Below are 71005 nucleotides of genomic sequence, written 5' to 3'. Positions count from 1 at the left end.
GTGAGGTGCACCGCTCTGGGGGAGGAGCCAGGGACAGGGCTGCTCATGGTACCTGCAGTTGCCTATGGCACTGGACTGAGCAATAAAGCTTTTTTTTCCCCCTTAAGATTTATTTATGTATTTGAAAGGCAGAGAGAGAGAGAGAGAGAGAGAGAGAGAGAGAGAGAGAGAGAGAGATCTTCCATCTGCTGGTTTACTCCCCAAATGCCTGCAAAGGCCAGAGTGGCCAGACCTGGGCCAATCTGAAGTCGGGAGCCAGGAGCTTCTTCTGGGTCTCCTACATGGCACTTGGGCCATCTTCCACTGCTTTCTCAGGCACATTAGCAGGGATCTGGGTTGGAAGTGGAGCAGCTGGGACTTGAACCAGCATCCATATGGGATGTACTGGTTCCTGAACAACAGATCTTATGGCAGGACCTGGTGATTCCTCGCTCCCCAGCCAGTATCCTTCCGATTTTATATATTTTTGGCTTAAGTTTTCCAGGGTCCGTGTCTGTTGTTTTCAATCAAAAGCGCCTCCTAGCACTTATCCAATAACCTGCCGTCACCACAACGCTGCCTGGTCCTCTCACCGGCAGCTTGGAAACCTGAAGGGAAGCCCCAAGTGTCACACTGGTTTTAACAAATGCCACAGCAAGGTTGGGACAGCAGGTAGCCATTCCCAGTTGGGCTTGGGTTTGGTTATTGTTTATGGAAATAATGCTCTTTTCTCTCTAACTCCTGTGAGCGGCCAAAGAGAATGGAACATACAACCTGACCCCAGGCTCTGTACAGCTCAGCTGGCTTCTTGGCTCATTTTTCACTTTAGCTGAAGCCGGGTCAGACCAGCCAGGTGGAATGTTCATAAAAACCAGAGGCTTCTTGGGAACGTTTCCTTTAAGGTCCGGGTAATTTACAATCTGTCCAGAGAAGCTTTTAGAGATGTGGAATGTGATTGCAATCCGCAACACGCTCTCATTCCCCTGGCCTCCTACCAGCAATTGATTCTGGCACGCTTCCCTCGGGTGCAAAGTGACTCTGTCAGCAATCTCTGTTTCTTTTTTCTCACATTGGGGTCCCCCCCCACGGAAGTATTAATGCCTCTTTAATGTTCTTTTAGGAGAGGTTAAATACAGTTATCACCAACCTTTGGGGTTTCATGTCTGCCTGCTATTTTCTGCTACTGGGCAATTAGCACTCATGTAGAGTGCAAGATATTTTTTTTCCCCTCTGAAATTACCTGCTCTTGGTTGCTCTAGGTGCCAGCTGCCCCTCAAGGAAAACCAGGGCTAAACAAAGCGCTCAGCCCTGCCTGGCGCTGGCAGCACGCACCTTCCTTTCTCCGTACCCTTGTGTCTCTCTTTTGTACATCAGGGCCAGATAATGCTAACGCTGTCACCAGACTGACACCTCGCAGCTGGACTTCCAACAGGTGTACAGAACACAGCCCCTTCCATAGAGTGACCAAAGCAGACAAAGAGGGCGGCAGCTCACCTTTGTACATGGCCACTGGAGTCACCCTAACTTTCAGGGCATTGAGTGTGAGACTTAATAGTGCCCATTGCCTACTACAATGCTTGGTAATCTCCTTAAATGCATGCTCCCTTTGGGTAAATGTAAAAACCTCTTCTGCCCATTCTGTAGAATGTTACATTTTTCACAGATTTCCAGACATCAAATAGAAGTTAAGCTTCATTTTCTTTAAAGTTATTATTCATTTCGAAAGTTTGCCAACATGGAAGCATATTGAATATTCATGTGATAAATGAGTAGGCTCCCTGGAAATTTTTGTCAGCTGTAAATGAAGCTACTCTGGTTAACAGTCATGGATGATGGTGAATTTGTAAGGGTGGTGGGTCCAGCAGCCATTCTCAACCTGCTTCTCCTTACCATAATACTCACTAGCTTTTCCATATTTTTTTTTTTAATTTTTGACAGGCAGAGTGGACAGTGAGAGAGAGGGACAGAAAGGTCTTCCTTTTGCCGTTGGTTCACCCTCCAATGGCCGCTGCGGTAGGCGCGCTGCGGCCGGTGCACCGCGCTGATCCGATGGCAGGAGCCAGGTGCTTATCCTGGTCTCCCATGGGGTGCAGGGCCCAAGGACTTGGGCCATCCTCCACTGCACTCCCTGGCCACAGCAGAGAGCTGGCCTGGAAGAGGGACAACCGGGACAGGATCGGTGCCCCGAGCTTTTCCATATTTCTTTGCAGTGAGAAATGGCCTTGTGACATGGTTCTGATTGCAATGATGTGCAAATAAGAGGCTATTCCAGAATGTTCTTGGAAAAATGGAATGGAAATCTGTGCAAGTTTTCTTCCTAATACACATTTCCATGAACTTTTTCAATACCTCTTGAATGCATGGATTTCACATTTTTTTGGGACCAAAATGAAGTCAGTGTTAAATTCAGTTCTTCTCCAAACCTTTGGAAATGTGCTCATGGAAGTCTGCTTGTTAGGGACTCTGGGCAAACCTTTGCTTATGTAGGAAAGGGGGCAGACACAGCTGGCTCCAGCTCCTGGGACTTGGGAATGTCTACCACCTCTAGCAACCCCAGTGATACCCAGCTCATGGATTGCTACAAGGGTTATAAAGCTAATATATTTGAGATGAGTTAGCTTTTTAAAAACATTAACCCAACTGTGTTTGTTCATTTCTTGTGGCTGTAATAAATCCTGAGGTGGTCTACTTTATAAAGAAAGGAGATTTATTTAGCCAACTGACTTGAAGGCTCCAAGTCCAAGATCAGGAGGCTCCGTGTGGTTGGCCTTGGTGAGTTCCTCATGGTAGAGGGTGTTACAGTGGCCGGAGGCAATACAGAAGAGCTCACCCGATGACACAAGAAGCCAGAGAGGTCCAGGGGCCAGGCTTGTTCCTTTCGTAACTCACAGGATCTAACTAGCACTCATGAGAACTTCAGCCATCTTTTCCAAAAATAATGCCCCGGATGACCTAATTACCTCCCTCCAGGCCCCACCTCCTAAATGTTCCAACTCCTCTCGACACCACCACACTGGGAACACATGAGCCTTTGAGGGCGACACCTGAACCATGTCCAAATGGCAGCACTATTTTTTTTTTTGCATCTGGTATTTCCTTTTACCCTTTGTTCTAAAACTCCCCTCAACCCCATTCCCCTATTCATGGTCACCTATTTCATAATTATTAACCCAAGGGTGAGATGTACTGTTGAAAACAGATATGCAAGGTACCCTTCTCATCATCGAGTACATGAGGGTAAGAAAAGAAGGGACACAGGAGCTAGATTAGAGAATCAGTAATGATTCTTAGGGATTCTCTAATAATAATAATTCTCTAATAATGATTCTCTAATCAAATTTGTAAAATCAGTACTTGACTTTCATTTCCAGAAAAAAAATGGAGTAGATGTAATTTTTTCTTAAGTATAATATACAAGCTGGGGAGCTTAGGACCCAAATAATAGACAACAGTGAGCTCTCTGGGTTTCTTTATGTGCTGTCTCGGACTTGAAGCTGAAGAAATCAGCATTCTGAAACACAAACAAAAATCGTCCAGGTGAAATTCTGTTCTCAATGACCAAAGGACCAAGAAAGAGAGAGCCTAGCAAGACCAAGAACTTCTAGATGATGGTTCTACTCTAGCCCAGCAGCACCGGGGGGAAGGGGGGTGCCCTGCTGCCACACCCTGCTCATGCCAGCCATGACCAAAGAATGAACCTAGACTCCGCTCTTACTCAACCATCACAGTGTCCCAACACTCCTGCTGGGACGGAAGCAGAGGGGCCAAGGACAGAACTGTTAATCCCCGCTAGAGGACAAACAGGCCCATCCTTCCCCAGAGTCAGCTTCCGTCCCCGTGAGCAATGAGGCGTTCTTCCACCATGTGGCTGTGTAGCGGCAGAGAAAGCCTAGTGATGGCCTAGCAGAGAGAAGGCTGCCCTCCCTCCATGGCGTCACAGAGGCCATGTGGAAAAGAGTAAGGAGGCGCTCCCACGGCTCCCAGCCAAGAAGGTGGCAGCGGAGGCCCAGTGGGAAACTGGGGCTTCTCCCCCCACCCAGCAGTAACAAGGAACTCACCCACCTGTCCTCAGATGTCACAGGAAGCTGAGGGGGGACCCTGGGCTTAACACCTGCACCTGCAATAATGAGATGCCCTTACACTCATCCTTGACTGCTGGAGCAATGTCAAAGCCAGCTAAAGCAGAAGGTCCAGATAGGATACACAGTCCAGCGTAACACTCCACACACCCAGGTTTCAATTAAACATCATGCTCTGGGGCTGGTGTTGGGGCACAGTGGATAAGCTCCCATGTGCGAAGCCAGCTTCCATATTGGAGTGCTGGTTTGATTCCTGGCTGCTCCGCTTGGATCCAGCTCCCTACTCATGTGCCTGAGAAGGCAGTGGGAGGGGGCTTAATTGTCTGGGCCCCTGCCATCCATGTGGGAGACAAGGATGGAATTCTGGACTCCTGAGTTTGGCCTGGCCCAAACTCTGCTATTGCAGCCGTCTGGGGAGTGAACAAGTGGATAGAAGATCTCTCTCTCTCTCCTTCTCTCTATGTATTTGTTTCCCTCTCTCTATGATGCTCTATGATTTTCAAATAAGTAAAAAAATAGAATCTTTTAAAAAAAATCAGATATTGGGGCTGGCCCTGTGATGTAATGGGTAAAGCAGCTGCTTGCAGTGCCCGCATCCCATACAGGTGCTGATTTGAGTCCCAGCTGCTCCACTTCTGATCCAGCTCTCTGCTATGGCCTGCGAAAGCAGTGCAAGATGGCCCAGTCCTTGGGCCTCTGCACCTGCATGGGAGACCCGGAAGAAACTCCTGGCTCCTAACTTCAGATTGGCCCAGCTCTGGCCGTCGCGACCATTTGGGGAGTGAATCAGCGGATTGAAGACTCTCTCTCTCTCTCTCTCTCTCTCTCTGTTAACTATGCCTTTCAAATAAATAAATTAATATTTTTTAAAAAATCACATATCAATAGGCACCAACACCAAGATGCCAGCGATTTTAGGATCATATGATAAAGATTTTAAATCAGCCATCATGAAAATGCTTTAAAAGCAATTACAAACATACTTGGAACAAAAGTAAAATGTCTCAGAAAAGTAAAAAGAAAATATCACCAGAGAAATATAAAGGAGGACCAAACATAAATTTTAGTACTGAAAAGTATAATGACTGAAATTTATAAAACCTTCAGTGGATGGAGTCAACAGCAAAACGAAGAGGGCAGAAGAAGGCCAGGGAAGTGTTAGCTAGAACATCAGTAACCACGCATTCGGAATGACAAAGGGCGAGCAGACTGAACACAACTTTAATAGGGCCACAGGGACCTGAGATCATAACAAAAAAGTCTTCCCAGTCCTGGGAGGAGAGGAGAAAGAGGATAAGGTGGGAAAATTCCTGAAAGAAATAACACTGAACATTTTTCAAGCTGGGCACTGTGCATAAGCCTGCGGACCCAAGAAGCTGAGAGGATGGCAGACAGGATGAACCCAAGGACACTGACAGCAAGGCCAGATCATGCCCAAGCCTTTGCAAACTAAAGACAAAAAATCTTGAAAGCGGCAAGAGAGCCTGGCACTTCCATTAAAGGGGAGCATATTGAATGACAGCAGATTTCTCAGTAGCAACCATGGAGACCAGAGGAAAGGAGCACATTTGTAAGTGTGAAAGAACAAACCACCAACCCAGAATCCTCGAGGAACTAAAAACAGTCTTTGGGATTGAAGGGAAAAATGATAGAAAACTGAGATACTGTATCATCATGATCAGAACTGCTCCGAAATAATGGCGAAGGGAGGTTCTCTAGATGTAAAGGGGATAATAAAAAGGGGAAACTTGAAGTCATAGGAAAGAAGTCAACATGGTGAGCCATAGAACGGGTAAGCACAGAGCCCTCCCTCTCCCCTTTCAGTTTGCATTTGTTGTGATGTGAACGACTTTGAAGCCCTTTTCAGGTGGGGAGGGGACTTGTGCGTGTCTTTTTCTGTGAACTGTCTCTTCTTAGACATTTTTATATTTTGTCTACAGGATTATTGACTTTTACTCAGTTTTTAGATGCTCTTTATATATTATATATATTAATCTTCCCTTGTGATACTCATTGAAAATACTTTTCATTAACCTTTTTATGTCTTTTCTTTCATTTACAAATTTCATTTATTTTATTTATTTGGAAGGGCAGGGAGGGAGGGAGAGGGACAGGGAAACGAAGAGGGAGAGGGGGAGAGAGAAGGAAGGAGGGAAGGGGAAAGAGAGAGAGAGAGAGAGAGAGAGAGAGAGAGGGAGGGAGGGAGGAACTCCCATCCACTGGTTCACTTCCCAAATGCTCCTAACAGTGAGAACTGGGCCAGGTCGAGCCAGAAGGCAGGAACTCCTCCTGGGTCTGCTGTACTTGAGCTGTCACCTGCTGTCTCACAGGGTGCACGTGAGCCGGAAGCTGGGATAGGGGGCACAGCCAGGACTTGAACCCGGGCCTCAGACATGGAGTACACTTGTCCCCTGTAGTATCTTAAATGCCGCACCAAATTCCTGTCTTGCTCTTTTTTTTCCCTAGAGCATCCTGAGTAATTTTATGCATTTATTCTTCTAAATTTATAATCAACTTCTTAGCTCCAGAAAGAAAAATTGCATTTTTGTTAGTGTTACATTAAATTTGCAAATTGGGAAGACTTAACATAACATGATGTTGTTTCTATTCAAATACAAAGTATGTGATTCTATTTGTTTATTTCTTCCTGTGCCCTGCAGAAGTGGTTAACAGTTTTCTTCACATAGGTTTTGGGGTTTCTTGTTAATTTTATGAGCAAGTACTTTTTGGGGGGCTATTGTAAGAAGTGATTGTTTTTTAGTATTTTGTTTAGTCAATATCTGTACACCGCTTAAGGCTTTGATTTTATAAACTAATGTACTAAAGTTTCTTTTTGAACTTCAAATCAATTTTGCATCAGATTAATACAGCCACACCAGCTTTCTTTGAAGTAGTGTTTGTTAGATTTAAAGTTATAGTCTGGAATTTGCTATCTAAGGGTAGGCTAGCAGACTGAAAACAAGCATAATTTCCCCATTATAGTCTTCAGGCATAACTACTTCACTAGGAAAACTTAAAGTATTCTTAAGGTATTCAACTGACTGGATGAAGCCTGTATCTCATTATTTAGGGTAATTTTGAAGTCAACTGATTGTAAATGTGAATTTTGTCTATGAAATATCTTTACTGCTGTCTTAATGTTTGGCCAATAACTGGGCATTGTGGTCCAGCCAAGTTGACACATAAAATGAACCATTACAACCAATTGAAGGACATTGGGGTCATTTCTTATTTTTGATTGTTGAAAATAAAAATTTTGTGAATAATCAAAAAAGTTTCCTAGATGTTTGGAATGGAAGCAAATCTTATATGACCATCTGATGTCATTCCAAATGTAGAGAGAATATTTAAGATGAAAGGGAGATAAGGCTTTTGCACTACATTTGAACTGGTAAATCAATAACCTCAGTGGATTGCAGTTGTTGTGTATAAATAAAATAATACCTAGATCAACCACTAACAAGCTATACAAAGAGATACACTCAAAAACACTATGGAGAAATCAACATGTGACTCTGAAAGAATATTCAAGTAACTCACAGAAATTCAGGGAAAAGGAAACAGGGACATGAAAAACAGAACAAACAGAAAACAGAAAATTAAATGATAGACTTAAGTCTTAACAGCAATAATTACATTAAACATTAATGGCCTAAATACAGTAATTAAAAGATAAAGATTGGCAGAATGAATAAAAAATTGTGTTCCCAGGCCGGCGTTGTTGTACAGCAGGTTAACCTGCCACTTGCAATACTGGCATCCCATATGAGCACCAGTTTAAGTCTTGGCTGCTCCGCTTTTTATCCAGCTCCCTGCTAATATGCCTGGGAAGGCAGTGGAAGATAGTCCAAGTACTTGTGTCCCTGCACCCATGTGGGAGACATGAATGGACTTCTTGGCTCCTGGTTCTTAGCTACAGCTTGGCCAACCCCAGGCTGTTGCAGCCATTTGGGAAGCAAACCAGAAGATGAAAGATCTCTCTTTAACTTCCTCTCTTCCTCTCTCTCTTTCCCTTCTCTCTCTCTCTCTCCCTCTCCCCTCCTCTCTCTCTGTCATTCTGCCTTTCAGATAAATAAATAAATCTTCAAAAAATGTGTTATACAAATATGTGCTATTTATGATAAAACTACTTTTTGATTATATAGGTAGATGGAAAGTAGGGTGTCATATATCATGGAAACCCTTGTAAAAAAAAAAGCAGAAGTGGATATATATTTCATATAAACTAAGATTCAGAGCAAAGAAAATTTCCAGAAAGAGAGTGACATTATATAATGATAATGCAATCAATCCATCAAAAATATATAATAATCATAAAAATAGGTCAATCAAATAATAGAGCTACAACATAAAAGAGTCTTCAAAAAATCATGGAAAAAAATCTCACAGTATTTTTAAAGTTGTTTGTGAAGCAAAATCTGACAGAACTGTATGGAGAGTGAGACAAATCTATAATCATAGTTGGAGACTTCAACACCTCTTTGAACAATTGATGAAACAACTACATGGCACTTAGACCATCCTCTGCTACCTTAGCACATGACCAGCGAACTTGATTGAAAATGGACAGCCAGGACTCGAACCAGTGCTGATATGGATGCCAGCTTTGCAGGTGATGGCTCAACTCACTGCACCACAATGCCAACTCCAACATCTTGCTTCTCTTGCCCACAGTCATGATGGCTGTTCCAACAAATCCAACATCCACAGTCCAATATCAAGACCCTCTGACCTCAGGGAAAGCTATAGATAAAGGTACAATAGCATGTTCTCCCAGAAAAATTTCAAGCTGAGCAGTACTTGGGTCCCTGCCACCTATGTGAGAGACCTGGATGGAGTTCCAGGCTCCTGGCCTAGCCCAGCTCCAGCTGTTGCAGTCATACAGGGAGTGAACCAGCAGTTGGAAGACCTCTCTCTCTCTCTGCAATTCTGCCTTTCAAATAAATAAATAGATAAATCTTAAAAAAAGAATGCAAGACGCTGTAGCACATCAACTATAGAATAAGAAGTATCCTGCAAGGTGGCTGAATCTTTATTGGCATCTTTAAAGCTTTTGACAAGCATATGAATTAAATCTTCTGTGTTAGTGATGAGTTCAGAAAGATAAAGCTGAAGAATGCAAAGCAACCAGAGCATGAAGAAAAGAGGATTTGGGTTCTGGTGTTGCTGTGTGGAGAGAACTTGGTATCTGAGGGGCCAGTTCCCAAAGACACTGGCATTGCTTGGATACCACTTCCTGGAGTTGCAGGAGGCCCTGGGGTTGAGTAGGGCTGCAGGCAGAGGAGGACCAGCTGAGGTCATAATTCCCTAGGCTCTTGCTAGAATATCAGGCCCCATCTGAGAAATTGAGAGCCATCACTGCAGATAACGCCACAAGGAAGAGGCATCATAGCAGCTGTTGCTGTTGCTGCTCCTGCCAGCATTGCTGAAGACCTGGGGACTCTACACATGCCAATAAACAGAGCAATCCCACCTCCCAGCATTATGGCTCCTCTACCAGGTATGAGACCACCCCTGTGCCCACCAGTTGGGCTTCTTCTTTCTCAAGGGACACCAATAGGCATGTCCCTTCCAGGAATGAGACCCCCTCCACCAGGAATTAGAGGCCCACCTCCCTCAGGAAGGTGCCTGCCAAGACCCTAGGATATAGTCCATCAAAATCAGTAACGTTTTATTTCCCTGCAATGCATCTTGTGAAATTGTGCAGCATATTCATGAGCTTTCTGTCCCCACTTCCTGCATTATTAATAGCTAATAATAAATGCAATGAGCAATTTAGAAAATAAAAACCATCTGGAAAACCTTCAGCTAACGTAATTTTTAACAGCGAAAGATTAAATTTTCCCTCTGATATTGGAAATGAGGTATGTCCACCTTCATCACTCTTACTGAACATAGTGGTAGAAGTTCTAACCTATGCAATAAGATAAGAAAAGGAAATAAAAGTATTCATGTTGGAAAGGAAGATTAAAATTGTCATTGTCCTATTTTCAGACGATGAACTGTAGAAAATCTCAAGGGATCTTCATAAAACTACAATTGAGCTGGTGCTGCGGCTCACTAGGCTAATCCTCTGCCTGCGGCGCAGGTACCCCGGGTTCTAGTCCTGGTTGGGGCGCCGGATTCTGTCCCAGTTGCTCCTCTTTCAGACCAGCTCTCTGCTGTGGGCCAGAAGGGCAGTGGAGGATGACCTAAGTGCTTGGGCCCTGCACCCACATGGAAGACCAGGAGGAAGTGCCTGGCTCCTGGCTTCAGATCAGCGCCGTGCGCCGGCTGCAGCAGCCATTTGGGGGGTAAACCAACGGAAGGAAGACCTTTCTCTCTGTCTCTCTCTCTCTCACTGTCTAACTCTGCCTGTCAAAAAAAAACAAAAAACAAAAAACAAAAAACTACAGTTGATTTCAGCAAAGTTGTAGGACACAAGATAAACATAAAATTCAATTTATTGCTATGTACTAGAAATGGACATAAGGACCCTGAAATTAGAATTGCCTAAAAATTAAGTAGTTGTAAATATAGCAAAACATGTATAGGATTTATATGCTGATATAACATATCTACACAAAGCTGATTATCTTAATCATAGAAGATCTAAATAAATGGCAAGTTATAGAGATATACCAGGCTTATGAATAGGAAGACTCAATATAATAAACATATAAATTCTCCTCAAATTGATATAGAGGTTTAATGCAATTCCTATCAAAATTCCAGCAAAGTATTTTATATATATAGGAAACATTATTCTAAAATTTTTGTAGAAAGGCAAAGAAACTAGAATGACTAGAACAAATTTGCAAAAAAAAAAAATAAGTGAGAGGAATAAGTCTACCTAATTTGGAGATGTATTATATAGCTATAGTAGTCAAGACTATACATACAGATAAGTGGAACAAAGAGAGAAACCAGAAATTAATGCACACAAATATGTTCAGCCAATTTAAAAATGTTTATGTATGTGTATTTATTTGAGGGATGGAGAGAGAGAGAGAGAGCCCTTTCGTCTCTAGGTTCATTCCCCCCAAATCCTGTGATGACTGGGGCCAGGCTAAGGCCAACTCTGGGAGCCAGAAACTCAATCCAGACCTCCCACATAGGTAGCAGGAACCCAGTCACTGCAGGGATGATCACCAGCTGCCTCCCAGGGTCTGCATTACCAGGAAGCTGGAGTAAGAAGCTGGGCTGGACATCAAACCCAGATGTTGAGCCAAGGGACTCCACGATGTTGAGCCAAGGGATGGGTATCTTAACTGGCATCTTAACTACTTGGCCAATGCCCACTCTTGCCCAGCTGATTTCTGACAAGGGTGTAAAAATAATTCAATGGAAGAAAGAACTTTTTTTTTTTCTTTTTCTTTTTTTTTTTTTTGTGAATTTTTTTTTTTAACTTTTATTTAATGAATATAAATTTCCAGTGTACAGCTTATGGATTACAATGGCTTCCCCCCCCCCCCCCAATAACTTCCCTCCCACCCGCAACCCTCCCCCCTCCCGCTCCCTCTCCCCTTCCATTTGCATCAAGATTCATTTTCAATTCTCTTTATATACAGAAGATCAATTTAGTATAAAGATTTCAACAGTTTGCACCCACATAGAAACACAAAGTGAAACATACTGTTTGAGTACTAGTTATAGCATTAAATCACAATGTACAGCACATTAAGGACAGAGATCCCACATGAGGAGCAAGTGCACAGTGACTCCTGTTGTTGACCCAACAAATTGACACTCTAGTTTATGGCGCCAGTAACCATCCTAGGCTGTCGTCATGAGTTGCCAAGGCTATGGAAGCCTTCCAAGTTCACCGACTCTGATCATATTTAGACAAGGTCATAAAAGACAGAGTGAGGATAGTAACCAATGATCCTAAGAGTGGCATTTACCAGGTTTGAACAATTATACAGCATTAAGTGGGGAAGAGGACCATCAGTACACACATGTTGGGAGTAGAGCCATTGGTGGTAGAGTAGAGGTTATGATTACAAAGGAATGAGGCCCAAGTGCACTAGACAGGGCCTAGAACAAAGGACAGAGTCATTATTAGAGGAGCTAAGAAAGGTGCTGTCTAAGCTACAATGAAGTTTTCTGATTGAGAGGCAAATAGAACCTGATAGAAGGGGCTTGATAATAATCTGGTGGGCTTTAGGCCTTGTAAATTCAGAGGCCCAGACCTATCTATCTCTTCACATGGGGTATATCCTAAGGGAGGTGTGAACCTCCTAGGGGAAGGCACTCTGTTGACTTTCATTACTTGGCTGGCCTGGGAGGAGAGCTGGCCAGGTAAAGGCAGGGGGCATCTCTAACAAGAAATTTACAGTTCTGCCTGCAATGTTGCTGACCCTACTTGACCATCCCCTCAGCTGCAGTGGTCACTTTGGAAGTTGGGCTGAGTGAAGGGCTTTTCAGCTTAGAGCCAATAAGATCTGTGGCTCTGACCTGGGCATCCTTCGACTCCAGGGCAGGTCCATTTCCAGTGATCCAACTCTTGGCAGAGCTGCCAGGGCTCTTCACAAGCTGACTTCTGCTGAAGCCCAGGCTTACCACATTGAAAGCCACTGCAGTGGACTGGCCTGTTGGGTCTCCTTGAGGGCAGATCACAGTACAGATCAGCCATTAATAGGCCTGCCACCCATTGCTTCTGATGGCGAGCTTTCTTTTCCTCCTGGTTTGTGTTAAAGCAGAGCAGAGGATGCAAGTCAAGGGAGTGCCCGTTTCCCATCTCTAATCTTCAGTGGCCTGAACTACAAGTCTATAGTCACAGGCATGTTCTGTAGTAGTTTTTCTAAGGTAGACAATGCCCATGAGGAAAATTATATTCTCACTTTAAAACTTTCTTTCCCTTTGGTCTGAAAGGGAGGTTTTTTCTACTTACTGTATACTTCGCTGATGGCGAAGTGAATCTAGCTATGAGATTATTATTTGAGTTCTTATTTTGGCTATGCTATTGCAGAAAAATGTTAGCCATCTCTTTTATAAGGTCTAAAGATTAAATTGTGCATCCTACAGATTCCTTCATAATAGAATTAGTTTCCTACCTTGAAGAGAATAGAGAAATGAAAAAACAAGTTGGGCTTAGAATAGAGAAATGAGGGAGCAAGTCCTAGATCGCTTGCTGACAATAGCAATATCACATGAATACTTAGCAAACCGTTTCAACCATTAGATAACAACTTAAGAAAACATTTACCAGAAGGTCCAATGCCTTCTATAAATTTTAAGAATCATGTATTTGAAAACACCTCTTAAATATCTAACATGGTGTAGTTTGTTTAGCCAGTAAACTTAAGCACAACCATCTAAAATGTTTTTAGTTTCTTTCTACCAACAAGTCTAAAACATATGATACACAGATTCAGGTCCCACAAATTAAAATGTATCTTTGATTGATTTTAGCAGCTTAAATTTATGGACAATATTATCTATGAGCCATTTAAAATAAAACTCTTAATAAAATTTCCCCATGTGGACATACAATATGTACACACATATAATATAGCATAATAGACCAATATATCAATTTTAATAATAGCTTTTAAAATCTTTAACTCTTTTTGTAGATTGCCAATTGATTTGAATTGCTTTTTCTTTTTAGTAACCTCAGTTAACCATACTTTCTCTCAGTTGGTACTGTTAATACATTATTGGCTTCATCTGTTTACAGAGCCATCCCAAAGTACTGAATACAATAAAAGTGGCTGGAAAAAGTCCATAGGAACCTATAGGAGGACAGCTAAACACAGAACCAACAACGCTTTAGTTTTATGAGCAGCAGATATTCAAATTTTTGAAAAAAGCACATATTTAAATAACCCATAGCTCTTAATAAAAATTCAGCTGTTTTTGAACAATTAGAATTTAACAGACATCAAGAGAACATAATAGATTACTTTAACACATTGCTTTAACAGAGCATCAGAGTTTAATTCTATGTCAAAGAGAAATTGAGCTTCCTGTGATCTTTTGCTGTGAGGTTTCCTTCCTTTATCTTCTTTCATATTGGTGACCATGTTTCTGTGTTTCTGTGTGTAACACATCTTTAACCATCTTTTGCAGGGCAGGATGAGTGGCAACAAATTCTTTCAGTTTCTGTTTGCTGTGAAAAGTCTTAATTTCACCTTCATTCACAAATGAGAGCTTTGCAGGATATAGTATTCTGGGCTGGCAGTTTTTCTCTCTTAGTACCTGGGCTATGTCTCGCCATTCCCTTCTAGCTTGTAGGGTTTCTGATGAGAAGTCTGCTGTGAGTCTAATTGGAGATCCTCTAAGAGTGATCCGACGTTTCTCTCTTGCACCTTTTAGGATCTTTTCTTTATGTTTCACTGTGGTGAGTTTGATTACAACATGTCGTGGTGAGGATCTCTTTTGGTCATGTTTATTAGGGGTTCTATAAGCTTCCTGTACTAAGATGCCTCTGTCCTTCTCCAAACCTGGGAAATTTTCTGCTAGTATCTCACTGAAAATGCCTTCTAATCCTTTCTCCCTCTCCATGCCTTCAGGAACTCCTAGAACCCGAATGTTGGGTTTTTTAATAGTATCCTGTAGATTCCCGACAATATTTTTTAGATTTCTAATTTCTTCTTCTTTTCTTTGGTTTGCCTGTTTCCTTTCCTGTTCTCTGTCTTCTAAGTCTGATATTCTCTCTTCTGCTTCGCCCATTCTGTTTTTAAGGCTCTCTAATGTGTTTGTCATTTGATCTATTGAACTCTTCATTTCATTATGATTTCTCGTCACTATCACAGTTTCTTGTTCCACTAGTTGTTTCATTTCATTTTGATTCCTCCTTAATATTTCACTTTCACGAGAGAGATTTTCTATCTTGTCCATGAAGGATTTCTGTAGTTCAAGAATTTGTTTTTGAGAACTTCTTAATGTTCTTATCAATTTTTTGAGATCCGCTTCTTGCATTTCTTCGATCTCATCATCTTCATAATCTTGAATTGGGGTGTCTTTTTCATTTGGGGGCGTCATAGTTTCTTCCTTGTTCTTGTTAGCTTGGTTTTTGCGTTTGTTGTTTGGCATGTTGGAGATATTTGGTTTCTTCACTGTGGTGTTTTTTCTTGTTACACTATGGCTCTATATTAAGTGGACTGTCTGCTTTCAGTGGAGCCTTAGAGGCTTGAGATGAGTGTGGACTGAGAGCTGTGTTTGGTTCCTCAGGGTTGAGGGTGTGTCAAGGATGACACTCCCAGGTTAGGTGTGGTAAATCTCTCTTTCTTTTTTTGATTTAAAAGGGAAGTAATTCCGCACAGCTGAACGTAATTGGAGGTAGTTAGCAGGCAAATGATATACCCACAGGAGCCAGAGATCGGAAGCTCTTTCCCAAGGACCACACAGGGAATCTCTGCTGCCCTCAGTGTGGGCTCCAATTCTCCTGCAGTCTCCCACTGGGTTGCCAAGTTAGATGCTAATCTCCTGTTATTTCACCCCTCCCCACAGAGTCAGGTTTTTCTGCTAGGCTCAGGGCTGGTGCAGACCTGAGGTCGCCCTGCTTATGACGTATGTCCAAAATGGCGCCTGCTCTGTCTTGCTCGCCTGTGAGAGGTGAGCGGAGAGAGAGAAACTTGTGTCCGTATCAGTCACTTTTTTTATTTTTTTTTCTCTCTCTTCTAGTTAGCCTGGTGAACTTTTCCCCACGGAGTTTCAAGCCTCGTTCCCTCTAGCCTCCTCTTTCCGCTTGCCTGCTGGTATCTCGGGCTATGGAGGTTCGGCTCACCTCGCGTTCCAGCGCTGGTGCGTTGAGTCTGCCGCTGGTGTCCCGAACTTGGGCTCCCACGCTCTCCACGCAGGTCCACTGTGAATCAGTAGTTCCGGAAGAGTTTCCTCTGCTGTTTCATCCCCTACTCTTCCTTGACCCTGCAGTATCTCCACTTATATTAAACTTTCTCTCCCCCCGGACTAAGTGTGCTTCCTGCCTATTCCGCCATCTTGCCGCCTCTCGAAAGAACTTTTTTTTAAACAAATGCTGCTGGCATAGAAACAATAAAAGCAAAGCAAAGCAAAAAGAATCTCACTCTAAGCCCCACACTTTGTAAAAAATTAACTCAAAATATATGTGAATTTAAATGCAAACATTTTAGAAGAAAAGGAGAAAAATCTTCAGATCTAGAGCTAGGAAAACTTCTTAGACTTCACACCAAATGCACAGTTCATAAAAGGAAAAGTCAATAAATTGGACTTCATCAAATTAAAAAAAAAACCTTTGCTTTGTGGAAGACCATGTTAAGAGAATAAAAAGGCAAGCTACAGATTGGGAGGAATATTTGTATAGCACATATCTGAGAAAGGGCTAGTAAATAGAATTTATAAAGAAGCTCCAAAACCCAACAAACAAGTAATCCTATTATAAGATGAGCAAAAAAACACAGAGAGACTATAGAGAAGGCATATTAGCACATGAAGAGATGTTCAACATCATTAGACACCAGGGAAATCAGTGTGCAGTGGTAATAGATCATTGCACACTGATCAGAATGGCTGAACTACTGACAAGGATGTGGAGACGCTGGGCCACTCATACACTGCAGAAGCAATGCAAAATGACAAGGCCATTGTGGAAAACAATCTGGCAGGTTCTTAAAAACTAAGAATGCAACTCATACAAAAGTAAGCAATTGTGCATCTGGGCTTCTGGTCCATTGTGTGTTCTTACAAAAACCTATACATAAATGGTATAGCATGCTTATTTGTAAAATCACGAACCTTGAAGCATTCCATCCACAGGTGAGTGGTTAAACACGCGGGCACCTACAGACCATGGAATAGTACCGAGCAATGAAAAGGGATTAACTATGGATGTGTGCGACAGCCTGGGTGAATCACCAGAGTATTATGCTGAATGGGGAAAAAAAGCCAATCCCAGAGGGTTATATCCCATGTAACTTCACACCGTATGTATGTGTGACTTGGCAAGATTCTAGAAGTGACAAATGGGCTAATAGTTGCCAGGAGTTAAGGATGGGTGAGAGGTAGGAAGACTCGGTTATAAAGGTGTGTGTGTGTATATATATATATATATATATATATACATAAGGTGTGTGTATATATGTATGTATATATATATGGGGTCACTGTGGCCATGGCAAGCCTCAGTGCCTTCACTGTAGCAGGGCCAATGTCTTAGCTATGTTGTTATAACAGAGTCTGACAAGGTTACTGGGCAAAAGGGTAAATAGATCCCTGGGTTTTTTCTTAGAGCTGCATGTGAATTTAGAGTGACCACAAAAGGAAAGGTTTAATTAAATATACGCATGTCAGTACTTTGTTCAAATAATGTACTTTGTTATATGTAAAGCAGCTTACATTAAATATGAACTACTGCCCTAGATGTTTAAATATGTATCTTTATTTAACTTTCTATTTTGAATTACTGCTAGACCTACAGGAAAATTGCAAACTAACAGAATTTCCATATATCCTTTACCTCTACCCTCCCAATTGCTAACATCTTGTATAATCATAGTCCAATGACCAGAACTGGCATATTAACATTGTCTAATACCGTTCACTAAGTAAAGACTCCATTGAAATGTCACCAACTCCTCCACTCTTATCTTTCTTCATTCCAGCATCTCACGTTGTATTTAGTTGTCATTTCCCCCTGGTCTCTGACAGTCTCTGGTTGTCCCTCAGTCTTTATCTGTTCTTCATGACTTCAATACCTCCCAAGATGGGTTCTTTTATGGGAGGTCCTTCGTTAGGGACCTTCCTGGGGATATCCTTGTCACTGGGCTGAACGTTTGTGTGATGAAGCCATCTGAAAGTTTCCAGCTTCTGAAATTTGGGAAGCATTCCTAGGCTAAGCACAGGTTGGGGAGGGCAGCTGCTTCTGGGTCCAGGAGAACAAAGTTCTTCGTCTCCTGAACTTCTAGATGTATCCATGAGGGGAAGACCACAGAAGCACCAGATAGACTCCTGGAGCCCAAGTGCTGAAGGGACTTGTGCCCTTTTTCTGCATGAAGGCTCAGCAGGGTTGGGATGAACAGTAGAGGGATGGGGACAGGTGTGAGGGGTGTTCGGGGTAGACAGGCCTCATAGCTGACATGGTAGAATGATTTCCTGTGTGCCTGGGGTTGCTGGGAACAAGGGCACTGGCTATTCAGTGAGCTCCCTGGACACACAGGGGAGGAGACCTCTCACTGAGAGGAGACAAGAGACACCAAGGACATTGTGTAAGTCTGCCTTATTCTGTCCCAGAACGTGGATGCAATCAGGGCCGTGGGAGACTCCCCAGACTAGCTACTCATCCAGCAGAACAGGGCCTCCCCCGGGGATCTGCTTCAAATTCTAGGAAATAAACGTTTTCTGAGCTGTTGAGCTGTTGCTTGGGAGTCATGTTCCCTGATAAGTAGAGAAGAAACGACAGTGGATATTATGAATAACGATGTCGGGTGCACCTGGGTTGTATGTGTGTGTGTGTGTGTGTGTTCTGAGCAGAGACAGCAGCATGTCCCAAGCCCTGCAGACAGCAATGCATGTGAGTATTTGGGGAACTGAAGACCAGTCCCAGGAAAGCACACCAGTTGGCTCCCTGTGTCAGGCTGGCTTTCCACTGCTACGAGGCTGTTTCTCTTGCTACACAGCCCCGTGTGTATAATGCACTGAGTCACGATGCCAGGAAAAACACCTCCCTAGGAAATGCCATTCCTACCCTCTAAGTAATGGCACTGCATGTCCTTGGCCCGCCAGTACACACCACCAACCATGCAGGGGCGCCCTCGGCTTGTTTATGAGTGTGGATGGGAGGCCTTGCCTCCTCTTCCCCCTCCCTCCCAGCCCCTGACGAGCAGGTTGAAATGACAGCTCTGCCATTCCATCACCACCAAAGCTCCCTCACTCTCCGCGGTCCCTGGTGGACTGTGACCCAGCTTCTATTTCCAGACCTAGCAATATAGAATTTCAGACCCCAAAGGTCCTTGCAGGGGCCAACTGCTTAAATTTACAGATGGAGAAACTGAGGTGCAAAGACTTAAAGGATGCCTTGGCCAAGAGCCCCTGGCAAACTGGTGACTGGGTCTCAGCCCAGTGTCCTGTGGCTACCTCAGCCTGCTTCGCGGTTTTTCATAGGTAGCCTCAACACTAGGAAAGCCGTATTTGTCCCTCCAGCCCACTTAAACCCTACCTTGCTCTCCATGCCCTTCCCCCACCCCCATACTCCTTGAAGTGATCTTTCCATAGCAATTCTCTTCAATATCCTTTGGAAATTAAACAAGTGTTGTCCAACACTTTATCTTCTCTAGTCTGGTAACATTTTTTTTTTTTTGCATTTAACTTTTTAAGAAAGACTTGGCATTTTAAGTCCTTGTATATTATCCAATAAACCTGTCATTTGGGGGATAGACATCATAATTTATGTGTGTGTCCCCCAACAGCCCCAAGCACAGTGTTATGCATCCAGTAGGTAGAGAAGAAATATTAGTTGATTTGACATTGCCAGCACAAGGTCACTGCAGGATAAAAATGTCACACAAAGACGATGTAACACGAGGTTTAACAACTTGAATTCAGGAATCAGCAGGTCTGGTTTTGACAAGCTGTGAGAACTTGTGATTGTGCTTAAGTTCTTAGTCTTGGTTTTCTCATCTGTGGCATAGGGTAATGATACTAACCTCTCATAGGACTGACAAGTAGATTAAATGGAACAGACACATATAGTGCAATAGTGATTATATCACATATAATGTGTGCAGACACACATGCACACACACACACAACCAGAGCTACCAGACTTCAGTTTTAGTTGATGGCAGCTACTACTACTGCTGCTGCTGCTGCCATGGGTTGGACACCATGGGAGGTCAAGCAGCTCCATTGAGTTCTATGGCCTCAAACTCAACCATCAACCAATAGTCATCTCCACACCTTACAAAAGAGTTAGAGGGCCCAGGAAGACTCACTCTGGAGCGTTCCCGTGCAAATTCTCCCCTACTCTTATCCCACCCCTTCCCACACCCACAAAACAGCAAGCAGCACAAACCACAGATGCCATAGAGCAGGCTGATGTGTATTTGATATAAAAACCCTACGTGATGTGTGTATGTGTGTGTGTGCACTCACTCTCGAGGGTGCCCCCTCCAAACACAAAACAAAACAAAAATTACCCAACAGCCCTAGCCAGCATCTTGCTACATGTAGTTATTAACCATGTTCTCTCTCTGTGTAAATACTGACAACCACTAGGCGGCGCCTTCCTTCTTCTCTTGAGCAGTGTACGCTGGCTAACACCAGGGAGTGTAGCACTGAAAGTCTCTAACTGAATCTTTCTTTCTCAGCCCACTGCAGAGTGCACAAATCATTGCCTTGGCTGATTCAGATGTATTACGATGTGCTGGGAGACCTGAGCATTCTCCCACTCCGTAGAGATTAATTACCTTGAAATATTCATTGGATTAAATGTATTTAAACATGCACTGTTTAAAGCACGGTGCTGCAAAATGCCATCCTCAAGATATATATTAAGGGCATTAAATAATTAACGTTAGTGTGGAAGAGGGAGGGGGAGTGGGAGAGAGGGAAAGAAGGAATGGGAAAGAGACAGGGAGATAGGGCAGGAGAGAGAGAAAGGGAGAGAGAGAGAGAGAGAGGAGGGAGAGAGAGAGAAAGAAAGGGATGGAGAAAGGGAAGGAGGGAGAAAGGGAAGGAGGGAGGGAGGGAGGGGGAGAGAGAGAGAGAGAGAGAGAGAGAGAGAGACTTATTTAGTGTTGGACCAAGACTGATAGCAGCCAAGTCTAAACTTTCCACAAATCAGGTAAATCCTGGTCTTGGGCAAAATATTTAACCTCTCTAAGCCTCTTCATCTCTAAAATGGAACCGATAGTACTTCCGATGTGTGGATTTTAAATGAGTAATCTAAGGGAATTTCAAAAAGCTCATGGAAAATAGAATTAAAAGATAAGTTTATTTTTGAACCAAGACATTTTGAAATCCACGTGCAGTTTTTTCCTAGGCTGCATTTCCCACCAGCCTTTTGTAGAGCGCTCATGCAAGGAGAGCCCCAGGCATCGCGCCTTCTGGACAGCAGGCATGCGGAATAAGCAGGGCTCACGTTGGGTGGCTTCTTTGCATCCAGAGTTGGGATCTGGTCCCGGTGGGTCACCTCCTTCCTCCTGTGTGTCAAGGCCCCGTCCCTGGGACAGAGCACAGGTGTGAGTGCAGAGACTCCAGGGTTAGACGGCCCGCGGGCATGGCCCACTCCACTGGAAATCAGCTGTGTGACCTTGGGCGAGCTGCTTACCCTCCCGTTGTCTTGTCCCAGTGCCTTCACCTGAGGGTGGTAATGAGCCTCCCTTCATAGGGCTGCTGTGCGGGTCTACAGAGTTATCTCTATGCTATGGCGTAGCAGGTAAAGCCACCGCCTGCAGTGCCGGCATCCCATATGGGTGCCAGTTCGAGTCCCGGCTGCTCCACTTCTGATCCAGCTCTCTGCTATGACCTGGAGAGCAGTGGAAGATGGCCCAAGTCTTTGAGCCCTGGCACTCGTGTGGGAGACCCGGAAGAAGCTCCTGGTTCCTGGCTTCAGATTGACCTGGCTCCGGCCATTGCGGCCATCTGGGAAATGAACCAGCAGATGGAAAACCTCTCTCTCTCTCTCTACCTCTCCTCTCTCTGTGTAACTCTGACTTTCAGATAAATCTAAAAACAAAAAAGTTATCGCTAACACAGAGCCACGAGAACCGTACCTGCCACAGGACCAGGGCTGGACAGCTGTTGGCTGTTGTATTAGGGTTCCCTGGAGACACAGAACCAATAGGATCTATAACTACGTCTGTAGATACACATGTAGGAGAGGGGATTTATCAGGGGAATTGGCTCAGACAATTGTGGAGGCTGAGAGGCCCCGTGTCAGCTGGACTCGAAGCTGGGGACCTTGGCTAGTAGCAGGGCTCCGTCCCAGTCTGGAAGGCTGGGAGCCGTGGACACTGACAGCGAAATTGAGGCTGAGGACCCAAAAGCCCTAGGGGCCGCTGGTCTGAGTTCTGGAGTTCAAAGGTCAGACAGTCTGGAGTGTTGATGTCCACGGGCAGGAGAAGAACAAGGTGAGAAAAGAGATTGCCTTCCTCTTCTATCTTGATCCCCAGCTGATGGGATCCACATTGAGGATGGATCTTCTGCACCCCGGCCACAAACGCACTTGCTAGTGCCTTCTATGAACAGCCGCATGGCACACCCAGAAGTGCTGCTTGACCAGCCCTTCACCTGACACCTGAGGCTGGCCCTCACACCTGTTGTTATTGCAGCTTCACACAGACAGTGGGCGCTGTGTTTCCTCCCCATGTCTCATCCTGTTTGTCTCGGTGCCACACTCAGGTCTTGGGACTCTCAGAGCTCTGCAGGCCTGAATTCTCCAGACAGGGCCTAAGCTCAGCCTCCCCTGTTCTACTCATTCAAGCTTTTCTTTCCTCAGACCTCTAATGGGTGGCTGCTGTAAGAGATGAAGCAAAGCAACCAAACTTACATCACAGGAAGATGCTAATGGTGGAAGAAGGGGACAGCGTCTTCTCTGTCTTATCCGCCACCTAGCCTCCGTCCCCAGCAGGTGCCCCAGACAGAACGTGCTCACTAACTCTCTGGTGCATGACTCTTTGGGGGCACAAAACCTGAGCTGAAGGCAATGCATGCTGAATGGTGGGATTTCAGACTTCTTGAAGGTGGGAGGTGGGAGAGGAAAATGTCGAAGGCAGAGGACTCCCACCTGTGTCCCTTAGACCGCAGTGGCCAGGGGACCTCCAACTTCACCTGCACAAACCACTGCATTTTTTTAAAAAAATATTTACTTATTTGAAAGGAAGAGTGAGAGTGAGAGTGAGAGAGAGAGAGAGAGAGAGAGAGAGAGATCTTTCTTCTGCTGGTTTGTTGGGAGCCACTGTGCTGGGTTCCCTGTGTAGGCCTTTGTTTAGACTAACCTTCAACTGTGTTCCTGTAAGGAGGAGTCACTAGAAAAGTCCATTTGTACAGCTCACTGATATGGTTAGCGCCTGGCCATCTGGCTTCAGTGCTCTCTTTCTTGTACCTTGATAAACATGTCTGCTAGCTGTGAGACCTCGCTGTAACTCCCTTTCTCAAATTGATACTGATTCCTGTGAAATTATTCCTTTGAACTATGTTGTGAGATGACACCTGCTTGCCCTCGACTGTTACAATCCTTGCCTTGAGTTATATAAGCTGCTTCCTTCTCCAATAAAGTGAGCCTTGATCAGACTTTTGTCTTGGCTCCATTCTCTGCGCCCTTGTCCCTCTTTTCATTCCCACTCCCTCCTTCAGGTTCCGTTCGACAGGTGTGGCTGGCCCGCATCACTGGTTCACCCCCAAATGACCATAACAAAAAGGGCTGGGCCACGTCGAAGCCAGGATCCCAAAACTCTATCTGGGTCTGCCACGTGGGTGCAGGGGCCCAAGTACTTGGGCCGTCTTCCGTTGCTTTCCCCAAGCACATTAGCAAGGCGCTGGATCAGAAGTGGAGCAGCCAGGACTTGAACTGGTGCTCATTTGAGATGCTGGTGTCACAGGCAGCAACTTAACCCATTCTAACCCAGTGGGCTACAATGCTGGCCCCTTTTTATTTTGAATTAAATTTTGACTTATAGAGTGTTGCAAGAAAAGTACAGAAGGGACTCATACATCCATAGCTGCACTTTCATGAGTAACGTAACATCTTACATATCCATAGTACAGTGATCAAAGCCATGAGGGACTGTCAATTACTAACGCAGTTAATTGTTATCAATTAAACTACAGGCCCAATTCTAATTCCACCAGGTCTCCCACCAGCGTGGACCTCATCTGACATTTAGTTGCTATACCTTCTTTATTGTCTTTAATCCGTGGCGAGTCCTCTGTCTTCCTTTGTCCTTTGCGGTCATGCCATTTTAAAGAATACTGTTCAGTCACATTGCAGAATAACTGACATTTCGGGTTAGTTTGATGTTTTCTTGCTATTGGATTGAAGTTACACATTTTTTAAACATTTATTTATTTGAAAGGGAGAGTTACAGAGAGAGGGGGAGAGATGGGGAGAAAGAGAAAGAGAACTTCCATCCACTGGTTCATTTCCCACATGGTCGCAATGGTCAGGGCTGGGCCAGGCCAAAGCCAGGAGCTTGGAACTCCATCCAGGTGTCCTAGGTGGGTGGCAGGGGCCCAAGCACTTGAGCCATCTTCTATAGTCTACCCAGGCTCATTAGCAGGGAGCTGGATTGGAAGTGGAGCAACTGGGACTTGAACCGGTGCCCATAGGGATGCTATCTTCAGAGCCATCAGCTTAACCGGCTGTGCCGCAACACTGACCCTGAGGTTAGGCATTGCTGAGAGGGCTATCCCAGGGTGGTGATGGCAGGGTTTGTTACTGGTGATTTGAACCTTGCTCACTTTGTTAAGGTGGCATCTGTTGGCTTCCTCCACTATAAAGTCATATTTTTCCCTTTATAATTAAGAAATACCTTGAAGAAGACACTTGAGACGATGCAACTATTGTGTTTCTCCTCAAACTTTCTCACACCAATCTGAGCATCCATTGGTAGGTTTTATTTTACCTGTAATGATTATTACTGTGGTCTTTACCTGCCATTATCTGAATGTGTTTCCCAAATTTCATGTGCTGGAAACTTTAACCCCAATGCAACATTGTCGGGAGCTGTGACTGGTGAGACATGATTAGCATCATTATACTGGAGTGAGTGAGCTGTCTCACGAGTGGGTTGTTGGAGCCAGCCTTGTGGTGCAGCGGGTTAAGCTTCTGCCTGTAACATTGGCAGCCCGTAGTGGAGTGCCAGTTTGAGTCCTGACTGCTCTGCTTCCAATCCAGCTCCCTGCTTACAAGCCTGGGAAAGCAGTGGAGGGTGGCCTGAGTGCTTGGGCCCCCTGTACCCACATGGAAGAGCAGGACGGAGTTCCAGGCTCCTGACTCCGGCCTGGCCCAGCCCCAGCCATGGAGGCCATTTGGAGAGTGAACCAGTAGATGGAAGATCTCTTGCTCCCTCCCTCTCTATAACTCTGCCTTTCAAATCAATCGACCTTTTCTGAAATTGCTGTAACAGTGAGGTAGGCTGCTCTTCTTTCTCACTCCCTCTCTTGCCTGTCTGCCTTCCACACTGGGATGAAGCAGCACACGATGCCAGCATCTGCTCCTGGACCTCCTACCCCTGCACAACGTCCTGCCCAGCAAGGTGTGGCCTGGTGGGAGGGGGCGCCATTCTTTCTGAGGGAGAATCATTGCTTAGAATGTGGTCCCTGAGTGTTCTAAGCCAAAGACGCGAACCCGTGCTCTCCCTGAGCACATCAGCTTTATGCGTACCTTCCAGTGATTGTTGTTATTGAAAAGGCAAAGATATGGGGCTGGCACCATGGCACAGTAACCTACTGCCTGCAGCACCAGCATCCCATATGGGAGCCGGTTCTAGTCCCGGCTGCTTCTCTTCCAATCCATCTCTCTGCTATGGCCTGGGAAAGTGGTAGAAGATGACCCAAGTGCTTGGGCCCCTGAACCCATGAGGGAGACCCGGAAGAAGCTCCTGGCTCCTGGCTTCAGATCGATGCAGCTCTGGCCATTGTGGCCATCTGGGGAGTGAACCAGTGGAAGGAAGACTTTTCTCTCTGTCTTTCCCTCTCACTGTCCGTAACTCTACCTGTCAAATAAATAAATAAATAATAAAAAGGCATAGATACAGAGAGAGAGGAAGAAGAGAGATAGAGGTCTTGCATCCACTGGCTTACTCACCAAATGGCTCCAATGGCTGTGGCTGGGCCAGGCCAAAGCCAGCAGCCAGGAGCTTTTTCTGGGTCTCCCACATGGATGCAGGGGCCCAAGCACTTAAGTCATCTTATCCTGCTTTCCCAGGTGCATTAGCAAAGAGCTGGATTGAAAGTGGAGCAGCCAGTTCTTGAACCGGTATCCATATGGGATGCTGGCATTGCAGGCGGAAGCTTAATCTGCTACTCTATAGCGCTGGCCCCTTTCCAGTGATTTTTTTAAAAAAGATTTATTTATTTGAAAGTCAGAGCTACACAGAGAAAGGAGAGAGAGAGAGAGAGAGAGAGAGAGAGAGAGATCGATCTTCTATCCGCTGGTTCACTCCCCAATTGGCTACAATGGCTGGAGCTGTGCCTATCCAAAGCCAGGAGCCAGGAGCTTCCTCTGGGTCTCCCACATGGGTGCAGGGGCCCAAAGACTTGGGCCATCCTCCACTGCTTTCCCAGGCCATAGCAGAGAGCTGGATTGGAAGTGGAGCAGCTGGGACATGAACCGGTGCCCATATGGGATGCCGGAGCTTCAGGCCAGGGCGTTAACCCGCTGCGCCACAGCGTCGGCCCCTCCAGTGATTCTTAACACTTGGCAATATCCCTTCTTCCTGAATTACCGATTCTCAAAGCAAAATGCCTTGTAGTATTTGTCAGGATCAAAAGCCAAAACAAAAACATCGAACTTCTCAGCTGCTTCTCTGGGGGATTCGCATGTTTTGGGATATTCTGCTCAGAAGGGAACCCAGCACACACGTGGCTCCTTATCTATATTACTTGCGGTGATGAAAACATTTCCTATGGGGATAAACAGCCTGTTCTCCAGTCACAGACAGGGTCTGCCCACCTAGGTTTCCCCCTCTCCTCCTTGCTGGCCCCAGGAAGTAGTGCCTGGTCCCTGCAGTGAAAAATGAAGTGTCCATAGAGGGGCAAGGCAGGCACAGGACACCTGGCAGCATGGCCAGCAGCACGGGACCCACGTCATCCCCTGAACTCCAGTGGCCAGCACGGGACCCACGTCATCCCCTGAACTCCAGTGGCCAGCACTGCCCGCTGCTGGGGAGCAAACGGTGGGGCCCCTGTTACCTTGTGACCGCAGCCTCCAAGACAAATCCTTCAAGCAAGAGGCTGGGCAGCCCCCAGTGAAGGAGCCAAAGACGCGTCATCCCCTCCTCTGGCTGAGGGTGGCTGATTGCAATAGGAGGGGCCCTGCTTCCCCAACCTGTGATCACGGGACCTGCCCAATCACCAGTGTGATGTCTGTGCTGCACACTTTTTTATTTTTAATTTGCAAGAAAGAGAGAGAGAGAGAGAGAGAGAGAGAGAGAGAGAACGTGAGCTCCCTCTGTTGGTTCACTCCCCAAATACCCACAATGGGGCCAACAGCAAAGCCAGGAACTCAAGCTACTTCTATGCAGGTGGCAGGACCTCACATCAATTACTAGAACCACTGCTGTTGCCTCCCAGGGTGAAGCTGAAGTCAGAGACCGGAGCTGGGATTGGAACCCAGGTGCTCTGAACACGGAACGTGGACATCTGAATGGCTAGGCTGAATACCCGCCTGTGACCGGCACGTATTTCGTAAAACGATCACACAGGCATGAGTCCAGATCTTGGCTCTTCTTGGCTCTTCCCCTTAGGCGGTTTAGCTTTCAGGTGCCTGGTCTCCACTGTCTGTGTCATGGGGTTGATAACCCCCCTCCAGGGCTTATCGGGAACAGTGACAGAAGGCAGAGCGTCCAGTGTGGTGCGCTATTCACACGCCGTACTCAGCGGTTATTTCTACTGTTTGTGGGCCAACCCACCCAGGAGAGGATCAGCTGCAGGGGCCTGTGCGGGAGGCAGCAGAGCTCTGACTGATCAGTCATCCTGACCAGCAGTATCTGGAGATTGCTGAGAAGCGCCAATCCCCAGGCTTCTCCTTGGCCCTACTAAGTCACAGGCTCACCCTGAGGCTCAGCCGTCTGTTGAAAAAAGATTTTGTTTAAAATTTTTAGCTAACACAAAAAAGTACCCATTTTGGGGGTACCTTCTGATATTTCTATACATGGATACATTGTGTAATGTTCAGGCAGAACAAAGGTTATCTATCTTAAACGTTTTACAGGGGCTAGTGCTGTGGCTCAGTAGGCTAAGCCTCCTCCTGCAGAGCTGGAATCCCATATGGGCGCTGGTTCAAGTCCTCGCTGCTCCTCTTCTGATCCAGCTCTCTGCTGTGGCCTGGGAAAGCAGTAGAAGATGGCCCAACTCCTTGGGCCCCTGCACCCACATAGGAGACCCGGAAGATGCTCCTGGCTCCTGGCTTCAGATCGGCTCAGCTCCAGCTGTTGCAGCCATTTAGGGAGTGAACCAGTGGATGGAAGACCTGTCTCTCTGTATCTGGCTCTCACTGTCTGTAACTCTACCTCTCAAATAAATAAATAAAATCTTTAAAAGAAAAACACTTTACAAACCATCTCTTTTAGTAAGCTCTTCAGGTGATTCTTGGGAACATTCAAGTTGGAGAACAATTGTGCTTTTTTCAGGTGGGTTTTTTTTTTTCAAATTTGACCTAAGAGATTTTAAAATTGTTTCAGATAACATATTAATTGGTTTCACTTTGTGTGCCAAATCTGAAGTCATGCAGCTTTCCCTAACTAAATATTTCATGATCTGCATTGTTTCAAAGCTGGCGGGCTGAATGAATTTTGAACAATATTTATGCTACGTCCACTTGGTAGTGTCTTTTTAGTTGAAATCAGTTAGGATGCTCTTGCAGCAGGTAACAGAAATTCCTGAGTGCAAGTGGCATAGGAAATAGGAAAATATGTTCATTCACATGCCAGGAGTTCCACAGGGAGTACATCTGGGGACAGTGCATCAGGGCCACCTGGCTGCTCTGTGGTTCTTTCTGTTCCAGCGGTTCCCTGTGCCGGCATCTCCTCGGGCTGGGCCATGGTGGCTGCATGGTCCAAGATGCCACACCCAGCCTTGACAAAACGTCCATCTCTGTGACTTCCTCGGCAGCAACCAGGAAGTCTTTCCTACGAGATTCTGTAAGGCTTCCCCTCAGGTCTCATTGGCTGGTCCTAAATTACATGTCCACCTCTAAACCAGTGACCAGCAAGATAAGGACTTCATTGAGATCTATCCATCTTCGGTATTTGTTTTAGATCCAATCTTTTGGTTCTTGGCTTTGTCCTCTGGTCCCGTTCTGTTTCTAAGAATTTTATGTGCTGAAGTCGTAACCGCGGATGCCTTAGAACATGACCTTATTTGCACATAGGGTCCTTGCAATGATAATTAGTTAAGATGTGTCCTCATGAGAAAGGGAAACGTGGACAGACCCCCAGGGACAGTGTGACGTGAACATGAAGGCGGAGACTGGGTGATGCAGGGGGCCAACGAATGCTCCGGACTTGGGGAGAGGCCTGGATCAGAGCTCCTCTCACGGCCCAGAAGAGGAACGAGTCCTGCCAGCACCTTGGTCTCAGACTTCCTGCTTCCAGAACTGCCAGGCAATAGATTTCTGTCACTCAAGCCACCCACGTTGTTCTGACTATTCTAGCAAATCAGCAAAGCAGAGATGAACTAGATGGTGGCGAATGCATCATGACAGCCATGACTGCTGCACCCCATTGGGGAAGGAATCTTACGCTGGTGTCTCTACTGCAGTATTGATCTACGTGTAAGAGAAGCAACACCGTGACGTAGAAGGTGTGCAGCTTTGGGTCTCAGCCGCCCCCCTGCCTCGCTGTGTGACCTTGGAAACATCACTTCAGTTCCTCCAACTACTGACTTTTGAAGCCCACCTCTGAACTGTGAGGTGGGCTACCAACTATGAGTGCAGAAGTTTTCAGAGACCCCGTTCCCCAATCCCAGCCCACCAATGTGAACACACTTCAGATTTCCACCAGCTTCTGTGCTATCCCTACCTCAATCTCCATGCTAGGGGAGTTTGATTTTGTTTCTGCAGAATGAAATGGGTGGAACAGGACGAGAGAGTAGAGAGATGGAGGGAGGAAAAACTTACCCCTATGGCAGGAGGTGAGTCTGCAGAATAAAGACTAGGGAAAGAGCTGAGACTGCTTGGGGTAGAATTTTGAGGGCTTTCTGGCTAGCGAGAGGCTTCATGGACAGTGGGGAATAAGAGAGTTGGGAAAGAGAGAATAGATTTCCAAGGAGATTTATACAAGATTAGACCTCCTTTCTATTTTCAGAATGCTCCAGTGAAGACAAATTCCTGAGCCCTAGTTGGAGGACAAAGTTGAATCACAAACTCAACCTTCCTCCTGCCATACTCCAAGAAAGAATCCAAAACATGAAAAACAATGAAAACCAGCCCCTCACAGAATGAATAAATAAACAACCCACTAGCAACCAGTCTAGGAAAAGGGTACAATTTCATGCCAGAAAGTCCCAAAAGTGTTGGTCAAAGAATGAGGCAGAGGGGCCAGCGCTGTGATGTAGTGGGTAAAGCCGCCACCTGTAGTACTGGCATCCCATATGGGCGCCGATTCAAGTCCCAGCTGCTCCACTTCTGATCCAGTTCTCTGCCATGGCCTGGGAAAGCAGTGGAAGATGGCCCAGGTCCTTGGGCCCTTGGGTCTGCTTGGGAAGACCCCAAAGAAGCTCCTGGCTCCTGGCTTTGGATTGTTCCATCTCTAGCCGTTGTGGCACTTGGGCCAGCTTCTACTGCTTTCCCAGGCCATAGCAGAGAGCTGGATCAGAAATGGAGCAGCTGGGACATGAACTGGCGCCCATATGGGTTGCTGGAGCCACAGTCAGAGTCTTAGCCTACTACACCACAGCACTGGCCAGGTCATTGATCTGAAATTTGAATTTAACTGGTAGTCTGGTTTTATTATTATTTATTTTAGTTAAATTAAGCAACACTAGATGAAGGTAATGACCAGGTATTCTGTAAGCAAAAAAATTTTTTTAAAGATTTATTTACTTATTTGAAAGGCAGAGTTACAGAGAGGCAGGGGGAGGTGGGTAGGAGCTCTTCCATCTGCTGGTTCACTCCCCAAATGGCCACAATGGCCAGAGCTGAGCTGATCCAAAGCCAGGAGCCAGAAGCCAGGAGCATCTCTGGATCACCCACATGGGTGCAGGAGCCCAAGGACTTGGTCCATCTTCTACTGCTTTCCCAGGCCACAGCAGAGAGCCGGATCAGAAGTAGAGCAGCCAGGACTCAAACCAGCGCCCATATGGGATGCTGGTACTGCAGGCGGCGGCTTTACCAGCTCTGCCACAGGGTCAGCACCAAGAAAATTTTTAAAAGAGCCTACAGTAAAACTCTTAACTACCCTTAGCTCTCTCTAGAGTTCTCACTGAAAATAGAGCTCGTTATCCATGGGGTTCTTTTCTGAATGGGGGCACCGTGCCAAAGTGTGGGGGAGCTCCCTGCACGCTTGAATAAAACCCCAGGGGAGGACGTCGCTGGGGACCCCTGCCTTGCTTCAACCCCTGGCTCTGCCCTCGATTCCAGCTTCTGGCTAAGGCACACCCTGGGAGGCGGAAGGTGACAGCTCAAGTACGTGGGGCCCTGCTACCCAGCCATGTGGGAGATCCAAAGAGAGTTCCTGGCTCCTGGCTCCTGGCTCCTGGCTCCTACAGTTGCAGCCATTTAGGGGAGTGAACCAGCAGATGGGAGATTTTTCTTTCTCTGCCTTTCAAAGTGAAAAAAATCCCCACAGAGAGATCCCAGCCTTCAGGCTTCATGTCACTTAGAAATGAGTTCTTCTCCTGCCTCTTGCACTCTGAGGCTAGAAAAAGCTGCACAGCCTTGGATTATCCCAGCCCCTGGAAGGCGAAGAAGACAAACAAAGCTCAGGTGCAGAGGGAGGCACTCCATTAAAGAAGGCTGTTCCCCAGCCTCCTACGCTACAGTGAGTGACATAGTAGGGAGACATCACAGGTGTGAAAGAGAACCCACGAATGAAAGAAGATTCCCTGTAGCTGTTTGGAGGCAGCTGTTTCTGTCCAGATTTTTATAGCAATAAAGAAAGAAAGAAAGAAAAGTCCTTAGATCAGTTTGCTTGGTGTTCTGCTTTGGGGAATTAATAGTTAAAGAGATAGTCGTGGACATGTGAGAAACAAACAAAACTGTGTGTGTAGCTAATAAAAACGATTTGTACAGTGAGGGACTGGTTCAGTACAGGATGTAAACTCCCCCAGTGTCTGCTTCTGAGTGGGAATAATAGGGCGGGGGAGCAGCGTGGGAGGGAGAGCCTCCCGAGCTGACGCCCACCCCTCTGGTCCAGCGCTCACCTCCGCAGACGAAAGCAAGCGCCTAGCAGCTTCCCAAGATAGCAGCGGCAGCAGCTGACTCTGGCCCAGGGAAGTTCTCATTTTTGCCCTTTTCTGCACTTCTCAGGATTGAGTTGTTTTGCTTTTTTTCTTTTCATCAAATATTTATTGTTTATATTAAAGAATGCAAAGCTTAGCACACTTTGGAAAAAAAATAATTTATACACCATCTGCCTTTCTTAGCCAGTGCATTTTCAAGGTCTCTGAAGCACTCTGGGGTGAGGAAGACAGGAAAGGATGGGACGGGGTCCTGTCTGCTTCCCAGTGAGTGGGCAGACATCGTACCTAGGACAGCGTGCAGCCCCAGGCCCCTGGGATGTCACAGTGACACTGGCCAGGTAGCTGGTGGGACCCTAGAGCTGGGGCAGCTGAGCCGCTTAGAAAAGCAGGACCCAGCAGCTTAATAATAGGACGCCTCGGGTCATCAGTCCTCCCCTGCCTCAGTGCCCTCGTCTGTAAGGTGAAGTTAATGGAACCTGCATCCTAGGCATCAGGTGATACAACATGTGTGGAAGACAATGAATGCCACGTCCTACTCAACGTCTTTCCCTTGTGCTCTTAACATCAGTCTTTTGGGGCTGGTGTTGTAGTGCAGTGGGTTAAGTCACTGCCTGTATCACCAGCATCCCATATGGGCGCCAGTTCAAGTCCCTGCTGCTCCACTTCTGATCCAGCTCCCTGCTCATGCACCTGGGGAAGCAGCAGAAGGTGGCCCAAGTACTTTGACCCCTGCCACCCACACAGGAGACCTGGATGCAATTCCAGCCTCCTGGCTTTGACCAGGCTCAAATCTGGCTGTTGTAGCCATCTGGGGAGTGAACCAGCAGATGAAAGATGTCTCCCTCTCTCTCTGTGTCTGTAACTCAGCCTTCCAAATAAATAAAATAAATCCTTTAAAAAAAAAAAAAAAGATTGGGCTTTCATGCTGTGGATGATTGGACTCTGGATGGAGGGCGAATTCATTTGGAAATGTCCTGGCCGAATGAATGCCCTCCCTGCCCCCACACCGAGCAACACCCTCGCATCTGGCCTTCAACACACTTCAGGATTTCACCCGCGGTGGGAGTCTTATAGTTGGGTGATTTGCTTCCAGGACTAGATTTCCCTTGCACGACCTCATTTGCTCCGTGAGAAACCAGAGGCTTCCATTGTAATTCCTATGATGAGAGCTTGTTTAAGTGGCGGGCGGAGCACGGGCACAGAGGGAAAGCTTTGCAGCCAGAAGACTTGCCGTGGGCACCGACAGGTCCGCATGGCAGCTGCCATCCGAGAGGGAAAGGCAGTCTCCTCTGCCCCCTCAGGGTGATGGGCTCTCAGTCCCAGCTTTTTGTCTCTGCGTTTCAGCTCAATTAAACAGCAGAGTCAGCCTGCGCCCCTGGCTGAAACATCAAGTTGGGCATGTTGGGTTGCTTCTGGTTTATTCCAAGCGGTAATTTGGATTTTCAAAAATAATGAAGACAAGTTAACCAGTCCCCGATCCCCTGTCAGTAGGGACAGGCTGTCCTTGGGTATGGGAGAAATATTCTGCCCAACATCAGCTCAAGGCAGAAACCCTGCAAATGGGATTACTCACCAGACTGGAGTTTTGGAAACAATCTGTGAAACAGAAACTATTGTGTGGCAACTAATTTATACCAAAGCAGTGAGCCCAAAGAGATGGGGAGGGGTTCAGGCTCTGAGCCAGTGGAGGGTGGGTAGATCTCAGGATGAGATCAGAGCAAACAGACATTTGTACAGAGCCCAGGCTACCATTGTGCTTTTCCTGAAGGTTAGTGTTGACAAAAGATGGATATGCAAGGGAGCCTGGATGTGTGCTTGGGCCAGGGGCTTCAGAATTTGTTTTTCATTTTATTGGAAAGGCAGAGAGAGAGAGAGAGAGTGTGTGTGTGTGTGTGTGTGAGAGAGAGAGAGAGAGTGTGTGTGTGAGAGAGAGAGAGAGGGAGTGACCGAATGAGCGCTCTATCTACTGGTTCACTCCCTAAGTGTCCCTAGCAGCCAAGGTTGGACCAGGCTGAAGCCAGGAGCCAGGATCTCCATCCAGATCTCTCACATGGGGGCAGGCACCCAAGTACTCTGAGCCATCATCTGTTGTCTCCTGGAATCTGCATTAGCCTGACCTTGGACTTGGGAATCAAACTAGGCATTCTGATATGGAACACAGATGTCCCAAGCTGCATGTTAACCACTGAACCAAATGCACACCCTGCCCACCCTGCCGTGTCAGAGTGCCCTGATCAGGCAGTGCTCTAATCAACCCTCTGGCGAGGTTGGCATGTGTGACACATGCTTTCTGACGCCTTGACCCTCACAGCCACCCTCTGTGTGAGAGGAGGGAAATGAGCAGGCTCCCAGGGGCGGCATCTTGTGCTGAACACAATCAGAAAGTGATGACGCCGATGAATCAGCCATCACCAAATGGCCCAGCATTGAGGCCAAGGTCTTCACGGATTTGGTCTTTGGTAACCATGGAGCTGGCAACTTGGCCTATCTTATGAGTGCTTGTATGTGTGTGTGTATGTGTGTGTGTGCACGCACACTTTCATGTACACACATTAAGCAGAATAAGAACAGAAATAAAAGAAATCCTGAACAATTGCCCAATTAGCTGTCCTCGCAATTAGGAGAATGTGACATTCAGTTAAAAACGCAACGATCGTTTAAAGCTAAATTGCCCATTTTGAAAGCGTCCTCCTGGCTCAGTCTCCATGCCAACTGGTTCTGTGAGAGGCGCCTGTTGCTTTTGAGAGGCTGGGCACAATGGTCTCCCTTGCACGGAGCCTGAGCCGGCTTCCTTAATCAACAAAGTTGGCAGCAGGGAGGGACAGGGCTGTGACGGGGAGCTGGGGCCCAGGGCAGGGGCTCTGCCAGATGCTCTCCCAGTGATTTCTCGGCCACTGCATTTGAGGGTATAGTGCAGGGGAGAGACAGGGCCAGGCCAGGAGGACAGCCTGGGCAGTGACACTGGTGTGCGGTTGGCTAAAAATCTCTTTGGAGCAGGGAGGAAGCACAAGAGGAGGGGACAAGTGAGCAGGAGCGAAACGGCTGCTTCCCGAGGGGCACCGACAGAACCAACTGCAGCCGGCTGGAGTCTTACAAGCGTTTCCTTTCTCCTTCCCTCTCTTTGTTTGCAAGAGCCTGTTCTCACGGGCTGACCTGCTCGCCTCACCACCCAGGGCCATCTCTGTGACACACAAGAGCCTCAGTTCTCTTTGGCCTTGTTCCCCGCTGGCCTTGTGCCCACTCACTGCCCACCCATAAAGAGAAGTACACAAGCCCCAATGCCATGGGCCCAGGGTTCCCATGCCTATCATGTTCACACCCAGGGCTCAGGAAGAGGGGCCAAGAGGCCTCGGGATACAAGGAGCGCTGGGGCCTGCTCCCGACAGGCTTCTGCACCAGGTGGCAGCTCAGATCCCCGAGCCCCGAGGGCTGTGCCCGCCATGTGACACGGTGCTACTGGGGAACACTGGTGCTCTCTCACACCTCAAAGTGCGGGGCTCATAACACTCATCTGGCAGGACGTGAACGACGCTCGCTCGGGACCAAGGATCTGGGCTTCCCACAGGCTCTGCTGCTGCAGCTGGGGGAGCTTGGACAAGCTACCCAACTGCCTTGCGCGCCAGGGAGCCTTGTCTAAAGCTTTGGAACCCTGACTCCTCCCTAGCCCCAGAGAGCGCCAACAAGATTCGTGGGGAGTGGGATGAGCTAAACAGTGGTGGCATCCAAAGCTGTTCTGGGAAGGGAGCTTCCTCACAGGCCCCTGCCGCTGCTCTGAAGTCACTTAGGGTGGGGCAAAGCAGGTGAATCCTAAACTTGGGTTAGAGGGGGGAATAAAAAGTCACTCTTTCCAGGAAGTCCTCAGCCATGGGATCAATTTCTCTGCTCAATGAAGATAATGTTATAGAAGAATAGTTGGTGACCCAGGAAGAGTTCTTGCTATACCAGTTTCTCGCCCTCTGCTCTGTTGGCAGTTGGGGCTGGTGACGGCCTGGTTGTGGGGCTGCCCTGTCCTGGGCTATAGGGTGGTTAGCAGCATCCTTGGCCTCTATCCACTGGGTGCTGGTAGCACCCCCACCCCACGTTATGGCCACCAAAAATGCCTCCACCCACTGCTGAATGTGGGGCGGGCAATAGCATCCCCGGTTGAGAAACACTGCAGGAAATGACATGATCCCACTTCAAAAAAAAAAAAAAAAAAAAAAAAAAAAAAAAAAAACCCGCGACAGTGGACTGTTGCTGTTTCAGCCACTGTCTGGGGTAGCAGTAGACGCTAGACATTGGGTTCAGAGCGTTTACAGACAGGATCTCACTCACCGTGGCTACAGGACTGCCAGAGTCCTGGCTCTTCATTACAAACAGCACATACTGAAGCGGGGTCCTGCAATTTCTCTACTCGATTGCTGGGCTCTCCCTCTGTCTCCTGCTGGACAGGGAGGAGGTGGTGGAGCCGGGGCCCAGCACTTCACTGGGCACTTTCTGCACATTCTGCTCACCCTCTGAGAGCCTCAGCCCTCCTGTCTACACCCTGCGGCTGGTGATCCCTGCCTTGCAAAGCAGGTGGGCTTGGGAAACAAAATGTGCCATAAGATCAGGAGAGGGCGCCTGCTTTTCCCACCGCCGTCTCGTCAGCACCTGGCCGCTGGGCCTGCTTTGTAGCAGACGGTCACTCTATGCTCCCTGAACGCAGAGGCTGACGGACCAAGAACAAAACAAAAACAAAACAAAACAAAAAAACAAAAAAGAACAAAAACAGTGCACTGACATGTTCTTGGTTAAATACTGACTGTGAGAGGGACAGACAGACAAAGGGCAGAGACACCTGCAGGTGCGGGACACAGCAGAGAGCAGGACTCAGAATAGAGCTGCCTCAGGATGGAACAACAATGAGCAGTAGCCACACATCCCTGTGTAACTGCCGGTGCGGAAAGACTTCGAAGCGGAGGCTCAGCCACCTGCCTACTGCACGCCAGCCACGCTCCGGGAGACCGCCTGCCCAGGGGCCGTGCAGCTTGGGGGTCTGTGGTTAGCTCAAGGACCCTCGGGCTAAGTTTTTAAAATATCATTTTTTAAGTTTAAAACAATGAACTCCAATAAAGGAGAACATTTCCACTGAGCTTTTCAATACTTCCCAGGAATTAAAAGTAAGTAGGTTAATAATACAGCCCCTGTTTTGTTCCAATTCCAGAAGTGCTTTCTTACATGAGCAGGGTCCTTCAAAACTGAAAATTACATTTGTCTGCATTTGGTCAAGGTCACATTTGCCCAAACACTGACGGATGACTACGGTAAGGCAGCTGCTTGCACCGTGGGATGCCAGCAAGAGACGGGGCTCTGGGAAGCTCTGTTCCAACTCCGGCCCTTCCATGTCCTGGGCACATCAGCTAAGCCTCCGTTTCCTCACTAGGAAAGTGAGGGTTAACATCACTGGGCAGAGTAGTGCTGAGGATTAGGAGAGCTAAGTTGTGTCAGGCGCCTGGCAAACCCCATGGTACAAGGAGGGAGCTGTTGGTTGATGAGGACCCCTCCCCTCTTCCCTCACTTCAGAGACAGCCTCTCCAAATCCCATGCACTCATCACGGCTCGGGGCAGGGTGGCTGTTAAGATGCTCCGGATGCCTGCATCCCACGTCACAGTTCCCGGTCTGCTTCTGGTTCCAGCTCCCTGCTGATGCACACCCTGGGAGGCAGGGGTGATGGCTCAAGGACTTGGGTCCCTGACACCCAGGCAGGAAACCTGGATGGAGCTCCAGGTTCCTGGCTATAGCCCGACTCAGTCCTGGCACTGGGAGACATTTGGGGGAGTGGATCAGGCGATCTTTCTGTGTGTATATGTCCTCTGCATTTCAAGTAAATAAATAAATAAATGACTAAAAATTAAATTGAATTAGACTCAGGTCAGGCAACAGAGAGTGGTGATGGAAAACCTTTTCTCCTTGGGCTGAGAGCCTGTCTACTTTTGGCTCTCACAGCCCCCTGCACACTCTGCCTGGTGCGTCCTGCACTGCCCGGACCAGGAGCTGCCTGGGGGCAGGACTGGGGCTACCACCCGCCGTGTGCCCCTCACTGCCCACTTGCTATTAGAGGCCCCCAGGTGCCATCCTCTGCTGGGCTCTCCACTGCAGGGAACTACATTTCCCAGGCTACCCTGCAGCTGGGTTTACAAGGTGGGAGAGCAATGGTGGAAAATTGGAAAGTGGGAAGGAAGAGGATGGCGGAGTCTCTCTCCCTCTCTCTGTTTTGGGGGATGGGGTGGGTTTGTGGCATCGACTGCATCTTCCCAGGGATCCCCTGAACCCACTTTCCTCCGTGGGCCCCTCTATCCCCTGTGGCTTCCTGGCATCGCCGAGCTTGGGCCTCTTCACCACCTCCCGTTGAGCTTCTCAGCTTTTCCACCTTCGGCGACACCGACTCCCTGTTCCAAATTGTCTCCGTACGAAACACCTTTCACGGTTTCCCTCCCCCGAGAGGCTCAGACCCTTACATTCTGTGTCCTCTGCCTCTGACACGCCCCTGAGCCCTGGTCGGGTCACAGGAGGTCTTTCTGGCTGAGCACAGGTTCATTGTAATGTCCCCCACGTGGTGAGATTTTGCCACCTTTTCTGGGCGTTCCCTTGGTCCCCCACGCCCCCCACTCACTTTCCACCACCTGAGCCCTCCAGGAGCCCAAGGAATAACTGCAGGGGTTGGGGGCCAGCCCCACAACATCCGTGACCCGCTCGAGAGCATCTGCACATTCTGGCTTGTCCCTCGCTGTTTGATTTTCTGCAGCCCCAGCTTCTAATTGTATCTGTCCACGGAACAAGTGCAATCAGTGAGCCAAAATTAAATATCCCCGACCTCTGCCCTTCCAATCAATCACAAATCACGATGGAGAATGAAGACGCTGGAGCGGGGAGGAAGGGCTCCAGGAGGCCAGTTCTGTCCATCAGTTCTGTCGGGCTCCACACAGTGGCGGGACCCAAGCCCCCCAGTTGGAGAGGATACAAACCAGCCCCTTCTGGTGACGTCCTGTCTGTAATGGAAGAATCTGGAAGGAGGCTTGAAGTGAATGCCGATTTAAGAAAAAGAGAAAGGCTGGTTTCAAGTGATCAGGAAGAAACAGGAATGGGAGGTCTTTGAAGACACCGGGGATCTGGAACTTGCCTCAGAAGGACTGCCCTGGCCCCTAGGAGCCTCCTGCTGTGTGCAATGCCTTGGGTTTGGGGAGCACACTCACCTAGATCCCAACTTCTGCCTCCACTACTTATCAGATATGGGATCTCGGAGGAGTGCTTGACCCGGTCCGAGCTGCAGTTTTTTCATCTGGAAAATGGGCACCGGCATCATGGTCCCAGAGTTCAGTGAGGACAGAGGAATTGATTAACGAAGAGTTAATGAAGCCTATAATCTGGATCCATTCCTTGCCTGGAGGACCAGCGAGACGCCCAGGCCAGCACTCACAGAGGGCCTGTGGGCCACCAGCTCGGCCTGCGTGAGCCAAGTCGCATTCAAATGAACCTCGTGTTCTTTGGGGAGAGCTAGAGGAAGCCCCCAGTTGCTACTGCCCTGGCCCTGGGTGGCTTCCCTGGCCTGTGAAGACAGATTGGCTGATGGTGAGCAGGGCTTCTTTGGTAAGCCTTGCCTCCTCTGCCTCCCTCTTCTCTCTCCTCCTAGCCTTCCCCTCCTCCTCCCTCTCCAACTCTGCCCTCCTGGTCTCTCCTCCTTCCTTCCTTCTCCTTTCCCCCTTTCTCCTCCACCCCCTCTTCCTCCCCTTAACCCTCGGTGACATCACCTTCTCCCAGCCTCCCAACTGGCGACAGCAGCTGACTGCCCTTCCGCTCTGGCCCCAGCCCAGGCCGTGCCGCCTCCCCAGGCAGTGGGACTTAGCTCTCGGCCAGTGGAGGCTGGTGCTGGGCGCTGGGGACAGGCCCCACACTGGCCCTTGTGATCATCGCTCTGTGGCTTCACGTGGCCAGGACCAACGCCAGCCCTTGCTCTTCAAGCCCTGGGCACCCCCCTGCCTTTCTGCCACCGCTGAGCCACACTGAAGGCCACTATGCTCCCCAAAGCCACAGCCGCCTGTGTGTGCTTCCTTAAGTCCCTCTGCCACTCTGGCCTTCCTTCTCATGGCCACTGCCTGGCCCTGATGCGGCTCCCTCTTTGCTTCTCTCTGAACTACGTGAACCTGGGTCCCGTGCTTTTCTGGCCCACGTGTTGGACCGCATCACTCTGTGCTCAGGAGCCTGCACTGACCTTCCTGGCCTGGCCCTCCTCTCTGCTAACACAGGCAGGTGCCCATGTGCCCACCTGTCCCCAGCCCTCTCTGCCTTTCTCTGACCCATGCGTTTGCTTGTTCAGTTCCTTCTCCACTGTTCCTGGTCTCCATCATCCATTGCCCTCCTCTGGGCCCAAGTGCCTCCCCCATCATGAAAGAACGCAATCACTGGTCATGCAAGACTCACCTGCTGCAGGCAGGTGCCCTGGTGTTTAGCTGTCAGACAACCTGGCCTTACCCTCCCGAGGAGGCGGGCTTGGGCTTGTGAGCGAGTGAACATTTAAGATGATCACATCTTAAATGAGGGAGGCAGGGTTTGTGCACTTTCCCAGCACCTGCAGGGGACACACCTGGAAGGCTTGAAGCCAGGCAGGTTCCTGGGCCCATCCCTGACCTCAGAGGCAGAGTTGGGGCAGAGGGTGGCAGGGCGGGCAGGGCAGGAATCTGTGATTTTTTTTTTAAGATTTATTTTATTTATTTGGAAGACAGTTACAGAGAGAGGTAGAGACAGAGAGAGAGGTCTTCCATCCACTGGTTCACTCCCCAGATGGCCGCAATGGCTGGAGCTGTGCCAATCCGAAGCCAGGAGCCAGGAGCTTCTTCTGGGTCTCCCATGTGGGTGCAGGGGTCCAAGGACTTGGGCCATCTTTTACTGCTTTCTCAGGCTATAGCAGAGAGCTGGATTGGAAGAGGAGCAGCCGGGACTAGAACAGGTGACCATATGGGATGCCGGCGCTTCAGGCCAGGGCTTTAACCTGCTGCGCCACCACACCGGCGCCAGGAATCTGTGTTTTGATGAGTCCTCCTACCCTTCACCTGTGTGGAACACTCTCTGGCTGGTCCCCAGGGGGCTCCCCATATGCTCTCTGGAGTGACAGAGGAGAGGGTCATTTGAGGCTAGGAGAGCAAGGGCAGCCTGGGGCTCTGGGCCTTCCGTGGGAGCTCCAGGGAGGTGGAGATCAAGGGCCTACTCAAGTCCCCATGGGACAGGGCTGCACCACCTCAGGATGCCCCCCTGCTCCCTCAGCATCCCCTGCCGATGACACCAAGAGGACCGTGCCCTGCCGGCACCTCCCCTGCTCCCCAGCCGGCATGGGGCCCCAACCTGGCATGGTTTTCAGGGAGCACAGCTTGCCAGGAGGCCCGTGGCAGGGCTGCTGGCCAGAGACCTGGAGCCACGGCTGGTCCTGGCCACACAGCTGGATTGCAGCCCTTCTACCCATCCCCCAATCCCATGTAGGACACCCAGGATCGATGAATAGGTCCCATCTTTCAAATTATGCCAAACCGTGCCAACACCAGCTGCCACCCCTTTGGGGATGAACCTGCTGTTCCAAGGAAATGTTTGCCTGAGGGTGGGATTCCAGGGGTGAAGGAACTTCTAGACTCAGGACCTCTTAAAAGAGCCACGGTGAGTACCTCCCCCTACCCTCTCTGTCTTTCACATGCCCCTCTGAATCTGTGCATCCACCAGGAAAGCTTGACTCTTCTGCTCTGAGCAGGACACCTGTAGGCCTTGGAGGAGGTGACCTGTGCCTCCTGAGCACCTGCTCACCTGGCCCCTGGTCTGTGGAGGAAGACACTTGGCATCGGGACCGGGGCTAACAGGGACCAAGCCCTTACCATAGACTGGGCCCCCTCTCGAGCCCTTTGTGTGTGTGATAAAGTCCTGAGCCTCACAGTGACCCCTGGAGGGAAGTGCTGTGTTTGCCCTGTGTTGACGGAGATAGGAGACAGATTCATAATATGGTAGAGAGGGACAAGGGGCCCTGGGGAAGGGTGACGCAATCCCTGGAGCAGTCACCAGCTGCGTTAGCATCCACCCAAGGCCCTGACCACCCTGGACCCGTTGAGCACCGGCTCAGCTTCCCCGAGTTGCTCTGGCTGCACCGGAGTGGCTCCCAACCTGCACTTTGGTTTCATCTCCGAGCGTTTCTGTGCAAGAAAAGGGATTCTGGCTGCTGCTCCCTGGTAGGGCTCCTAGTTTCCACCTTATTAGCATACATTGTCACCCATCAGGGAAAGCTCCCCACTTAAAAACAGATAAAACCCCTACCCCCTCTAGGACCCCTCACCACGCTGCTGAGCTTTCTCTTTTGCTTTCCTTTCCACTTCATAAACTTCTGTCACATTGCTCAGGCTTCCTCGTCTGTGTGTCTAATTCTTCCCGGTCACAGGACAAAGAACTTGGTGGAGAGGAAGAGCTGGAGCATTTCTAAACATTCAGCAGGAAGAGAGACTACAACGACAATACAGAGGATGGAGGGGTCAAACGCTGTTGTGTCCATGGCAAACCCAGCTTGGAAGTGGAATGGCAAGACTTGAACTCAGGTCACCAGGATGCAGCACTCTGCGTGGGGCAAGAAGGTGCTTCCAGGCTGAACGGACAAGTGCTTGGTGGTCCCTTCTGTAGTGCACAGCTGAAGGGTAGAGGGGTGACAGGGGCCGGGGGCAGGTGGCACTGCAGACCAGGCCTGCTGGGGCTTTTGGTGTAGCTCTTTTCAGGCTGCTTAAGGTACAGTGCAAACTGGGAGGCGTGTGTATAGTAAAACAGAATTTTAGAGAAATAATGTGCTATCCAAATGATTCTCAAACAGGCAATATTCAAGAATCAGTACGGGATGCTGCTTTGCCCAGTGAATGTCTCTATGTAAAACAGGCTCCCCCTCTTCCCAAATAAACTAATAAAAAATAAAGAAAAAAATGAGATGTAGTGAAACATGTGGCGTAGTGGGTTAACTCGCCACCTGCAGTGCCATCATCCCATATAGGCGCTGATTCAAGTCCCAGCTGCTCCACTTCTGATCCAGCTCCCTGCAAATGCGCCTAGGAAAGCAGCAGAAGATGGCCCAAGCACATGGGCCCCTGCCACCCACATGGGAGACCGGATGGAGTTCCAGGCTGCTGGTTTCAGCCTGGCCTGACCCCAGCTGTTGTGGCCATTTGGGGAGTGAACCAGCAGATGGAAGATCTTTCTCTCCTTTCTCCCTCCCTCACTTCCTCCCTCTCTCTCTCTCCCTCTTTCTGTAACTTTGACTTTCAAATAAGTAAATAAACCTGAAAATACAAACAAATGAACAAACAACAATAGAGCCACACACACACATACACACACAGTCACCTCTTCTGTCTGTGAGTAAAACTGAAGGCATTGGATATAAAGGGTTCCCGAGAATAGGAGCGACTTTTGTCCTTTTGTTTAATGCCAGGTTTCAGGGGAGGGAGGCTCTGTCTGGCACGGTGACGCTCTCACCCATGGGACGCCTTAGTAGGGCTCTGGTGGGGAGAACTCTGGGAGCAGGGCGCTTAGGGGGCTCCGCAGGCCTCCTGTGTGGGCTTCACTTCTTTTTGAACACTTGGTGGCACACCTGGTCCCCACAGGTCAGCTCCTGCAACGGCAGAAATGGGTTGAGCGCCTATGAAGCCAGGCCTTCCTTCTGCCCAGCCCCCCGCCCTGTTGGTGTCTGGGGGTAGCAGCCAGAAGCTGGGGGTGCGATAAACAGGGCACTTAGTCGCGGCGGGCGGAGCAGTTCCCACACTCAATCTGCCGGCTTGCCCGGCTGCTAGCAGTCATTTGAATTGGACACGTAAACTGAGCTTGAACAACTATAAAAATGAAAAATGCAAAGAAACGAGCCTCTTGGGCGGGATTTCTCCTGCTCTGGTGATTAAAGCCACGCCGTGTAATTTATGAGAGGCAGCGGTGGCACGGGGAAGGGAGAGATGTGGAGGAGCGTGTGGAAGGGAAGGGCCCGGGGAAAGCAGGCAGGGCGCCGCCCCTGCACCCTCTGGTCTGTGGTGATCGCCACCTAGGCCGGTGGCACCCAGGCAGCGACAGGCACGCGCCACACCAGGGCTCCCCACGAGTGTGGTGAAGCTCCCCCCGCCCCAGCACCACAGCTGACAGTGCACCTGCTGTCGTAGCCACGCGTGTGTGCTGTGGGGTGCTACCTTTCAATGAACAAAATCCACATCGGCACCAGAGCAGGCAGGGGGAGCTGCCAGTGCTGAGCACCTCCCATCTATCATCAGCTCATGTTGCCTCCAAAACACAGACCTCAGGTCACAGGTCATGCCAGGCTGGCCTGAACGCTGACTTCAGAGCCAGGGACCTACCTGACCCCAAAGGGGAATGAATGAATGAATGAGTGAATGAAGAGCCAGCCATTGAACAAGTGAGTGACTGCACAAGTGGAAGGCTTTTCACTGTTTGAAAGCTGGACCCTTGAAGCTTGAAGAGTGAAAAATGGAGCTGTGGACATGGAAACCGTTTAGTGAAGGACATCAGCTCTTGTTGCGACTTCCTGTTCTAATGCCCAGTTAACCTCAGGTATTCTGGGGTCAGGAGGACAGCGCTCATGATAGAAGGTCAATGCCAGAGCCAGTTCCTAGGCCCCGCTGAACCTGACTCCTTTCCTCTCGGGGCTCCAGAAACAGGGAGAAGGCACTGGTTCGCCCCCTCCCCCAACCCCACCCTCCCCAGGGGCATCTTAATTCTGTGCCCAGTGGATCTTTCACAGGCTCCCTGCCTTTCTCCTTGGATCACTCAGCCTCCTAACTCAGCATTTTGAACTTTTCTTTTTAATTGCAGCTGCTCACAGTAACAGCCACATAGATTTCCTCCTGGAGTCCCCGGGGCCAGAGGGAGAACGGCTTCCTGACTGATCACAGGCACGTATCTGGCTGGAGTGCATGACCACTTTTTTTGCCTAAGCACCAGGGCCAGGCAGGAGACGAGGGTGGTCTGTGTGGCGCAGTGGGAGGGGGCTGGCGGCCGCAGGACTCACCAGATGCAGCTTGCCGTCCTCGATCCACTGCCTCCAGCCACGGTTCTCCTTCTCCCCCTTCTGCACGCACACCAGGCAGTCGCCTTCCCAGGTGACCAGCGTCTGCAATGACAGATTCGCAGGCAAATCAAACCTGTGATCCCGAGAGACTGAGCAAAGCTGAGCCCCTGGCTGTCCTCAGCTGCCTCCTGCCCCCAGGGCAGAGCCCTCAGCCTCAGCCAAGCCACATCTTTCCCATCTCATCTCCACCTACACCGTCCAGGCTGCCCTGGGGCTTGCTCTGTTCTCCAGGAAGAAATACTGAGCTTCCCTTTTACCAGGCAGGGAAGACAGCACTTCCCATCAGTGAGAGGAAAGGCATACACTGGACTCCAAAAGGATGTAGGACGGACACCTGCAGAGGGGAAAAATTCCTCCAAGTCAGCAGATAACTAGAAAAGCGATTGTAATGTATCAGAGCTGATTTCCTTAACAGGGTCCTAGAAACCAGGGAGCAAAAAGATCATTAAGTTAACTGTTTATGTCAACAAAAGAACTAACCGCTTACAAGAGAAAAACAAATCCAACTGATGGCTTCTAAGTGTCAGAAAAGGTGCCTGACCTCACTCTTGTAGGATAAGAGAAATGCAGATGAGGCTGCTTTTCAGATACGATTTATCACGAGGTCAAAGGTCAACATTTGATGATGCATTGAGAGTGGGGGGGGGGGAGGGGGTGGAGAAGCAGGCATCCCCTATACGGAGAGTGGGAATATAAATCAGTATGCATCTTTGGGGAGGGCTGTGCTCTCTCACCTTGCCAAACGTAGAGCTGCATTTAGTCTTTGACTAGACATTCTCCTTATGGGAGTTTTCCCCACGTGTATCGCATTGTACTGTCTTGTCGGCTAGTAGCAGAGGCAGGGCAGCCCCCTAACTCTGCAGGGTGCTGCCCACATGGCTCCCATGCCAGCCTTCTCACCCAGCACCAGGAGGATGGACCCTCCCCAGGGGCTGGCAGCTGTGTCCCGAGGGTTATTGGCACAGGGGCAGTAGCAGAACGCACCCAGCAGGTAGGAGAAGCCTCCATCTGGGCTGTGGAACCCAGGAAGTGCTCAAACTCCTCTGCACATAGTCAGAGCAGACACAACCCCCCAGGCGCCTCCCCTGTCTGTTCCCCACTGTCTTTCCTCCTCACACTCACCTTGGGATAAGCTGTCGCACCCCCACCCACCTCGGTGCCCCAACTGGGTATGTACATGCACCTCCTGAGAAAATCATGCCATTCCAGCCCAGGGAGTGCCTCTGTGTCGGTGAGGCCTGGATGCTGGCTGCATGTTTTCCAAGCGTGTGCAAACCACATTACACCTCTATAAACAAGAGAGGGCCGAGGACCAGCCATTTATTTCTCCTCTCTGTCTTGCAATCCCAAGCGGTGATAAACCAACCTGTATTTTTATTTTTTCTCACTGTCCTTGCACATTCAAGTCATCTGTTTTCTACAGATTGTTAAACTTACCTATTTCTAAAGTAATCTTTGACCTTGGCCATATTGTATATTTCATGTACAATTTCTTTCCTCCTCATTTTCCTCCCGAATGCATCCTAGCATTGTTTGTTATGGCAAGGCACTGGGAGCGCCATCAGTTCTGTCAGTGGGTGCCGGGTTAAACACGATGTGGTTCATCTCAGCTAGGCAGTCAATGAAAGAACAGGGCCAGAGTGCACTGTGCAACTTAAAAAAGGAGCAGGGGCTGGCGTTGTGGCGTAGTGGGCTAAGCCTCCGCCTGTTTGCGCCAGCATCCCATTTGGGCACCAGCTGCTCCTCTTCCTGTCCAGCTCCCTGATATGGCCTGGGAAAGCAGTAGAAGATGGCTCAAGTGCTTGGGCCCCTGCACCCATGTGGGAGACCTGGAAGAGGCTCCTGGCTTCAGATGGGCTCAGATCCAGCCATTGCGACCTTTTAGGGAGTGAACCAGTGATTGGAAGACCTTTCTCTCTGTCTCTCCCTCTCTCTGTCTATAACTCTACCTGTAAATAAGTAAATCTTTAAAACCAAATGGAGCAGAGCCACATGCATGAACTGAGTGGGTTGGGGGCAGAGTGCACAGACACACATGTGTTTGTACCTGCTTTCCTCAAGGAGGTGGAAGAAACCCCAACAGTGATTGTTCCAGAGCAGGGAGATGCATGGCTGAGGGCCAGGGTAGGATGAAGATTTCACTTTTTACTCTTTACATTTTTTTAAAAGATTTATTTATTTGAAAGTCAGAGTTGCAGAGAGGGAGAAGCAGAGAGAGAGAGAAAGAGATTCTCCATCCACTGGTTCACTCCCCAGACGACCACAACAGCCAGAGCTGGACCACGCCAAAGCCAGGAGCCAAGAGCTTCATCTGGGTCTCCCACACGTATGGCAGGGGCCCAGACACTTGGGCCATCTTCCACCACTTTTCCCAGGCCATTAGCAGGGAGCTGGATTGGAAGTGGAATAGTCAGGACTTGAACCGGCGCCCATATGGGATGCCGGTGCTGCAGATGATGGTTTTACCTGCTACATCATAACACTGGCCCACTGTTTAAATTTTTTAAAAACTATAGGCACATATTAATATTCCCAAAACTGATTTAAAATTCTACATGCTGGGGCCAGCGCTGTGGTACAGCGGGTTAAAGCCCTGGCCTGAAGCGGTGGCATCCCATATGGGCGCCGGTTCGAGTCCTGGCTGCTCCTCTTCCTATCCAGCTCTCTGCTATGGCCTGGGAAAGCAGTAGAAGATGGCCCAAGTCCTTAGGTCCCTGCACTCATGTGGTAAACCTGGAAGAAGCTCCTGGCTCCTGGCTTTGGATCAGCATAGCTCCGGCCATTGCGGCCATTTGGGGAGTGAACCATCGGATGGAAGACCTCTCTCTCTCTTCCTCACCTCTCTCTGTGTAACTCTGTCTTTAAAATAAATAAAATAAATCTTTAAAAGAAAAAAATCTACATGCTTTTGTCTCCTCCTCCTCTGGGGCACTCCTGAGCCTCATATCTTTGAAGGTCTTGGAGAAGCTCCATTCACAGGTAGCTCCTTTCACTCTCCTGGGAGAGGGATGCCTGGAACAGTAATCTGCTGCTGCCTGGCCTTGGCCTTGGACTCTGAGTTCCCTCCCAAACAGACAAGGAAGACTCGGCTCTTCTATGCAGGCAAGGACCATGACTTCTATACTCCCCCCTCCCATATTGCATTGTACATGATGATCACCCGTGCATGTTGACTGAATCGACGCTATCCCCCCAGTAGGCCAGCCGTGTGCTCTATGAAAGACGAGGCCACCTCTGCCGGTCATTTCTGCAACACTAAACTCAGCACGGGGGGCTGTGCTGCATCTATGGTTGAGTCATTTTGTTGAAACAGAATCTTGAAGCAAATCCACCTCCCTCCTTACCTTGCAGTCTACGGCCCCTCACAGGGCCCAGATGTCCATCACTATGGACTATCTGGCTGTGGACCAACTTCTTGTCTGCCTTCCCCGTGACACTCACTATCCCAGAGGGCAGGAAAGAGGGTCTGATTCATCATTTTATCCCTAGCTCCTGATGCCGGCCTGGCACGGAGTAGGGGATTAGTAAATTTTGTGGGAGGAAGGAAGGAGAAAAATGTTAGCGCACAGGGAGCTGCCCTAATATTTTATTTTAATAACTCATTTCGGACAGTAAGATTAAAAGTTATTCTGACCCTAAAGTAAATTGGTTACCAATGAATCATGGCAATACTTAAAATATTATAGCCTTACTCCTACATAAAACAGACAAGGAGGAGCAGAGAGAAGAGAATGGTTAAATGGACTAAAATTCCATAATTCAATTTGCTCTAAGCTGGTGCCCTTCATCCCTGTATCGGAGGAGAGTTTAAGACAGACTCAATCGCCTTAAGAGATCCCGAGGTGGAGGAAATGGGTAGCAGCGAGGCAGGCCTTGCTTCCCGGCGCAGGGAGGAGGAGGAGGATGCTCCAAGGATGGGCAGCTCTGTACCGGACTTAAAGGAGGAGGTTGGGCCCCACGGCGACCTCCCAGATCACAACGGCCAAGTTAACATTGGTAAAAGTAGCCCTTATGGCCAATTAGATGCAGGGACTGCTCCAACGTACTACATGCAGAAGTTGATGATTATGGTGTGGCTACGTAAGAGGATCCCCTAATCCTTAGGGAATCTGTGCTGCATTGTATAGGGCTGATGCGTCAGACTGTTCAGGGAACAGAGGGGAGGGGAGGGGGGCGGAGGGGAAGAGGGAGAGGGAGAGGAAGAGGGAGAGGGAGAGGGAGAGGGAGAGGGAGAGGGAGAGGGAGAGGGAGAGGGAGAGGGAGGGAGAGGGAGAGGGAAAGGGAGAGAGGGAGGGAGAGGGAGAGAGGGAAAGGGAGAGAGGGAGAGTGAGTGTTCGTACAAATGATGAGGCAAAGATGGGGTAAAATGTGAACAACAGGTGGCGTGAGGTGAACTGCACAAAGAGGCTTTGGTTACCTCGTGTCACTTTTCTATGGACTTGAATCACTCCCGATGAGTATTTTTAAAAAGGCAAATCACGGCTCTTTAATTAAGAACACTGAAGGACTCGGTGAACATACTCATCCCCTCCCCAGCGCACCTGCCCTCAGGGAGAGCTCTTCTGACCACCCAAAGGGCCTGCCCCTGGCTTCGAGGGCCCTGGACGAGGCAGTGCCCCTGCCCTGCCACCCCCCTGCTGGATGCCCCTGGCTCCCCCTGGCTCCAGGATGGCTTTGAGGCTCTAACTGCCCCCACCTACACCTGCTCCTCCTGACTGCTCCAATGCCATTATTTATTTATTTTTATTGATACAATTTATGAACCAGAAAATCCCCCCCTTTAAAGTGTACAGTTCAGTAGTTTTTATTCACAAGGTGTGTGACTGGCAGCCCCAGCGAGAGCCAGAATGTTTTCATCACCCCGAATGGAACCACCACACCCCTTAGGAGTCACCACTCATTCCCTCTGCCCCCTACACCCCGGTAAGCACTCTCTGTCTTTACGAATTTGCCTGGCCAAGAAATCCCAGGAAAATCTTCCCCACAGCATCTCTTGGCTTTGCCACAATACGTCGCCTTTTGAGTGTGGCTCCTCTCCCTTGGCCTGCATTCCACGTTCATGCACGAGGTCACGTGTGTCAGCACTTCATTCCTCCTACAGGTGTGTGAGAGTCTGTGTGACATGGCATGGAATGTATGCTGCATTGTATTTTGGGGTAGCTCGTGTAGTTTTGAAAGGGGCTGTAAATTCTGTCAGCTACAAGCAAAGAAGGGCCATCTTTGCCTCCCATAAGAAGCCCGGCCGCTCCATGTCTGGTCCAGCTCTTTTCTCATGCTTCTGGGAAATCAGCAGAAGATGGCCCAAGGACTAGGGCCACTGTCACCCACATGGGAGAGCCTGATGGAGCTCTAGGCTTCTGGCTTTGGCCCAGCCCAGCCCCAGCTGTTGTGGCCATCTGGGGAGTAAACCAGCAGGTAGAAGATCTCTGCCTCTGTCTCTCCCTCTCTGTATGTAACTCTGCCTTTCAAATAACTAAATAAGTCTTTAAAGAGAAAATAAAAAGAAACAAATAAGGGTAGGAAGTTCGGAATATAAGAAGGCACTTCAGAAAGTTTATAGAAAACAGGATTAGAAGACGTTTATTTTGAGACATAAAAGAAAATCTACACAGTCTTCCAAAACTATGTGAAAAATGTGCTGCGTGAAAAAATCTTACATGGATTTCAAATTTTTTTGCACTAAAACTCTTTAAATTCTATTTTTCCACCAACTTTTTGAAGTGCCCTCGTAGATGGCCTGCACGGAGGAAGAAGAGGGGTCCTAGACCCTTCAGAGGCGTGGAACCTGGGATTCACATGGTTTTGTTGCCCCCAGGCTGGAACAGAAGGGAACACCATGGACTTTTAGGCCTAGGCTGAAAACCACGTGCCTCCCCTCCAGCTTGCTGGGTGGGGCTGTTCAGAGGGCTCATGAGAAGTGGAGAACAAGAAGGAGCCGAATGTCACATACACACACACACACACACAGCTGTTTGTGCACCAGGTGTGCCATCCAGTGTGGGAAGTAGAGAGGAACAGGGGAGAGCTTTTGGCTCAGTGTTTAAGACTCCGCGTGAGATGGCCCCATCCCATATTGCAGAGCCTGGTTTGAGTCCCAGGCCCACCTCCAACCCAGCTTCCTGCTCCTGTGCATTCTGGGAGGCATCAGGTGATGGCTCAGGTACTTGGATCCCCACCATCCATGTGGGGCAGCCTGAGTTTCCGGCTCCTTGCTGGCCCAGCCCAGGCTGTGGTGGACATTAAGGGAATGAACAAGCAGACGACAGATCTGCCTCTCTCAGTCTTTCTGCCTTTCAAGTGAAGTGAAAATAAGTGAAATGCAAACAAAAATAAAATAGTAATGGAAATGGACTCCACTCCCTGGAGTCCCCTTCCAGCCAAAGGCTCTGGTGCAGTTACAGGAAGCAAGCGGTCCTGGGGGCACCTGCCCTGAGCTGTGATTCTCATGGGAACGACCCTTCACTGGAGCCTGGGCAGCGCCATCCCCATGGTGTCTCTTGCACACCTGTACATGTACGTGCATGCTCAGGTGTGTGTGTTTTCAATAGATCAGAAAGAGAGAAGCCGTGGGAAAGGGGACTGGCTCCCTCCACAGGGCTGGCAGCCGGGCCTGGTGGGAGGAAACAGATGCGGAGCTGGAGGGGCAGGTGTCGGCAGGCAGAACCCCGTAAGGGCTGGGAGGACACAGTCGGTGTCGGGGAGAGTGAGCTTTCCACCATCAAAGGGGATAGAGGCACAGGTCAGCAAGGACGGGCCTGTTCTCGAGAGCCCCACACCCACAGGGAAAGGTGAGGGCAAATGAATCATTTTGAACTGATTAGGCTGGAATAGCAGAGTGATGCAAAAATTCAGAGACAAATTTTCCTATCAGTTCTGGTGTCTGATGAATGGGCCTTTTAGCCACACAGTTCAGGAAAAGGCCCCCGATCCATCATCCCCTCCGAGCGGGGGCTTCCGTCAGTGGACCTTGCAGCGCCCGGAAGCTCGCGCTCTTGGGCGAAGATGGCTCTGATGCAAGAAATCTAAAGTGCTTTTCATTTCCCCACTTTCCCTTCGCAAGGAGCACTAAATATAATTCAACCTTGACTTGATGGCTGAGATGATCAATGCTGCAGGACAACTTGATTGAGAAATAAAGTGCCTGCTGCTCGCGTGGCTTAGAGTCATCTACAAAGACGGATGACAGCTCTCCGCCCCCTCCCCTCCCCTGGCCCCCAGGAGAGGAGCCCGAGCTCCTGTCCCGTGCTTCGGGGTGGAGTGGAGACTTCGACAGAGCCCCTTGGGGGCAGGCGTCACGGCGCAGTGAAGTCCAGAGTCCATCCTGCACTCCAACATGGATCCAGGTTTCTGCTCACATGCGCTGTGAGAGGCAATGGGTGATGGGGTAAGAACTTGGGTCCCTGCCACTCCTGTGGGAGACTCAGATGGAGTTCCTACTCTTGGCTTCAGCCTGGACCAGCCTCAGATGTTGTGGGCATTTGGGAAGTGACCAGTGGATGAAAGAGCTCTCTTTCTGCCTTTCAAATAGATTTTAAAAAACTAATAAAAAACAGTTGAGGGGCTGGCGCTGTGGCATAGAAAAGTTTAAGCCTATGCCTGAGGTGCCGGCATCCCATTTGGGTTCTGGTTTGAGTTCTGGCTGCTCCACTTTCAATCAAGCTCTCTGCTATGGCCTGGGAAAGCAGTAGAAGATGGCCCAGGTGCTTGGGCCCCTGTGCCCATGTGGGAGACCCGGAAGAAGCTCCTGGTTCCTGGCTTCGGATCGGCACAGCTCCAGCCATTGCGGCCATCTGGGGAGTGAACCAGCAGATGGAAGACCTCTCTCTCTCTGCTTCTCTTCCTCTCTGTGTAACTCTGACTTTCAAGGAAATAAATAAATCTTAAAAAAAAAAAAAACCTTGGAATTGCTTATTTCTGTCATTTTCCACTGACTATTGTCACTGTCAGCTGGCCACACACGTGTTACTGAAACCACAGCGGGCAGGAGGAGACCAGTACAGTTCAAGCCGCTGGGAGCCTGGCCCCAGGAGCTCCGAGGACTTCCTGGACTGCATTCTGTGGGCCGGGACAGAGGAGACTTCCCCGTGTTACCAGGACTGGATAAACCCTGACTGGTTCGCCCACTGAGTTTTTGGTTTAATTTGTACCATCCTTTCCTAAAACATTAAACACCAGCTGGGATCATCTAAAATTGAGATGTTTCATAAAAATCATCGGGGTTTCCAATGCCTCTTGGGAAGAAACATCTGGCGCCACGAGGCCCCATTCCTCCACAGCAGGCCTGTCTGGGGTTGTCTGGGGCTGAGCGGGGCCACCCGTCTGCAGAAGGTGGTCACAGTCACCGTTCCCGCCTGGAACAGGCCCTCTGCCTGGCCAGCCCTTGTCAGGATACACGCTGGCCCTTGACTCCGGAACTGAAGAAGCTGAGACCCTTTCATCTCTCCTTGGCTACCTCTTCCTTTTTTAAAAAATATTTTTATAAGGATTTATTTATTTTATTTGAAAGAGTTACAGAGAAAGCGAAAAAGAGAAGAGAAGAGAGATCTTCCATCCACTGGTTCATTCCCTAAATGGCTGCAACAGCCAGAGCTGGGCCAGGCTGAAGCCAGGAGCCAGGAGCTCCATCTGAGTCTCCCATGTACATGCAAGAGACCAAACACTTGGGGCATCTTCCACTGTTTTCCCAGGCCATAGCAGAGAGCTGGATAGGAAGTGGAGCAGCTGAGACTCAAACCAGTGCCCATGTGGGATGCCGGCACTGCAGGTGGGTGGCTTTACCTGCTACACCACAGCGCCAGCCCCCGGGGTTATGCACTTTTGACAGGAATACCCCAGTGCTGTGATGGCAGCCAGGACCCAAACCAGAGCCCATGTGGGATGCTGGCGCTGCAGATGGTGGCTTAACCTGCTGTGCCGCAGCACCGGCTCCCCTTCTTTCTTCTAAACTTTCAGTAACTGTGCGTCGCTCACATCACTAAATTCTCTGCGGTCCCCTCTCCCTGACCCCTCCCAGATCCCTTCTGCCATTTCTCCATGGTGAAGCCTAAGAGCCGACCCCCGCACAGAGCGCAGGAGTGGAAATCGCCAGCCGGGCCAGTACCTTCACGTGCCGGTTGTCCAGGCCCTTCGTGTGCTCATCGAACTCCACTCCAACGGTGAAATCCAAGTTGTAGTTCCGGAATGTGCTGTTGGTTTTCGTCTTGAAGCTATCGCCGGCCTGATCGATGATCTTTGTCTGAGTCAGATGCACGGCGATCTTGCGGGTGGCAAAATCAATATCTGTTGGCAAAGGGAGTCGTGGAGGTTATGATGTGCTCAGCCAGGCTCATTCGTTTCTTTAACAAGGCCACACACTCAGGAGGAGAGACGCGGATCGGGGACAGGCCACGTTGCTTTGCTAAGTGGGAAACAAGCGTTGTCTTACACACGGCCAAGCTGGGCGCCTCAGCTGACTGCTGGAAAACCAAGGAATCTCTTGGCATTGCCAAGAAAATTCTGATGGGAAGGAGACAGAGCAGGCAGGGCTCACCCCTGAGTTGCAGCTCATACATGTGCACACACGTGTGACACACACAGGTACACACATGTGACACATACATGCACATCTGCACACGTACACACACACACACTCACGCCCTCTTCCACAGTGGCTCCCTTCTGAAATACTGGGCTTTCTCCTAAGAGTTTGCTGAACAAAATGATTCCATGGCTTAAAAAAGTATTTTGAGGGGCCGGTGCTGTGGCGCAGTGGATTAATGCCCTGGCCTGAAGCACCAGCATCCCATATGGGCGCTGTTTCGAGACCCAGCTGCTCCACTTCCAATCCAGCTCTCTGCTATGGCCTGGGAAAGCAGTAGAAGATGGCCAAAGTCCTTGGACCCCTGCACCCGTATGGGAAACCTGGAAGAAGCTCCTGGCTCCTGGCTTTGGATCGGCGCAGCTCTAGATGTTGCAGCCAATTGGGGAGTAAACCAATGGATGGAAGATCTCTCTCTCTTTTTCTGTATAACTCTTTCAAATAAATAAATAAATCTTAAAAAAAAAGTATTTTGAAAGCTGTGAGTTCCAATCACAGGTAAAGATGAAACTTTTATTAATTTCCACTGTGTTAAGAGATAGTTAGAAACCTGCATTATATACATATTTTAATTTTAGAAGCAGAGAGAATGACATACTCAAAGCTTCCACCTGCTGATTTACTCCTTACATACCCACAATAGCCAGGACTCAGCTGGGCTGAGGCTGGGAGCCAGGAATCAATCCAGGCTTGCTAGGTGGGTGAGGAACCCAGTTACCTGAGCCGTCACTGCTGTCTCCCAGAGTTTGCATAAGCCGGAGTCCTAGGGACTGGAGCGGAGTTTGAACCCAGGCTCTCTGACAGATGCACACCTCTTAACCTCGAATCTCAGCGGCCAGTCTTGAACTTCAGTTTGTAAAGCAGATTGCAGGCGTCCTTAGCTAGGTGTTCTGCTGCAGCACAGTTCTTAGCTAGGTGCCGCAGGCCCCCAGCATAGTTCTACACCTACTCTAGACCATGTTGTGTGCTTGCCCAGAGATTGTCTTTTTAAAAAAAAAAAACACATAAGGATAAGGTTTATAATTGTTTATAAAATCTTAATGAAAAATTTCTAGAAAATCGAAGAACAGAGACAAGTACAAGAAATGCCACACATACACCAGCCAAATTCATCAACTGCCAAGATTTTGCCACATTTACCCATCTAAGGCTTTGCTTTCTTCTTTTAGAACAAACTTCATGCATTTCTTAGCGACTGTTAAATGGGAGTGCTTGGTTTCCTAAGCTTTGCAGGTAACAAGCAGCAGCTAGGTGCTGAGTCACCTACCTGCACATAAAACTTCACCAAAGCTCAAGTCATCGTCCTGTGGAGCAGAACTAGAAACAGAATAATTCTGAAACTACTAATTTTTTTTCAGAAACTCCACCTGGATTTGCAAAAACACTGAGATGGATTCTGTTACAACCCAAGAGTAACAATGACCTCAAGAGAAGGAACAGTTCAAATTCACCAAGTGCTGCTTCTCTGAGAAGCCCTGCCGGCCATGGGAGGTGAGTGACGGGAGCTCATGTTGTGCACTGGCTGGCGCAGGGTAAATACTGCACTGGGCCCACAAGAGGCCAGGAGTTGCCAGCAGCTCAGGGAGCTGCTCCTGTTCCACCTGTAATGGTGGCTCAGCATCATTCCCTTCTTCCTTTCTCTCTGATATCTTTGATTGCCTTTCAAATCCCTGCTTGGTCACTCCTCCACCCTTCTGCCACAGGACCAAGGAGAGCCCAAACTGGCTGCCTGAACTTCACTTTGGGCCAGGAGTTAGACCACAGCTGAGAACCCCCAGCAGAATCACGTTGCACAGGGAAGGCCCTGGCCAGGCCGCTGAACCCCGTGTTGTCTAAAGTCCCATCAGAGCCTAGAGGAATGGTTTTCAGTAGCATGAGCTAGCCCAGGAGGTAAAAGGATTCCATTCTTGCAGCCAAAGTTCAAGTCGGCACAGACTGGAGCACAAACACCAATGTCTTCCTCACCTATCATTTCCAGTTATTTGTTGAGTGCCTGCCACTGATACACTTCAGGATCACCTGGGACTATGACAACACTGCAGCTTTCTGGGTCCTACAGCAGGCCCCAAATCTCCAGGTGGTAGAGCCCTGTGACTTTAGAACTCTTTAAGGGAGGCTATTAGGAGAAGGATTTCCATGGTTTAAAAAATTTGAAACCCACTGTTCAAGCACCTGCGATTCCAGGGTTCAGGATTTGGGTGGATGTGTCGACAGATTAAGTCGTGGGGAGAAAGTAGTGGTTTTTGAGTATGGGTGACGATGGCAAGAGCCAGGGAAGGGAAAGAGCGAGCTAATTTTATGGGGGGACCTCGTGAACTAAGTTTAGGTGAGGTGAACCTGCAGGCCCCGCTGTGTGGACTCAATACCTGGTGTGTTGAGGAAGCCACTCTTAGGAACCAACCAGGACTGGTGCCCCCTGGTGGGACCTCCCTTGGGAAGGCTCACTCACATCATTCTTCAAACCCATGAGATAAGTCTTACCTCCATTTTACCAGTGAGGAAAAGAGGCAGCAAAGGTAGAATTTGGACTCAGGGTGGTCTGCCTCTCTGCAGGGCCATGCTGCACTGGGATAGCCCAGTTAGACCACCCTCACTGTCCACCTTTCATGGGTGCCCAAGAGACCAACAGCTTCTGCCTGTTGTTAAATGTCCCCTGGTGGGGGAGGGACATTGTGGTGTAGCAGGTTAAGGCTCTGCCTATGATGCCACCATCCCGTATGGGCGCTGGTTCAAGACTCAGTTGTGGCCAGCGCTGTGGCGCAGTTAAACCCAAGCCTGCAGCACCGGCATCCCATATGAGCGCTGGTTCGAGTCCCGGCAGCTCCTCTTCCAATCCAGCTCTCTGCTAATTGCCTGGGAAAGCAATAGAAGATGACCCAAGTGCTTTAGCCCCTGCACCCATGTGGGACACCTGGAGGAGGCTCCTGGCTCCCAGCTTTGGATCGGCTCAGCTCTGGCTGTTGTGGTCATTTGGGGAGTGAACCAGCGGATGGAAGACCTCTCTCTCTCTGGCTCTACCTCTCTCTGTAACTCTGTCTTTCAAATAAATAAAATAATTCTTTAAAAAAAAAAGAAAAAAAAAAGATCCAGTTGCTCTACTTCCCACCCAACTCCTTGCTAACGCACCTGGGAAAGCAGTAGAAGATGGCCCAAGTCCTTGGGCCCCTGCACCCGCGTGGGAGAGGTGGAAAGAAGCTCCTGCCTTTTCTCTGGCCCAGCCTCAGCTGTTGTGTGGCCACTTGGGGAGTGGTTCACTTGGGGAGATGGAAGACCTCTCTCTAACATTCAAATAAATAAAAAATAATTCTTAAAAAAAAAAAAAAGTCCCTGGGAATGGAGTAGGTCTCAAAGTGAGCCCTGGCCCAGCCACAGTGGCAGTACCTGGAAACCTGTGAGAAATGCAAAGTCTGGGGCCCAGCCAAGACCTACCGGGTGAAAGTTCTGCAGGATGGGCCTTGCTTTTTTTTATTTTTATTTATTTTATTTGAGAGGTAGAGTTACAGAGATTGAAAGGGAAAGACAGAGAAAGGTCTTCCATCTGCTGGTTCACTCCCCAGATGGCCACAACAGACAGAACTGTGCTGATCTGAAGCCAGGAGCCAGGAGCTTCCTCCTGGTCTCCCAGGTGGGTGCAGGGGCGCAAGGACTTGGGTCATCTTCTACTGCTTTCCCAGGCCAGCCAGGACTAGGACCGCCACACACTGGGATGCTGGTATCGAAGGTGGAGGATAAACCTACTGAGCCATGGTGCGGGCCCCACCTTACTTGTTCTTACCAGTCTCCCAAGTAGTTCTGTGCATGCTGAAGTTCCAAACTAAGAGCATGTGCATAGGGGTGAGGGGCAGCTCTGGGTACAACTCCTGTTCCCGAGCTCGAGACCATGTGACCTTACTGAGGTCATCTTCCCTCTCTGAGAACCCCCTCCCCAACTTCCCCACCCCGTTTTCTCAAGGTAAATGAGGACCTCAGAGGTCCATTTGGCGAGGCTCCACCCAGCACCAAGAAGCTTTGTGAGCACTCGGTGTGTATTGGCCCCCACCCTGGGCTCTGGCTGCTGGGATCACACGGGGACCAGGGCAGCATTCAGTCCCCAGTGACATTGCTGGCTCCTATGTATCCATTGCCACCGCTGCCGGCCCCTCCGCAGAGCAGTGGGCAGGGCAGCTGACCCCCGACCCCCCTCATGGCCTTTCCTCTGGCTGTGGGTCAGCTTCCTCCCTCTGAAGCTGGCTTGATGAGTAGCTCCTGCTCTAGCCCTTGGTGCTCAGGTCCAAGCTGTGCTAGCCCGTGTGGCTGGAACCACGGTTAGGAAAGGAAAACCACAGGTCACCTATTAACCAGATGAAGCCGAGGGGCGCGCTCTAGGCCACAGTACCAAGGGCAAACATGGGAAATTACAGATTTGGACCTGAAGTGTCCCGACGCCAGCAAGTCTATTTTCACTCTGCAGCTGTGGAAATCGAGGCTGAGCGCGTGTAAGGGATCACCCAGCTAAGACAAAGCCCGGACAGTTCCTCTCCGCACGCGTTCTGTTTGTCATTCACAGCAATGCCTCCCTAACAAAAATCATGCCTAGCCCTGGTTGCTCAGAAAGGTAGATCACCGCTAAAAACATCGATTGCTGCGGGCGCGGGTTTGTCCTGGAAACACCACCCCTAGTCAATCTTTTTGATCAGCGCTGGGGGAATCTTATTAGGGGCTCCATGCAAATGGAATCAAGCACCGCTTCGGCTCTGGATTGAAAAATGGCTTAGTCTCCTGGCCACCTTTTAGTGTTTGCACAGGCCACTTAATCATGTCTCTGCTGCCCCACCCCTGGGAAGGGAGCCAAACGCTCGGCTGCTGGAGTTGTTGGTGGCTATTTCTAATCATAAGGGTTTAACTGCAGCTGTGTGACACACACACACACACACACACAAGGATTTACAAAAATATTTCCTCTTTGAACTTTGCAGGGAAAATTATTTTCCCAATATAGCATTTCAACGCCAGGGTTATCAAGTATGTTTTATCTGCTTTTCTGGATTAAAGATATCGCGGAGCCTGATTTATAGCTAGGTGAAATGAATTTCTATCTCAGAAGGAAAGGTCCAAAGGCAAGCTATTTCTGAATAATATATACGGCTTATAGCTGGTGCGGAAGAAAAAAACCCACGGCAGCGAAGTGACTTTATTAAAGCATACTTTTCATAACTGCATTTTGAACAATGCAAACCATAAAGTTGAAATATGAGCACGCTACCCAACATTAAAATGCTTTGTAATGCGCCTGTGAACAGAGTGAAAGTTGCAGGGTAAAAGGGCAGGCGCTCTTTGTAAATTAAAGAGCAGAGATGCGCACATATTCATCATATGAAATCTGAGAACCATTCAAAGTGCAGCCTAAATGGGCTTCGAACCTAGACTCCTTAATTCTCAAATCATCAGCAATTGTGAGAAGCAGAGTGGAAGAGCAATCTCCTTTCCATGCCATTTCCTCCTCCAGAGAACACATTTGGAGAAGAATTAGACCGGCCCCCTGCCTGCCTCCACCCACAGTCTGGGGCTCACCACTGGAACGCAGTCAGGGTGGAGGTGCTGCCCACCTCTGCAAAGGGGAGACCCGTGAGGAGGGAGGACACTTATGGGCCCCTGGGCTCTGTCTACCCCTCAGCACATCTCCATTTCAGTCCAGCCAGGAACCCTGTGGTTAACGTAAAGACTTTGGCAAGGTATAGAACTTCCTTGACTTGGCAGCACCGGCAGGGATACAAATCTTACAAACCAAATTCATCCTTGGGTCATGATTCACTCATTCACTGACCCATTTTACCCAGGGATGCTGAGCGCCTCCCTAGCCCTGTGTCTCAGTCCTGCCAGCATGCTCTGGTTGCCGTGATAAACCTCACTCTGAACGAAGTGCCTCCTCTCTCACCCCCACGCTTTGCACTGTTGCCAAGAATAGCACTGCAGAAACCGCTGGGGTGTTAGAAGCCGGCAGGTGGGGCTCCTGCCTGGGCTCTGCCACTTCCCAGCCACACGAGGTCCCAGGTGGCGCCTCCACTTCTCTGGACTGCAGGTGCTCACCCCACAAGATGAAAGGCATCTAGAACCCAGACCAGGGTGCCCATGTCCATACTCCACTTGAATGCATAAGGGGCGTCTGAAACTCAAATATGCAAACTAGGTCCTTAATGCATTCCTCCCGCCCCCAGAAACCCTCACCCAAAACTCGCTCCATCCGTGTCCTCCTCTTTTCAGCCAAGGGGATCACCACCTTCCCAGCCATTCAGGGCTTCAGCCTAGGAGCCATTGTCACTGCCTCTATCTCCTCCCACCTCCTGGTCACCCACAGCCCTGTGTGCTTTGACCTCCAAAACACATGCTGAACCTGACTTCCTTGCTCCAGCCCCACAGGCACCATGTAGCCCAAGGCACCATCGCTAGCTGCCTGGACATCGCAGCAGCTTCCTAGTGTGCTTCTCTGTTCCCCACCGGCTACACCCACCTGCAAATCAATGAGAGCCTCAGAGCAGGACCACCAGGGTGAAGCTACTTGACCCCCGGAACTGTGAGAGATAACTGGACACTAACCATGGTTGTTTCAAGCCACTATGCCTGTGTGTGTGTGTGCACGCGCGCGCGTGTGTGTGATTCTCCTTGTTTGGCAGAATTCACGGAGTCTCCCGCAGTGCCTTTCACACACCTGGGTCCTCCTCCTGTCTGCCTTCCTTGGCCTCCCCTCTTTCATCCCCTGACCCCAGCTGAAGCAGGACCTCAGGAAGTGACGGATTCCTTGCTGTCAAGGAGTCTAGAACCCTAGGAGACATTGGGTGCCCAAGAGTGCAGGAGAAGAGGTACCATTGACCCTTGGCCCTCGCTCTTTGCTCTATAAATGGCTTTGATAACTGGGGGCAGACCCAAAGGTTTCTGTGACATGTCACTCTGCAATGCTGGTACCTGGAGCCGCAGAGGCAGCTGCCGCTCCTTGTCCTCTCCTGAACGAACAACCAGGCCCACAGAGAAAGCACTGGTGCCGGGGGCCGGAGTCTAAGAAAGGGATGGGTCCTGGGCAGGGGGAGGTGTCAGACCCCACAGAACTCTTCTCAAAAGACCCCTGTCTCAGTGCTCCACGGGGCAAGGAGGCTGAGCTTCGGGGACCGCAGTGCGGGGAAGGCTGCCCGACCTTGTGCTCTGGGTGGGGCGAAATTGCACAGACCCTCTGCTGTGTGCGGGTTAGATTGAGGGTCAACCCCGCCTCACCTACTTCTGCCTGAGCCCCTTGAGACTCACCTTCAGCCACGCCTGCCGGCATGAGGAGTCAGGTGTCCTGTCTCAGTGGTAGAAAGATGGCTGGGAGGCATTTCTGAATAAGGCATCATGGACTTGAACCAGCACAATTTGCTCGGGTCCTGAAGCACCGTGGGCCCTCAGCAGCTGCATAAGCCAGGAACCAGGTGCATCCACATGTGAGATTAGCTACTACCACCACCTGTGTCATGACTGTTACCCAGCAAAGTATCAGCGGCTGCAGAGGCCCTTGGTACAAAGAGGCCAAGCAGTTGGCTCATGGGAGTGAAATCCGTGTCGTGGAACATGAAATGGGAAGTTCTAACTGGAGCTCTCAGGGACATCAGATACTTTGGAGAATTACACTGATCCAGCACCTCCTGATTGGAGACGTGCAAATACCAGCCAGCACTGGTGGGCCCCTCCTCCAGATAAGGGTGTGAGTTGGTGTGAAAGGCGCAGAGGAAGGCTGTTTTTAGAGAGAAGATTTCTTGGTGAGAGCTGACAGTGCTCCTGGCACCCTCCCCTTCCCTCCCCTCCCCCAGAGGGAAAAGAAGGCGGTGGGACGCTTGCCTCCCTACTTAAGCCTAAAGAGATAGACTTTTCGGGCCCATGCTCAGAGCCACACACTAAACAAAGATTGGATTTTTAGACCTAAAATCACCATAGGACTTTTGACTATTTAAGCATAAGCAGCAAAAGCCTCCAAGTTTCTTTCTAATATTATGCCATGACCTCGGCTTCCTCAGCATACCGCTAAACCCTCAAAACCAGCTTCCCAGCAGATCTGGCTACGGGTCTCACAGTTGTTCAGAACCGCACCTGCATCCGTCAGCAGCCAGACAGGCAAGGCACCGCTGTTATCCCTGTTTAGCAGGTGAGGAAAGAGCGTCTGAAAGGTGAAGGATGGGTTCAAGGTCAAAGACAAGTCCTGGGCTCCAGCTCGGTTATGTGGACTCCTCTGACGTGGCTTTCGCATCTGTGTGGTCCTACCCACGGCTTTAGGTCTGAGCTGTGCTCCACGACACTTGCCCACGTGTCCATTCAGAATCTAGCGGCCGATAGCACAGGTGCAAGTGTTGAGGGTGGGGCCTGATGGGTCTGTCTGTGCTCCTCTTTCCTCTCCACCCCCCCCCCCCCAGGAGACTGATGCAAAATGCTGAGGAGGGAAAAGAAGCTACTCAGCGTGGGAAGCCTCCTATACACACCAAAAAAATCCCACGTGCCATTCATAATGAAACACCTCCCAGCTCTGCCTGTGTCAGTGGCCGTGTCAGAAGGGTTCATCAAGCTAGAAGTTAATGGCACAGGAAAACCCAGGATTCCTGTTTTTGGAGAGACCTCCCCCACCGTCGCGGCCACGTTAGCTGACCTCTGACCCCACCTGCAGTCATTTCCCTTTTGCTGCCTGCAAGGGAAGTTCCAGGCAGGTGGTTCCATCCATGGAGAAAGTTGCAGCTGGGAAGGGTGATGAACATGAACTTGTGGGGATGAACCTGCAGTATGGGAGTCACCAGGCCACAGTGAACTCCATCTGGGCATCTGCTCGGCTTCCGTGGAGAGCCCAGAGCCTGGACAGGGCTATGTATGCTCTCTGTAAGCTTCACAGAAGACCCACCCTGCAGTCAACTCAGGACACACACTGACCGCTGTGTGGCCTGGAGCCCAGTTTAGAAGCCAGCTAAGCAGCGGTTTGAGCTATGTGCCAAAAGCCTCATCCTCCTTCTGTGGGCCTGATTTTCTCCAGGCTGAAAGATTGGTTGGCCACTCCTTTTCTGCTTCCCCAGGACGGGGCTGGCAAGGGAGCAATGCAGGATCCAGCCAGTTATCAAAGGAGACGGGGGCCACCAGGCAGGGGAGCGACCTAGCGCCCACTCCAGGTTGATTTTATTCTGTGTGCATGCACGTGTGTGTGTGTGTGTGTGGCGCCTTCCCTCCAATTGCAGGTGTTCTGTGGGCCTATCCCAGGGCCACTCTAGCCCTCATCTCACTTACCCTTGTGCCCATTTTGCAGATGAGTCTCAGGCTAAGTCTCAGAGGATCTGGACACCTTGCCCGAGCATGCACAGCCGTAGGCAAGGAGCGGGGATGTGCACGCAGGTGTGCTGAGCAGCACAGAGGCCAGGTCTAAGGGGCCGGCGACAGTCCCTCCCCTCAGCCTCCCCTTACCCAGGGCCTTCATGTAGCCTTCGAAGTTGTCGTTGCTCTCCATCTCCCAGGTGCCACTCTGGTCCCTCGTCATGGTGGCGGCCTCCGGTTCAGGGTGGGTTGTGTGGTGGGCGGCGGGGAAGAGGCTGCAGGGAGAAAGGCTTGGAATGAGCTGCTTTTATAGCCTGGTGGACCAGGTTTATGGCTCTGCAGATAACAGATGAAAGGTCACAAGCACGACTCAAAGGAACTTTCCTTTCCTTTGCAAAGTCCAGCAGGACTGTGGACAACCCAGGCTCAAAGTCCTGGTGTGGCCCGGTGGGGGTGACCCAATGACCTCTGCCATAGGCAGGGCCCAGAGCAGCTCACTTTTTGGCTGGCTGGGTGCCCACGTAGCCCCACACAGAACACTGCATCTTGCATGTGAGAAAAACAATGCCCAGTGTTCACACCTCATGCACTATAGGCCACCAAGCACCTAGGCCCAAGAGCTTGGGTCTGTTAGCCACCTAGCTTCTATCCAGGCTGATGGAGCTGAGCAGACACAGAGCTCTGCTCGATTCTGGGCCCTGCTGTGTCTTCTCAGTTCAGCTTAAACAAGCTCTATGAATCATCACTGGCCACCCCAGTGGCAGTTAAAAAGGCTCAAGAGGTTCAGTTCATGTGTAATGATGACTTGTAAGCGGCTGAGCCAGGGTCCAGAGCCAGGCCTGTCTGGCTCCCCAGCGCCTTCCTCCATAGTGTGCTAGTTCAGCTCAGTCTCTCCCCTGTTTCCCAGGGAGGCGTCCCAGGGGCTTCCAAGAAGCACGGTTCCATGAGAAAAGCAAAGGCATGCAAGCCAGCCAGGCCTGGAGGGATGCCAGATGGGAGTGGGGACCCCAGGAGTAAGCTAAGGAATGCCTGGACCATGGTGGGACATAGCTGGCACTTGGACAAGGACTCTTAACTCAGGGCTGATACCCAAGTGGCTGCCCCACTGGGCCAGAAAATGGCTTGGTTACTGCCCTGACAGTCCCTTCTCAGATGTGGGATCTGTGAAGGGGCCCTGCTCCTAAAGAATGGAGGTGTGGGGCTGAGATGGATATATCATGCATCCCCAAATTGAGTCTAATTTTTAAAAAAATATTTATTTATTTGAAAGACAGAGTTACAGAGAACAATCTTTTATCGACTGGTTCATTCCACAAATGGCCTCAGTGGCTAGGGCTGGGCCAGGCCAAAGCCACGGCCTGAAACTCCATCTTGATCTCCCATATGGGTGAACTAGGGAGCTGGATCAGAAGTGGAGCATCTGGGACATGAACCAGCACCCATATGGGATAATGGTATCACAGGCCGCTGCTTAACCCACTATACCACAACACCGGCCCTGAGACTAATTTTGATGATGATATTTGTGCTGTAAAGTCTAATTAAATGGCTCTGACTGTGTGGGTCGAGGGGTGTAAAACAGCGCATTCATCTCTCCGTAAACATACCGGAGTCAAAGTGTGAAAAATGGCCCAGCTGTAGCCAAAAGGCCAACACGGGACAAAGGGAGTGGGGACTAAGGGCCGACTTTACCGTAAATGGGAACTGAGTGGAGGCAGCAGACGTGGGCTGAGAGCGAGCCCTGGGGAGTCACCCTTTGAGGTCCAGCTGCTCTGGGCTGAGCACGGAGCTTCCTGGGTTGGATGCAGATGGTGCCTTCAGGCTCAGATTCAAGGGCCTCCGCCCAGTCCCTCCTGCCCCTGACTAGGTACCCAGAGGACTCCCCTGCAAAACTGGAAAGAAAGGTGGCCAGGTAGCGTTGGGGTTGTGGACAGGGAAGGGCTCCTAACTGTCATGGAGGAACGAGGCAGGGTCTTAGTGCAAGTCAGGAAGTCGAACTGAGTGAGGGGCTTGTATGAAGTCAGGACACCTGAGAATATGAACGAGACAAAATCAGTCCAGAGACCACCAGAAAGTTAGTTGGTTTGACCTGGCATCTAAGTCAAAAGAAGTTCTCGGGGCTGGTGCCGTGGAGTAGCGGGTAAAGCTGCTGCCTGCACTGCAGGCAGCCCATGTGGGCGCTGGTTCCAATCCCAGCTGCTCCACTTCCAATCCAGCTCTCTGCTATGGCCTGGGAAATCAGTAGAAGATGGCCCAAGTCGTTGGGCCCCTGCATGCATGTGGGAGACCTGGAAGAAGCTCCTGGCTCCTGGCTCCGGATTGGCGCAGCTGTGGCCATTGTGGGCATCTGGGGAGGGAACCAGTAAATGAAAGACCTGTCTCTCTCTCTCTCTCTGCCTGTGACTCTGCCTTTCAAATAAATAATCTTTTAAAAATAATGTAAAAAAAGTTATTCTGCCCTGATCTCACCCTGGCTTGGGGTTTGAATTTATATATCCAGCTGGCTAAGATATTAAAATAGAGTCTTGGACCTGGGGTCTCAGAAAACAAGGAAATGTAAGAACAGTCTAGAGGGCTGGCTAAACCTTCAAAACAGGCCAGCCAGAATCCTGTGACAAAGCCCCATCAGCCAAAATTATAAAACACACATGAAACTGATCCACTGATAATAAGGTGATCAGATACAGATGGTAGAATAAGTGTGTTTGGAATGACTGAATAAAAAGTACTTAAAAACTTGAGAAATAAAAATGTTTAACACACATATTAAAATAACCAGAGGTTCTAAAAATTAAGAAATACAGTTGCTAAAATTACAAAGATAATAGATAGCTAAACAGTTAATTACCACAGCTTAACAGAGAATTAATGAACCAGAAGACGACGTCCAGGAGCCAGTGTGGTGGCGTAGTGGGTAAAGCCGCCACCTGCAATACTGGCATCCCATATGGGTGCCAGTTCAAGTCCTGGCTGCTCCACTTCCAATCCAGCTCTCTGCTATAGCCTGGGAGAGCAAAAGATGGTTCAAATCCTTGGGCCCCTGCACCCACGTGGGTGACCCGGAAGAAGCTCCTGGCTCCTGGCTCCGGATCGGCACAACTCTGGCTGTTGCAGCCCTCTGGGGAGTGAACCATCGGATGGAAGACCTCTCTCTCTGCCTCTCCTTCATTCTGTGTAACTCTTTCAAATAAATAAATCTTAAAAAAAGACAATGTCCAGAGAACTATCTAGAAAGTACAGAATACAAAACATACTGTGGTTAAAATTTAGAAAAAAAAAATAACAATTAAAGTCTACCATCATCCAGAAAGAACAAAAATATCTACACAGACTACCTAAAGAGAAACAACATAATGATCAGACTGACATCAGGCTTTTCAATAACTCTTATGGAGTGCAACTGGATCAAATTTTATAGTGAGGAGAGAAGGCATTCTTAGCAAGATGTCTAAACCCAGCTGTCATTCACAGCCTATCTGAATCTAAATTGATTTCCACTACAATAGCGCCGCTGTGGAAATGCAGACTTTCATCACCAAGTGGATGGGTACGCATGGTGGTATACTCCACAGAGAAAAGGAGCACTTTCCTGATACACACACAACATAGACGAATCTCCTAGACACTCTGCAGAGGGAAAGAAGATTGACATAGAAGACCACTGACCTTGTGCTTCCGTTTATACGGAACCCTCGAAGGGAATCCACCTAGCCCATATTGATACAAACTACAGCAGAGTCTCAAGAGTTTGGGAAGAGCAGGTGGAAGTGGGCCAGCCAAGTTCTACAATTTGACGGGGGTGATGGTTGCTTGACACCTGTCAAAGCTCAAGTGTGCACTTGAGAGCTGTGCCTTTTCATTATATTTTATTAAATTACACCTTAATAACGATGAATAAAGTGCTGATTGTTTATCCGAAAAAGATTGACTAACAGCTCAGACTGCAATCCCCTCGGTTACCCACGTGCGAAGTTCGCAGAGCCCTGGGAAGCCAATGCATGCTAACGAGCCCATCATTACTGATTGAGCTAGATGTTTGTGAGAAGTGCTTCAGCTTAAGCAGTGTCTTTAAAAATTTAACAGGAGTCAGCTGAGGTTCTCCAACTCCAGCGGGCACCCGAATCGTCTGGAGGGCTTATTAGAACTCAGATTGCGGACTCCGCCCCCAGCTCTCTGGTTTAATGGGTTCGGGTGGGGCTGGTTCTCAGGTCACGATGCTGCTGCTGCGGCTCCAAGACAACATCAGCACAGAGAGAGTCACAGAAAGAGAAGGGGGAACTGACAATAGAATCTTGCGGTTCTGGGATCAGCCATGTCCAGTCTGAATGTAGGAGTCAGTACTTCCCAGGGGCAGGACCCTGCTCCCTGGGCCTTGGTGAGTCTCAGGGTCAAGGTAAGAATTGCAGGGCACAATGAGCCCACGGCTCTGAGCAGAGACCCCGGCACACGGTGTTTACTCCGAGACAGCAGCTGGTTTATGGGGCTCCCTGCAAGTGTTCGATCTGTCACAGGCCCTGGGAAAGACAGCCTTAGCAAAGCTCTTCTGGTCTGATCTGCGTGTGCAAGGAACGAGGGCGGTGCTGACAGCAATAGTGAGGGACCGTGGCTGAGTGCAGCCACAGCCACCCAGCACCTCCCTGGGCCTTCCAGTCAAGGAAGACCACGCAGAGGAGCCCCGGTGTCAAAAGTGCTGACCACCTGTACCTAACAACACACACCTGGACGTCCCATTTGCTCGGGTGCTGGGGCCACTCCACGTCGGAACGGACTTGGCTGATTCTCTGTGGGATCCTCCGGTGTCTTTAGTAAGCCTGGGGAAAATGATCCGTCACAACCAAGTCTTCCCAGGTTGCCAAGAGGCTTTCCTGGAAACCATGAGGAGGTGCCCAGGTGGGTCTTCCCGGAAGCCCGGGACTGAGGGCAATCGGTGAGCCAGGAGTCAGCACGGTTCAACTCCCGGGTGCTGCAGTCCGCAGGACGGCTGGCTCTCCCTGGCCCAGCTCCTTCCTGCTTCCTCCTTCCTCGGTAGGGGAGACATTCTCTCAGCAGCCAAGCCACCTGGCGTGTGCGCACTGCCTTCTCACCACCGGGTCCCCTGCCTTCTGCTCCCCGAGGAAATCGCTCCAGCGATTTGCACTTCTCGCAGCGCCGCGTGTGCTCAGGTGCGGGAAGCAGACCCTCTAGATCTGCCTCACCTGGAGGCCTTGGAGGAAGGGGCCTGGGCCTGGTCTCGGCTTCATGCCAACTGCGCCCCCTCTCCACCTTCGCTCTCAGAAGGCGGAGCAGAACGGCGAGGGTGCAGACCCTCATCCTTCCCAGGAGGACCCCAGGGAGCACATTGCCCTGGCCCAGCAAGGCACCCTTGGCAATTCCCTTATCCTCTCCCTGCCCCCACCCTCTAGGATCCAGCCAAACCACCTCTTCCCAAGGGGGCCTCCCTCTCCAAGGACCCTTGGAGTGCCCTTGGTGATCCCTCCTAGTGGAAGCTGTAGTTTGCTGACTGTGCCTTCCACCAAACTCCAGGAACGTCTGACATTTTCCAGGTTAGGCAAGGTCTGTGACTAAGTGCCATCTCTCCCCTGGAGAGGAGGAACCACCTCTGTTTTGCTTGCCCTATGTATCCCCCAGGACATGCGCACGGTAGGAGAGGAATACGAAAGGCTTGCAGAGTGGAGCCCTCCTGTGTCAAGGGTGCAGGACTGCAGGGGGGGTGGTCTGTCTTTATACTCTGGGGATGGAAAAGTACAAGGACTCTGAGGGCCAGCGACATTGTGAGCCACCAGCAATTCTTTTCAATACTTCAAATGTAATAAAAGCATGGGTGAATTGATCAATAGGTCCATATAGTTTCCCACCATTCATCACAAGCGATTGGATGTGCTAAAATCAATAAAGTTGTGCCTGTTCAAAAACTTTTATTAAATAGTGTTTTGTTTCCAGTAAGTGGTTGTGCTTTGACCCATGATTAGAATAACAATTGTCATCTTTATGGGGTGTGTTGAATACTTGTCCTGCCTTGTTTCCTTTGACTCTCTTAGTAACTGTTATGGGTAGGAGGGAGAGAGAGAGAGAGAGAGATAATGACTTAGTTCTCCGATTCCCATGTTAAGGACGATCAAGATGAGGTCCAGAGAGGTTAGGTGCCTTCATAAGATCACACAGCTGGTAAGTGGACCATGGAGTTGAGGTCAGAAACTCTTCCTTTTGGCCTATTCTGCCTCACTTTCTCATGAAGGAAAATATTATCTCTCAAGGCACTGTTGAGGATTCATATGAACAGTATTTGCAGGGTTTGTTGCAATGGTTCTCCAACTCTGACCTTGTCCCAGTGGCCTGGTGAACTGGGTGAAAGCAGGAAGCCTGCCCTGTGCTACTGATGGGTACTGGGGCTCGCTGTGTCTTGGTAGCTCATCAGGTGACGCTGATACTCTCCAAAGTGTGAGGGCCGTTGTCGCAGCACATTTTAAAAAATATTTATTTGAAAGGCAGAGTTACAGAGAGGCAGAAGCAGAGAGAAGTCTTTATCTGCTGGTTCACTCCCCATATGAGCTGATCTGAAGCCAGGAGCATGGAGCTTCTCCCAGGTCTCCCATGCAGGCACAGGGGCCCAAGCACCTGGACCATCTTCTGCTTTCCCAGGCCACAAAGCTGGATCAGAAGAGGAGCAGCCGAGACTTGAACTGGTGTGCATATGAGACGCCGGCGCCACAGGCAGAGGCTTCACCCACTACGCCACAGCGCTGGCCCTGATGCAACACATTTCACACACCCAAGCAAGGAGGAGTTAGAAAATCAACAAGCAAATGCAGAATTCCTGTGAGACTCAGGTGTAAGGAGAGAACAGAGCGTGGCCAAAGGTCCAGGGTCAAGGGGTCAGTCTGTGTGGTCCCCTCAGAGCTCCACATGCTGCAGGAGCTGCCCTTGGCCTTGGGAGAGCCAGGCCTCGGGAACGAGTATTA

At 49.4% G+C, this 71005-nt stretch overlaps 1 protein-coding gene and 1 pseudogene across 1 annotated transcript; one reads left to right on the top strand and one right to left on the bottom strand.

The window, feature by feature from the left end:
- Positions 1–3180: 3180 nt before the first annotated feature.
- On the top strand, positions 3181–9701 carry LOC133751864 (small nuclear ribonucleoprotein-associated protein N-like; annotated as a pseudogene).
- Positions 9702–43672: 33971 nt separating this feature from the next.
- RBP2 (retinol binding protein 2) lies at positions 43673–64269 on the bottom strand. Its single transcript, XM_062178826.1, has 4 exons — positions 64197–64269; positions 54282–54460; positions 45122–45223; positions 43673–43723 (listed from the first exon to the last, which is right to left on the bottom strand). The coding sequence occupies exons 1-4, from the start codon at positions 64267–64269 to the stop codon at positions 43673–43675; spliced, it is 405 nt and encodes a 134-aa protein (XP_062034810.1).
- Positions 64270–71005: the final 6736 nt, after the last annotated feature.

Source organism: Lepus europaeus, chromosome 2 (assembly GCF_033115175.1).
Source record: "Lepus europaeus isolate LE1 chromosome 2, mLepTim1.pri, whole genome shotgun sequence".
Classification (NCBI taxonomy): Eukaryota; Metazoa; Chordata; class Mammalia; order Lagomorpha; family Leporidae; genus Lepus; species Lepus europaeus.
This window is presented reverse-complemented; position numbering and strand designations above follow the sequence as displayed.

Excerpts from the sequence above, each read along its gene's own strand:
- RBP2 (XM_062178826.1), bottom strand. The coding sequence starts at position 64,269 with ATGACGAGGGACCAGAGTGGCACCTGGGAGATGGAGAGCAACGACAAC. Across the intron at positions 54,461-64,196 it reads AGGCTACATGAAGGCCCTGG|ATATTGATTTTGCCACCCGC; the intron begins GTAAGGGGAGGC and ends CTTTGCCAACAG. Across the intron at positions 43,724-45,121 it reads AGGACGGCAAGCTGCATCTG|GAGCTGACCTGTGGGGACCA; the intron begins GTGAGTCCTGCG and ends CTGCCGTTGCAG.